This window comes from Poecilia reticulata, chromosome 5 (genome assembly GCF_904066995.2).
Source record: "Poecilia reticulata chromosome 5, P_reticulata-male-v2, whole genome shotgun sequence".
NCBI classification, from domain to species: Eukaryota; Metazoa; Chordata; class Actinopteri; order Cyprinodontiformes; family Poeciliidae; genus Poecilia; species Poecilia reticulata.
Window position 1 is genome coordinate 15,380,958 of NC_088834.1, and position 69,649 is coordinate 15,450,606.

General features: G+C 40.8%; 6 protein-coding genes, 1 long non-coding RNA gene and 1 pseudogene across 10 annotated transcripts; 1 reads left to right on the top strand and 7 right to left on the bottom strand.

Moving 5' to 3' along the window:
• Positions 1-7,962: 7,962 nt before the first annotated feature.
• Positions 7,963-9,316, bottom strand: LOC103464627 (hyaluronidase-2-like). Its single transcript, XM_008408848.3, has 2 exons — positions 9,228-9,316; positions 7,963-8,966 (listed from the first exon to the last, which is right to left on the bottom strand). The coding sequence occupies exons 1-2, from the start codon at positions 9,228-9,230 to the stop codon at positions 8,079-8,081; spliced, it is 891 nt and encodes a 296-aa protein (XP_008407070.2). The 5' UTR covers positions 9,231-9,316; the 3' UTR covers positions 7,963-8,078.
• A 478-nt stretch (positions 9,317-9,794) lies between these two features.
• LOC145551681 (hyaluronidase-2 pseudogene) lies at positions 9,795-10,970 on the bottom strand (annotated as a pseudogene). Its single transcript, XR_014087583.1, has 2 exons — positions 10,866-10,970; positions 9,795-10,604 (listed from the first exon to the last, which is right to left on the bottom strand). The product of XR_014087583.1 is annotated as a hyaluronidase-2 pseudogene (transcript).
• A 1,252-nt stretch (positions 10,971-12,222) lies between these two features.
• LOC145551682 (uncharacterized) lies at positions 12,223-19,789 on the top strand. Of its 2 annotated transcripts, XR_014087584.1 has the most exons (3): positions 12,223-13,078; positions 13,451-13,503; positions 19,499-19,789. It is a non-coding gene; the product is annotated as an uncharacterized LOC145551682 (long non-coding RNA). The 2 variants fall into 2 exon arrangements; XR_014087585.1 differs by lacking the exon at positions 13,451-13,503.
• A 539-nt stretch (positions 19,790-20,328) lies between these two features.
• LOC145551687 (hyaluronidase-1-like) lies at positions 20,329-24,532 on the bottom strand. Its single transcript, XM_081607127.1, has 4 exons — positions 24,411-24,532; positions 23,160-24,149; positions 20,934-21,020; positions 20,329-20,846 (listed from the first exon to the last, which is right to left on the bottom strand). The coding sequence occupies exons 2-4, from the start codon at positions 24,117-24,119 to the stop codon at positions 20,433-20,435; spliced, it is 1,461 nt and encodes a 486-aa protein (XP_081463253.1). The 5' UTR covers positions 24,120-24,149; positions 24,411-24,532; the 3' UTR covers positions 20,329-20,432.
• A 1,558-nt stretch (positions 24,533-26,090) lies between these two features.
• Positions 26,091-32,903, bottom strand: LOC145551683 (hyaluronidase-2-like). The gene is made up of 4 exons (XM_081607121.1): positions 32,772-32,903; positions 31,521-32,510; positions 26,731-26,817; positions 26,091-26,638 (listed from the first exon to the last, which is right to left on the bottom strand). The coding sequence occupies exons 1-4, from the start codon at positions 32,772-32,774 to the stop codon at positions 26,195-26,197; spliced, it is 1,524 nt and encodes a 507-aa protein (XP_081463247.1). The 5' UTR covers positions 32,775-32,903; the 3' UTR covers positions 26,091-26,194.
• A 2,165-nt stretch (positions 32,904-35,068) lies between these two features.
• Positions 35,069-38,233, bottom strand: LOC103460859 (hyaluronidase-2-like). Its single transcript, XM_081607125.1, has 4 exons — positions 38,123-38,233; positions 36,892-37,861; positions 35,695-35,781; positions 35,069-35,607 (listed from the first exon to the last, which is right to left on the bottom strand). The coding sequence occupies exons 2-4, from the start codon at positions 37,834-37,836 to the stop codon at positions 35,173-35,175; spliced, it is 1,467 nt and encodes a 488-aa protein (XP_081463251.1). The 5' UTR covers positions 37,837-37,861; positions 38,123-38,233; the 3' UTR covers positions 35,069-35,172.
• Positions 38,234-47,846: 9,613 nt separating this feature from the next.
• Positions 47,847-51,547, bottom strand: LOC145551685 (hyaluronidase-2-like). Its single transcript, XM_081607124.1, has 4 exons — positions 51,440-51,547; positions 50,195-51,178; positions 48,517-48,603; positions 47,847-48,429 (listed from the first exon to the last, which is right to left on the bottom strand). The coding sequence occupies exons 2-4, from the start codon at positions 51,146-51,148 to the stop codon at positions 47,959-47,961; spliced, it is 1,512 nt and encodes a 503-aa protein (XP_081463250.1). The 5' UTR covers positions 51,149-51,178; positions 51,440-51,547; the 3' UTR covers positions 47,847-47,958.
• Positions 51,548-58,055: 6,508 nt separating this feature from the next.
• Positions 58,056-61,760, bottom strand: LOC145551684 (hyaluronidase-2-like). 2 transcript variants are annotated; one of them, XM_081607123.1, is made up of 4 exons: positions 61,648-61,760; positions 60,400-61,387; positions 58,727-58,809; positions 58,056-58,639 (listed from the first exon to the last, which is right to left on the bottom strand). In XM_081607123.1, exons 2-4 carry the CDS (start codon positions 61,355-61,357, stop codon positions 58,160-58,162), a joined length of 1,521 nt encoding a protein of 506 aa, XP_081463249.1. In that variant the 5' UTR covers positions 61,358-61,387; positions 61,648-61,760; the 3' UTR covers positions 58,056-58,159. The 2 variants fall into 2 exon arrangements, with proteins under 2 accessions (XP_081463249.1, XP_081463248.1); XM_081607122.1 differs by having other exon boundaries at positions 58,727-58,813; positions 60,404-61,387; positions 61,648-61,759.
• Positions 61,761-69,649: the final 7,889 nt, after the last annotated feature.

Genomic DNA, 69,649 nt, shown 5'->3' on the forward strand with positions numbered 1-69,649 from the left:
CCAGGATCTCCAGTTGCGGTTTCAGTACCTTTGATCAGTAGTGGTTCTGATGAAAATGAAAAATCACACCCTGACATTTTTCAAGCATGTGCTGTGACACGGGCAATGAAAGCATCCAGTGATGTACATCAGGATGAAGACTTCGGAAAAGATAAATGCATTTCTTCTTGTTTACCTAATATTCCTCTGTCTATTTCACAGAATGATCTGGGACAGGAGCAAAGATCTGACCCCACCATACAGCATTTATTTCAGTCTGCGTTACCTGCTGAGGAGATGCAGAGCCGTGCTCAGGGATACTTTGTTGAAAACAAGATATTGTTAAGGAAGTGAATGCCTTGTGGTGAGAATGCTATTGGGGAGCCAGTTTATCAGGTTGTGGTGCCTTTGAAATGGCGTGACTTAGTCTTGCAGGTGTCCCATGATGAATCAGGACTCATGGGAGTTGGAAAAACCTATGACCGCATTTTGAGGGATTTTTTTTTTGTGGCCACGACTGAAAAAAGATGTTTCTTCTTGTATTAAAACTTGTCACACCTGTCAGCTTACTGGTAAACCCAATCAAGTCCTAAATTCCAGCTATTGGTAAACTGTTTGAGCAACCTAATGAAACCTTATCATGTTCGTGCTGATAATGTCTTGGTAGATGAAGTTCACCCTGTGTGCATTGCTGAAACAGTGACATCTGCTGGCGATGAAGGGAATGGTGATGGGTTGCCTGTTCTGGATTCAGCTATGTTAACTGGTCAACTCAAGAATTCTGAAGTATTGGAAAGCATAGATACTGTGCTAAGTTATTTGCCAGAATCTCAACGCTTTGAGTTGATTCAGTTGATAAAATCCCATTCTGATGTATTGCAGATGTCCCATCCTGCACGCACGTGATTGAACATGATATTGAGGTGGGTAATGCACAACCCATAAAACAGCAGTTTTACAGGGTTAACCCAGAAAAACGTAAACATCTGGATGCTGAGGTTGACTACATGCTAAAAAATGGCATCGCTCAAGCATCGTGTTCAAGCTGGTCTTCACCTTGCTTCCTTGCTTGCTTGTTCCAAAATCAGACAAAACTTATAGATTTTGTTCCAATTTCAGAAAAGTCAATAGCATAACTAAGCCTGATTCATATCCTTTACCTTGTATGGATGACTGCATTGACCAGATTGGTAATGCTAAATTCATCAGTAAAATAGACCTACTAAAAGGTTATTGGCAGGTCCCTTTAACTAAAAGGGCACAAGAAATATCTGCCTTTATTACACCAAGTGGCTTATATTCATACAATGTTATGCCTTTTGGCTTGACAAATGCGCCAGCAGCTTGATGAATAAAGTTGTTGGGTGTTTAGAAGGCTGTTCTGTGTATTTGGATGACGTTGTCTATTCTGATTGGTCATCTCATATGGAACGACTCGCTGCTTTGTTTGACCGTTTGCAGGATGTGGATTTGACAGTAAATCTGGCCAAATGTGACTTTGCTCGAGCGACTGTTACTTATCTTGGTCATCAAGTGGGTCAAGGTAAAGTATGTCCAGTTAGTGCAAAGGTTGAAGCGATTGCAAAATATCCACTACCAACGACTAAAAAGGAACTCATGAAATTCTTGGATTTAGTGGGATATTACAGAGCTTTCTGCAGAAATTTTTCCACTGTGGTTGCACCTCTGACGGACCTTCTGAAAAGCAATGTGAAATACATTTGGTCCTCTGTCTGTCAGCAGGCTTTTGAAGATGATGCTGTGCAATTCTCCAGTCTTGTTGGCTCCTGATATGAATAAGCCTTTTCAGTTCCAGGTTGATGCCAGTCATGTTGGTGCAGGGGGAGTCCTTTTGCAACTGGATGACTTGTCAATTGAAAAGACCTGTGAGGTTTTTTTCTAAGAAGTTTAACAAACAGCAGCTGAATTATTCAGTCATTGAAAAAGAGACACTTGCTCTTTGGTCTTTACAGCATTTTGTAATGCTGTAACCTTATTACAGAGGTCTTCACAGATCATAATCCTTTGACCTTCTTGAATTCTTTTCGCTTCCCAAATCAAAGACTTGTGAGATGGTCATTGTTTCTGCAATCTTTTCCCTTAAATATTTATCATATCAAGGTGAAGGATAATGTCATCGTGGATGCTTTGTCAAGAGCACCAAGTCAGTAGCCTCTTTTTTTTCTTTCTTTCCTTCTCTCCTTGCCTGTCTAATGACTATTACTTCAAGGTATCGGTCGTTGAGTTTTGGATGGGATCGGAGAGGATCTAAGTTTTGTTTCATTTCAGCTGGTCTGAGATATTGGTGCACTTAATTTTGTTTCTCTATTTTTCCAGATGTTAATGCAGAGGTTGCCCAGGGTTCCAGTGGGGACCCTGTCTTGAAGAGGGGGGGTGTTACGGCCCAAGGCCTTTTCCTCTGGGTCTCTAACATCCATGTCTTTGCACACTCTAATTGGTGCTGATTGGAAGTGGAGGCAGCTGGCCAGTGTCTCCAGATGACGATCTACCTTAAGACGCATCACTTCCTCTGACTGACTGAGCAGCTCATTCTTTCTCTCCCTGCCACACTCTCCCCTTTCTCCCTTTCTTTCCCAACCAGTTATGATTTTTGTTAAATTCCCTTTTAAGTTATCCCTTGTGTTGCTTCCCTTTCATTTGTTATGGTTTAAGAGCCAGACCATAACATACTTAATTGTCATAATATATTATCTTAGTATTCCTTTAATTGTTTTAAACTATTATAATTGATGGGTATTTTCTCAAACCTACATAAAAGAACCACAGACAACGTATGAGTTTTCAACTCATACGTTGTCTGTATTTGTAGAAGACACAGCGAGCAGCTTCTCCAAACCGCTCTCCATGTGTTCTGAAAACCTTCAGTTTGTTTGTCTCAAGAAAGGTGTGAAAAGGAATGGAGGGGGTGAAACCCACATCCTAACTTCACAGTAGGATGTGAATTCAGAAGCAAAGAAGGGGGACACAGAAACTAAATTAACACATAGACAGGTTTACAGCTCAGAAGTATCCCAGGAACATCTAAGTCACCATCTGTAAAAACATGCTTGAGATCAAGGAAAGATTTAATTGTGTCTCCACATTTTTAACAAATTTGAACACTAAACCTCTAAATAGAAAACTAGTACCCCTCCAGGATCCAACCAGGATCCTTCCAAAACTGTGTGTACAAGAACGGTACGTCATCATCGGGAATGGTCCCATGGAACATGTGTAACAAAGTTTATGCATTTTGTGAAATGACACCGAAATTCATCAACTGCAGCAACTGCAAGGGTCAGAGGTCTACCCAAGGCTGCAATGCCTGGAAGAATAACCCAGACTGTCACGACCTGCTTCAGAATAGGATTTTTTTAACATCACCCAGCAGACCAGAGGAAAATGGACAAGGACTCATTGCAGTGCCTTAGTGCCAGGAGATGAAGGAACGCGCACAATGGCTTACTGGTACTTTCTGTGTGGACATGAGGCTTATGTAGACTTGCCAAGAAGTTGGGGAGGATTATGTGCTTTGGTCCCCCTTACCAGCCCGGTTGTATTCATCAGAAAAGCACACCAATTTTGATCCTCCCGCTCCAAGCGCTCAGCCATGCCGGAAGTAGAAAGGTGGGGAGGCATTACTACAAAGACTGGAGTTCCTTGGAAGTTCAAAATGTGGGCCAGAAATGAAAAGGTTATGCAAGGCCTATTCCCAGGGGTGGGAATAGCATGTTCTAAACCACGTTGAAATCAACAGGTACGCCCTACTGAGACTTATCAACAGCACACGTGAACTAGCCAACGGCACCACGAGAGAGCTGACTGAACTGAGAAACATGGTTTTGCAAAACCGTGTTGTATTGAATCTACTCACAGCCTCTCAGGGAGGTGTGTGCAAAATCATTGATCCAACATACTGTACTTTTATTCCAGATGAGACAGGAACCGGTGGAACTATTCATGATACTCAGCATGATTTGGAAGAGTTCAGAACCTATGTGAACAGTGCAACTCATGGGTCACAGCCTTTTGACTTCTTTCCTGGTTCACATTTGGCCAGCTGCTGTTAAAGATTGTAACCCCCATTTTAACTGTACTGATCTTAGGCTGTCTTTTTGCAACCTGCATCATTCCATACCTTCCTAGCATGATGCTAAAGACATTTAACACAGCCATGATCAACTATCAGATGGTCAGGGTAATCTCCGACACCGATGAAGATTACATGTCTCTTCAGAAAGATGAACTGAAAACAGGAATGTCTGACGATGTCCAGTAACTAATAAACAGATTAAATCAATTGTTTTATGACTCCTACACTGAAAAAGTGAAAACAATTGGTGTCTGTGATGAAAGTGCGTTTGGTTTTCTGTTTCTTTTATAATTTATTTTTTTGATATTTTAAATATTTTTTAAGATTTTGAGTAACTTTTATGAGAATGTTAAACAGGAAAGAAATGTTAGAATTATTATGTTTATCATTCTTACATTTGTAATTTTATGTTAGCATGTTCTTATAGATAGTGACTTCCTGGGATACTCCTGAGCTGTAAACCTGTCTGTGTTAATTTAGTTTCTGTCTCCCTTCTTTGTTTCTGAATCCACATCCTACTATGAAGATGGGATGTGGATTTCACCCCCCTCCATTCCTTTTAACACCCTTCTTACTAATAAGAGACAAAAACAGGTTTTCAGAACACATGGTGAGCGGCTTGGAAAAGCAGTTCCCTGCGTCTTCTCCTTCTGCAGAAGTTTGGTTGAAAACTCATATACGTTGTCTGTGGTTCTTCTTTTATGTAGGTTTGAGAAACTACCTATCATTGTTGTGCTCACATGACCAAGGTTACTTTAGTCGGATATTTGAGAAAAATATATTTTGTGTATAGTTAATTCAAATTGTGTGCTTTATCCATAGGACCTGTTTTGTCCCTATTTCCTAGTCAAATATGTTTTTTTTGTTTTTGTCATAATAATTGATATTCTTGTTAATTAAATACCAATAACAATGTTTTGACCTGTGAAAACAATTTAATAATTTCTGTTTAGAAATAACAGACCTTTTATGATTGCCAATTGTAGTGGACATCAGGACCATTTCAGTGTATTTAACGTCTCCACATTGTTATAGGAGAAATAAGTGAAACAGGATTCTATACAAGTTAGTAGAGGGAGATTCAGATCTGGAGTTGTCATATGAAGATGAGGATAAGTATCAGCCTCTGGCAGGGGTCTTCATCAGATCCAGGACAATCTGATGAAGAGACAGACTCATGGTGTGTTCACACCAAACACGTTTTGAGCGTCAGGTCCATCTGGTTTATATTCACAGTCTATGTGGAAAGATTAGATTAGAAGATAATATAAGATGTAATATATGTTTTCAAAATTTTGCTAGAGCTTATGGTTTTTTGTCAGGGTTCTTGAGACCGACGCTGTGTGTCTCAAGTATAGAAACTCTGATTCCAGCATACTATCTGACAGAGAGAGCCAGTCCATGTCCAGATAATTAATTACCATAGCAACGGGTCCCAGAGAGAGGCAGTGAGTAGTCTCACAAACGGGCGCAGAGGCAGGTCTCACAATGCATTATGGGAAGAATAAATATTTCCTGTGACAATTCATATTTTGCTTGCATAAAATTATTCCATCCATCCATCCATCCATCCATCCATCCATCCATCCATCCATCCATCCATCCATCCATCCATCCATCCATCCATCCATCCATCCATCCATCCATCCATCCATCCATCCATCCATCCATCCATCCTCTTACACCCTTGTCCCCTAATTGGGTTGGGAGGGGAGCTGGTGCCTATCTCCAGCTAGCGTACCGGGCGAGAGGTGGGGTCACCCTGGACAGGTCGCCAGTCTGTCGCAGGGCAACAGAACCTTCTTGCTGCAAGGCAACAGCTCTACCAACTGCGCCACTGTGCAGCCCATAAAATTATTTCTCTGAATTTGAATTGGGGCTGCACGGTGGGGCAGTTGGTAGAGCTGTTGCCTTGCAGCAAGAAGATTCTGGGTTCGATTCCCGGCCCCGGTCTTTCTGCATGGAGTTTGCATGTTCTCCCTGTGCATGCGTGGGTTTTTCTCCGGGTACTCCAGTTTCCTCCCACAGTCCAAAAACATGACTGTCGGGTTAATTGGTCTCTCCAAATTGCCCCTAGGTGTGAGTGTGTGTGTGCATGGTTGTTTGTCCTGTCTGGCTCTGTGTTGCCCTGCGACAGACTGGCGACCTGTCCAGGGTGACCCCGCCTCTCGCCTGGAACGTTAGCTGGAGATAGGCACCAGCAACCCTCCCGACCCCACTAAGGGACAAGGGTGAAATAAAATGGATGGATGGATGGATGAATTTGAATTAAAATCCTTTGTATGAAGCTTGAAAAAATTCAAGAAACAATTACCGACTGTCTTTATTGTTTTTATTTCGGACCGTGAGTGAGAACAACATATAAGCGAAGCTTATAGTCGTCAGTCTGGGACTGAATATCATTGAGAACTGGGTTCAGCTGTTGTACTGTTGCAGTGAATCAGATCAGCCATAGAAATGTGGTGATGGATCTGGCTAGAGCTTCAGTCATTGGATATTGGTAATGAACAGAGTAATACCCATCAGTATGTGTAATACTGAATTGGAATAGGCCAGTCCAACTATATGAGTCAGTGCACCACCATTGGCAGGGTGATAGTATTAGCATTTTATCTCAAGTTATAGAACAGACTTGTGGAAGCCAGAGCATTAGCATTTTTGGACTACAATTTAGCTGAGCTTAGCATTGATGCTAATGTTGAGCATCAGAATGCTTTTCTTACTTATTACAAATGTTTCATATACTGAATGGAGTAATGATAGACAAAATGCTAGTGATGCTCCACATGCTACTGATAACATTCATGATATTATTATTAGCATTTTGGCCCATTTTTAGCTTATGCAACATAATAAATGGTACGAGCGATGCCATCGCAGCAGGTTATTGACTACATTGCAGCTTTCTTTAGCATTATTGCTAATTTTTAGCATCAGAACATTTTATTAAAAATCCGACGGGCACAATTTGGCAGGCCCCGTAAAATTTCTGCAAGAATTTTCTAGTTAATCACTAATCTGTACATTTTTCCATTTTTGTGAATTCAGTCATAATTTAGATTTGAATCATCATGATGTCCACTACAATGGACATGCTGTGAAATTTAAAAAAGTATTTAAAAAAATTATAAAACGGTAAGATGTTCATGTTGACCTAAATAAATACAGAAATTGGAAGGCACTTTTTTTTCTTCGGTTCTCAGGAGGATATGCATGTTTCCAGTTTTTAAGGTTTTAATTGACCCAGAAAAACAGCCCTAAAGCATGATGTTTCCACCCCCATGCTTTACAGTAGGCATGGTGTTCTTTGGATGCAACTCAGCATTCATTCTCCTCCAAACACGACGAGTAGAGTTTTAACCAAAAAGTTCTACTTTGGTTTCATCTGACCATATGATATTCTCCCAGTCATCTTCTGGATCATCCAAATGCTCTCTAGCAAACTTGAGACGGGCCTTGACATGTACTGGCTTAAGCAGGGGGAAACGTCTGGCACTGCAGGTTTGAGTCCCTGGCGGCGTAGTGTGTTACTGATGGTAGCCTTTGTTACTTTGGTCCCAGCTCTCTGCATGTCATTCACTAGGTTCCCCCATGTGGTTTTGGATTTTTGCTCACCGTTCTTGTGATCATTTTGACCCCACGGGGTGTGATCTTGCGTGGAGGGAGATTATCAGTGGTCTTGTAAGTGTTTCATTTTCTAATAATTGATCCCACAGTTGATTTCTTTACACCAAGCTGTTTACCTATTGCAGATTCAGTATTCCCAGCAAGGTGCAGGTTTATAATTTTGTTTCGGGTGTCCTTTGACAACTCTCTAGTTTTGGCCAGGGTGGAGTTTAGAGTGTGACTGTTTGAGGTTGTGGACAGGTGTGTTTTATACTGATAACGAGTTCAAATAGGTGCCATTAATACAGGTAGCAAGTGGAGGACAAAGGAGCCTCTTACAGAAGAAGTTACACGGCTGTGAGAGCCTGAAATCTTGCTTATTTAAAATTACAGGCCTCTCTCATCTTTTTAAGTGGGAGAACTTGCACAATTGGTGGCTGACTAAATACTTTTTTGCCCCACTGTATATTTCAGGAAAAAGGGTGGTGCTTTCGTTCCACATCCAGTTCAGTTGATTATTTTCCTCAATCTTAATAGTTTTACAGTGTCCTGTGTAGGTTTCCAATTTCCCACCATAGTACTCATTGTTGAAACATTCAGGAAATGGGTAGTATCCCCACAGCTGATTCGGTCTCAAATTTTTACCCTGCCTCAGGGTCCCCAGCATCAATTCACGAACTGCAAGTTCAAATTCTTCTTGCGCAACATTTTTCACTTGCCCTTGAGTCAACGTAGCGTTCTTTCTGGCCACCAGTTCAATTGATTTCCTTCTATGGACATGTCTACCACCCCAGTTATGGATCCACAAGGGCTGCCATCGATCCCAGTCAATGACAGCCAGACCTGTAGCCTTGGGGTCTGGTATGTATGTGTCTAGGTCCTGAGATATTTTTGCAAGGTGCTGAGCGAGATTGACACTTTGTGGAAGGCCCCCATTGACTGCTATGTTTTCAAGGGTATAGTAGGGATAAATCCCGAGGTTATCCTTATAGAACGTTGTGAGATTCTGCCGGGCAAAGCCCTTACTGGGGGTAGACACTATGTCAAACAGGTCTAATGACAACGTAACATTGTGTAGTGATCCACACTCCTGAGTGGGAGCGTTCCAGACGAAGAGAACTGGCTTCTTGGAGTGTAATGGCCAGCTTGTCTGATTTGTATCTGCTGAACCCAAGACTATCCATGATGTTAACAGAGCAAGGAGAAACCAGGACAGTCGGTCAACTGCTGAGAGGAGAGAGGGGAATACAGTCTCCATGGTGGTTCCTGCTACCTTCACTCTTATCCTCTGTTTCCAAAAGACACAAAAAGATGTGAAATTGAAATACAACATTTGACAGAAAAATGTGTGTTCTCTATATTGTTCAACTGTCTAATGTTTTATAAAACAAACAAAAGAAAATCTGAATTGGGTCACTTCAGGCTGCAGTGTGAACGTAACCTTTGTCAACGACAGTTTGCTTATTTCACAAAGAGCGTTCACTCAGTCATGTTTCTGCAAACACAATATGACAAAATGATCATGAAGATGATGGCCTTGGTTTCTTACCATTTAAGATGTAAAGCAAAGTTGAACCAGACACTGCAGGGAATCGACCCGAGGGACAGCAGAGCAAAACAAAAACAAAACAAACTGACTCAAACTTTAACAAATTAATGCTCAAATCAAAACATCTCAGTTCCATTTCCTGTTTCAAAAATAAACAAACTTTCTGCTAATTTAAATCATGAATTGTTATTTAATTGTAATTATAGTTAGAACACTAAATTACAAAGTCTGTCTAGTAAACTGCATTAGCCAATAAATTAATTTACCTATAAAATATTTTACTATTCCAAATAGGAATGTGAAATACCTATTTATCTATCTATATATAAATCTCTCTCTCTCTCTCTATATATATATATATATATATATATATATATATATATATATATATATATGAACGTCTTAAAATGGTTCAAAATGTGTCATGCTAGACGTTTGGAACGCTCCTCCATAGCCCTTATTGCACCTCCACATAGACTTTAAATGTAAAAGAAATGTGCCTGATGTTCAAAACACTTTTTGTGTGAACGCACCATCAGAGCCAGACATAGCAGGAAAGTCACCAAGCTAGGTGGGACAGGATTAATTTGTATGTTTTTCTAGAACCTCAATCTTATGAGGACGACAGCGTCCTGTGTAGATGTCCAAATTCTCTTCATCGTAGTTAGTGTTGAAACATTCAGGAAACATGTGGAAGCCCCACAGCTGATTCGGTCTCAATTTTTTACCCTGTCTCAGGGTCCCCAGCATCAATTCACGAGCTGAAAGTTCAAATTCTTTTAGCGCAGAATTTTTCATTTGCTCTTCAGTCAACGAAGGGTCCTTTCTGGCCACCAGTTCAAGTGATTTCGTTCTATGGATATTTCTGCCAACATAGTTTCGGCTCCACAAGGGGTGCCATCGATCCCAGTTAATGACAGTCAGACCTTTAGCCTTGGGGTCTGGTATGTATGTGTCTAGATCCTGAGACATTTTTTTAAGGTGCTGAGTGAGATTGACACTTTGTGGAAGGCCCCCATTCACTGCTGTGTTTCCAAGCTTATTGTTCAAGTAGGGATAAAGCCCGAGTCTTTCATTATAGAATGTTGTGAGATTCTGCCGGGCAAAGCCCTTACTGGGGGATGACACTATGTCAAACAGGTCTAATGATAAGGTAACACTGTGTTGTGTCTCACAGTCCTCAGTGGGAGCGTTCCAAACGAAGAGAACTGGCTTCTTGGAGTGTAATGGCCAGCTTGTCTGCTTTGTGTCTGCTGAACCCAAGACTATCCATGATGTAAACAGAGCAAGGAGAAACCAGGACAGTCGGTCAACTGCTGAGAGGAAAGAGGGGAATACAGTCTCCATGGTGGTCCCTGCTACCTTCACTCTTATCCTCTGTTTCCAAAAGACACAAAAAGATGTGAAATTGAAATACAACATTTGACAGAAAAATCTGTGTTCTCTATATTGTTCGACTGTCTAATGTTTTATAAAACAAACAAAAGAAAATCTGAATTGGGTCACTTCAGGCTGCAGTGTGAACGTAACCTTTGTCAACGACAGTTTGCTTCTTTCACAAAGAGCGTTCACTCAGTCATGTTTCTGCAAACACAATATGACAAAATGATCATGGAGATGATGGCCTTGGTTTCGTACCTTTTAAGATGTAAAGCAAAGTTGAACCAGACACTGCAGGGAATCGACCCGAGGGACAGTAGAGCAAAACAAAAACAAAACGAAACAAAAAACAAAACAAAACAAACTGACACACACTTTTTTAACAAATTAATGTTCAAATCAAAACATCTCAGTTCCATTTCCTGTTTCAAAAATAAACAAACTTTCTGCTAATTTAAATCATGAATTGTTATTTAATTGTAATTATAGTTAGAACACTAAATTACAAAGTCTGTCTAGTAAACAGCATTAGCCAATAAATTAATTTACCTATAAAATATTTTACTATTCCAAATAGGAATGTGCAATACCTATTTATTTATCTATATATAAATACCTATAAATACCTATATATATATATATATATATATATATATATATATATATATATATATATATATATATATATATATATATATATATATATATATATATATATATATATATATATATGGAACGTCTTAAAAATGGTTCAAAATGTGTCATGCTAGACGTTCGGAACGCTCCTCCATAGCCCTTATTGCACCTCCACATAGACTTTAAATGTATAAGAAATGTGCCTGATGTTCAAAACACTTTTGGTGTGAACGCACCATCAGAGCCAGAGATAGCAGGAAAGTCACCATGCTAGGTGGGCCAGGATTAATTTGTATGTTTTTCTAGAACCAGACATTTGAGATGGGAATGTCCATTTCTTGGTTCTTGGTCATAAAGATCTATGTCACCCTCCATCACTTCTGGTTGTCGTACCTGGACACAAGTTTTTTTCTTTTTTGGCTATTGATTGCATATATCATTTAGATCTTTCCTGTAAATGGTGGAGGCCATCACCACAGGTTTATCATCAAACCACTTTGTGACAATCAGCTAAGATGCTCCCTTCTGTTCACAGTGGTCCATCTTCTGGTGGCTTTGGTATTATTTGGTTCATCATAATGGTTCCAGTTGCGGGAAGACCCGTTTGAGAAGTTTGTAGAACTTTTTCATCATTTTCCTGTAACTTCACTTCTGATTTTTTTAGTCCAGAAGTCTCTGGGAAAACCAAGAGAGGCCATGTGTGCTGATATTCTGAAGAAAGTCCTTATTTATGTGTGGCATTATCTACTTCTATCATTTTCAAAATAAATAAAATAATAAACAAATAAGTAAAAATAAATAAAGACTTCATTTCTTGGGCTATAGTGTTTGGGGATACCCCTGCAGTTTACAGTTTGGTTTTCATTTCAAATACAAGCAATAGATTGAAACCAGAAATGGATAATTTCTGGTTATTAAATGTATTTTTCAAATTTGACCTCTTTTCTTGGGTTAATGTGATTTATTAATCACTTATCTGTATGTAGTGGTATAGAAATGCACCTAATTCCACACAGGTGGTTGTCAGGTGAGAAGTTCCGGTTGTTAAGGTGGGCGTGGTATATAAGGAGCTGCGGCGTTCATTCAGGATGTGTCGTCTTTGCTCTTCCACTGTGTGGCTTGCATCCTGTGGACTCTGGCAGCGGAAAGTAACAAAATATCTGGCTGGTGCGTGCTACACTAAGATCCTGGTGGTAAAGCGCCACTGCGCTGCGCTCCTTCTCTTCCTCCTTCTGCGAGTGTGTGTGTGCGTGTTTGGATCGGCAGGTCCCCCCACAGTTGGACCATTGCTGCTCTGTTCTGCTCGGATCTACTCTGCTTTGCTCTGTCTGCGTTCGTTTCCCGGATCTGTCAGTCGGCGTTCGTTTTCCCGGACTTCCATCTCAGTCGTTTTTAAAGTTGGACTGCGGCGGTATTATCCGCCTCCATCGAAGCGGTGTTTGGGGTGTGGCATCGGCGCACCCCTTTCACCTCCCGCTGTGGCATGACAAGCGGGCCACGCATGGTCCTGATGTTTTAACTTGCATTGGCTATTGTTAATTTCTATTACTTTACTTATTTTGCTTACGGCCCTTTTTGTCTTTTATTTAGTTGGGCTGATATTGTTTTTTTTTCTAATTAGGTTTAAGATTGTTATCTTGGTTAACTGTTTTTCTTTTGTTGTTTTGCAGTTGCTGAGGTCCGGTGGTGGTGTTGGTGTGGTGACGGTGTCTTCCTCTTCTGCGTGCTGTGATTCTTGAGTTTGGGTTGTCTCACTGCGTCTGGTGTGTCAAAGGGTTTTTTTGTTTGTTTGCTGTGTTTGGTGGATTCCGTCCCTATAGCGCCCCCTCTGGCCGGTAACTTCAGCTACTGCACTTACTTTGATTTTCTTTGTTTTCCTTTGTGTCCCATTCTTAAAAGAGAAACTGGTTTTAAAAAGTGTTTTAAAAAGAGCTTAATAAATTTAAATTTGAAACTGTCTCAGATGTGCTAAATTCATGCATAACTGAACCTGTGTGCCTATAAAAGAAATATTCTCTGGGTGAAATTCCCAGGGTGGCGTTGTTGTGCAACCTATTAAAACTAAAAGTTCACCAAATCTGAGTTTCCGTCTAGTATCGCCACATTTTTGGCGTTGTCGGCAGGATTATGCTTTTTATGAACATCTGAGACAAGTATTTGTTTTTCAATATTTGTTTTGTGTATTTTTCCCCCTCCTATTTGTGCAGATTGGCCGATCCAGAGACAGAGCAGCAGTGGTTCCATGTAGAGCTTCAAAGTGGTGGTGAGGTTTAAGTTTAACCGTAGATTTTTTTTATTTTTGCACTGCAGTAATCAGAAGCGCATAAGCTTGTGACAATGGAAGAAGAATTCAGACTTAAAAGCTGGTAGCAGCTTAAGAGCTGACAATGAGCAGTTGCGACAAGGGCAGGCAGCTTAATGCTCAGCCGTCCACTTCTTCAGCATTGCCTAATGCCCTCCTACGCCTAGTCTCCCTGTAGCAAGAGACTGATTTTTGTGCTAGAGATAGGAAATGCCCCATCTTTAGAGGAAGCACAGGCATAGGATTGAGTGAGTGGATGGAGGAAGCGAAGGTGTGTATGAGAGCGCGACATCTATCTGTGGCTGACCAAGCGTTTTTCCTGTTTGATCACTTGGATGGAGAGGCTAGGAATGAAATAAAGTATCGCTCTAGTGCAGAGAGAGGACCCTGCTAGGATATTTGAAATCTTACAGGAATTGTATGGTTGCTCAGAGTCATATGTTGCTCTGCAAGAGGCCTTCTTTTCCAGAAGACAACAAGAGGGAGAGAGTCTTCAGGAGTTCTCCCTCGCATTAATGGGTCTTATGGAGAAGGTAAAGCAACGCGCACCTGCTGGTATGTTGAATTCTGAGACGCTGCTAAGAGATCAGTTTGTTGAGCAGGTGTTGGACGGTTCTCTGCGTCGTGAGCTGAAGCAGCTCGTACGCGTGAGGCCAGACAGCACTTTGCTTGATGTCAGGACTGCAGCGATCCAGTGGGAACGCGAAGGGGTACCTCATCCTGTGAGAAGCCGCAGTCAGTCGGTTCCTTCAGTTTATGGTGTCCAGTATGGGGTTCATGGCGGTTCTCAGATGGCTTCTTTGACATCAGCAACGGAAATGAGTCAGATAAGAGAAATGCTAAAGCATCAGCAAGAGCAGCTCCAGCAGCTTAGTGAGAGCATTTCTCAGTTGCAGAATTTCCGTCGTCCTAACCGTCCACCTTTGCTGGTCCAGTTATCTGTAGGCGGTGTAATCAGCCTGGTCATTTTGCACGAGAGTGTGACGGGGTGCGTGCCCCTCGTCGAACCCAAGTTCAGTCAGATTCAGCTACTCGGTCCCATTCTGCTTCAGCGGCGGAAAACTAGTTCCCACCGAACTGCAGAGCCACAGTTTGGGTGGGGATGCTATTGGCTCACAAGCCGTTACTGGAAGCGTGGGTGCTTCTAAATTGATTTCAGCTTGTCCTCATGCAGATGTAGTCATGGGTGGTGTAACAGTCACATGTTTGGTGGATACTGGTTCAATGGTGTCCACTGTCTCTGAGAGTTTTTTTCGTCAGCATATGGAGTCCTGGGGTTGGGAGCGCCTCCATTCGTGTCATTGGTTGGAGCTTAGAGCTGCCAATGGTCTTAGGATTCCTTATGTTGGCTATTTAGAACTTGATGTACAACTCTGTGGCAAATTGATTCCCAACTGTGGTGTTTTAGTTGTGCAGGACCCTTGTGGTGAGTTCCCAGCTAAAGTCCCGGGTGTTTTGGGGATGAATGTGATCAGGAAGTGTTATCAGGAACTGTTTGGGCTGCATGGTGTAGCTTGGTCTTCTGTGTCTGGTGTCTCTGAGGCACCCCAGGCAGTTATGCAGGCACTGCAGCAGTGTCAATCTGCCTACTTGCAAGAGCCTCGTAGTCCTGGAAGGGCTAAGGTCAGGGGTAGAAAGGGCTGTCGGATCCCTGGTGGAGTCATGAAAATTGTGGCTGCCACATGTTCTGATGGGTACTCGAGCTCTACCGCTCTGTTTGAACCTTTAGAGTCCGGATTGCCTTCTGGTTTGCTTGCTTCCCCTGCTTTGGTTCCTGTAATCAGGGGTACAGCTTATGTGCCCATTATTAATGTTGGTTTGACTGAAGTGGTGTTATACCCCCGCACTGTTGTTGGCACACTGAATGTTGTTAATGTGGTGAGTCTCCCTGCAGGAATTACTGAAGTTCCAGCAAAAGTAGCCACGCTGGGGTGCCAGACAGCTTCAGTTAGTGTGCAACAGCAGGTGAAGGACTTGGATTTGTCTTCACTGCCTGTGGAAGAACAAGGTCAGGTGAGATCATTGCTCCATCAGTACATGACAGTTTTCTCATCTCATGATGGTGACCTGGGCTGTACTAGTGTGATAGCTCACGAAATTCCTTTGGTTGACGATGTCCCAGTTAAACAACGCTATAGGCGTATTCCCCCTTCTGATTATGAGGTGGTGAAGGACCATATCAACCAATTACTAGCTTCACAGATCATTAGAGAGAGTAGCAGCCCATATGCTTCTCCCATAGTGTTGGTGAGAAAGAAAGATGGAAGTATTCGGATGTGTGTTGACTATAGGCAGTTGAATAGCAAGACCCGAAAAGATTCTTTTCCTCTTCCACGAATAGAAGAGTCGTTGGATGCCTTGTCTGGTGCATGTTGGTTTTCCACCCTTGATCTGGCTAGCGGGTATAATCAGGTTCCAGTTGTGGAGGCAGATCGTTCAAAAACTGCCTTTTGTACCCCCTTTGGGCTGTTTGAATGGAACCGGATGCCTTTTGGGCTCTGTAATGCGCCTAGCACATTCCAGCGGTTAATGCAGCGGATTTTTGGGGATCAACAGTGCCAATCTGTCCTGTTATATCTTGATGACATTGTTGTTTTCTCTTCAAGTGTGGATCAACATCTGGAACGCTTGAAGGTGGTGCTGGATCGACTTTTACAACAGGGGCTTAAAGCAAAGCTCAGTAAATGTTCCTTCTTTCAAAAAGAGGTACGTTATTTAGGACATGTGATCTCTGGTGAAGGGGTTGCTACAGATCCTAGTAAAGTTGAAGTTGTAGCCAACTGGCCAACTCCCTCTAAAGTTTCAGAACTTCGGTCGTTCCTTGGCTTTGCCAGTTATTACCGTCGTTTTGTGGAAGGTTTTGCAAAACTGGCAGCTCCTTTGCATAGAGCTGTGGCTCAGTGTACTGGTGCCAAAGCTGGTAAGAAATCAGATTGTGGACTTGCTGCATGTTGGACTGATGAGTGTCAAAAGAGCTTTGAAATCCTGAAGGCTAAGTTGATAACAACACCAGTGTTGGCCTATGCAGATTTCACTCAGCCATTTATCTTGGAGGTTGATGCCAGCCATGGTGGCTTGGGAGCAGTTCTCTCTCAGATGCAAGGAGGCAAGGTGAGACCGATTGCTTATGCCAGTCGAGGTTTGAGACCCACAGAGCGAAACATGGTAAATTACAGCTCCATGAAGCTTGAGTTTCTGGCCCTTAAGTGGGCCATGACTGACAAGTTTAGGGAGTATCTGTTGGGGAACAGATGTATTGTCTACACCGATAACAACCCTCTCAGCCATCTGTCCACCGCTAAATTGGCTGCCACTGAACAGAGGTGGGCTGCTCAGCTAGCATCTTTTGATTTTGAGATAAAGTACCGGTCAGGTCGGAGTAACACCAATGCTGATGCACTTTCTCGCCAGCACCCACCTGATCCACCAGATGTGAAAGTCATGCTTCCAGGTACAGCTATGCCTAGAGCATTGCAGGAAGCTTTGGGGATTGAAAAGGTTGAGGCAACCCAAGCAGTTGTTGCAGTTTTGCCACAGCATACTACAGCTGAACTTTGTGCTTTGCAGCAGGCAGATCCTGTTTTACAAGACATGTTGGTGTTCTGGAAGAGGGGACAGCATCCCAGTCGAGAGGAGCGGGCCCAGTTGTCTTCATCCACGTTGGTTTTGCTTCGACAGTGGGACCGGTTTGTCGAGAGAAATGGAGTTCTCTATCGAAGGGTATTTAGATCTGACGGGGGTGATGTTGGTGCTACCAAGTGTGCTAATTAAAGATGTTCTGACCCAGGTCCATGAAGAACATGGTCACCAGGGAGTGGAGCGAACTTTGGCGCTCTTGCGGTCCCGGTGTTACTGGCCTCATATGGCCTCTGAAGTGGCCCAATGGTGCCAGGCTTGTGAGAGGTGCCAGGTGGCAAAGGATGTCCACCCTAAAGCTCATGGCTACATGGGACATTTACTAGCGTCACGTCCTAATGAAATTTTGGCTATTGATTATACCACCTTAGAGCCCACTCAGAATGGCTTAGAAAATGTCTTGGTCTTGACGGATGTTTTCAGTAAATATACTGTTGCTGTCCCACACGGGATCAGCGAGCAGCCACTGTGGCTAAGGTTTTGGTGTCTGAATGGTTTTATAAGTTCGGTGTTCCAGCTCGGTTGCACTCCGACCAGGGTCGTAACTTTGAGAGCTCACTTATCCAGCAGCTGTGTAGCTTGTATGGTATTATAAAATCACGCACCACTCCATACCACCCAGAAGGAAATGGCCAATGTGAGCGTTTTAATCGGACACTGCACAATCTGTTAAGGACGCTGCCTGTATCTCGGAAAAGAGATTGGCATGCCTGTTTGCCCCAGGTTCTTTATTGCTACAACACAACTCCTCACCAATCTACTGGAGAGTCTCCTTTCCTTTTGATGTTTGGTCAGGAACCTAGACTGCCCCTAGATTTCCTGTTGGGTAGAGTTGAGAGTCCAGTTGGTGGTTCTGTCCATGAGTGGGTTCAAGAGCATCAGGCTCGTTTGCAGGTAGCCTTTGATGGGGCTAGAGAGCACCTGAAACATGCTGCAGATCGCCGAAGGCATGCCCATGACACTCATGTGAAACATCTGCCACTAAAGGAAGGTCAATTTGTGTTTTTGCGTGACTTTACTGCTGGGGGGCCTCATAAGACCAGGGACCGATGGAGCTCGGTTAAGTATAAAGTGTTGAGGGCACCAAAGGAGGATGGCTCTGTTTACACCATTGCACCTATGAATGACCAGAGTAAAGTAAGACAGGTGCACCGGACCATGCTAAAGCCTGTGGTTGGTGTTGTTCCTCCTGATCACATTCCTCCTCACAACTTGCCTCCTGTAGAAAAGGGACTGTCTGAGGACAATGGCCCATTTGATTATGATCTGTTTGTTTGTGAACAACCCCTGGTGGTTGCTTCTGACTTACCTTCTGGTAGATCACAGCCTCCAGCTGCATCCCGGGAACTGGGGTCACCATGTGAACCAGTTGTATCTGCTGAACCCTCTACATCTGGGACTGTTCCAACTGTCAGCTGTTTTGATCCAGTGGCCCTACGTCGCTCCAAACGTACAACTGCTGGACAACATTCTAATGTGTACCATCTTCCACGGCCAGCAGGAGACGATCTTCCTGGAGGTTCTTCTGCATCCCTGTCAACTGTATCAGCGATGTTTAGACCTTGGAACTAATGGTATTGGTTTGAATTGGTCATCGTCGGGTCGACGATGCAAGAAGGGGGGGTAGAATGTAGTGGTATAGAAATGCACCTAATTCCACACAGGTGGTTGTCAGGTGAGAAGTTCCGGTTGTTAAGGTGGGCGTGGTATATAAGGAGCTGCGGCGTTCATTCAGGATGTGTCGTCTTTGCTCTTCCACTGTGTGGCTTGCATCCTGTGGACTCTGGCAGCGGAAAGTAACAAAATCTCTGGCTGGTGCGTGCTACACTAAGATCCTGGTGGTAAAGCGCCACTGCGCTGCGCTCCTTCTCTTCCTCCTTCTGCGAGTGTGTGTGTGCGTGTTTGGATCGGCAGGTCCCCCCACAGTTGGACCATTGCTGCTCTGTTCTGCTCGGATCTACTCTGCTTTGCTCTGTCTGCGTTCGTTTCCCGGATCTGTCAGTCGGCGTTCGTTTTCCCGGACTTCCATCTCAGTCGTTTTTAAAGTTGGACTGCGGCGGTATTATCCGCCTCCATCGAAGCGGTGTTTGGGGTGTGGCATCGGCGCACCCCTTTCACCTCCCGCTGTGGCATGACAAGCGGGCCACGCATGGTCCTGATGTTTTAACTTGCATTGGCTATTGTTAATTTCTATTACTTTACTTATTTTGCTTACGGCCCTTTTTGTCTTTTATTTAGTTGGGCTGATATTGTTTTTTTTCTAATTAGGTTTAAGATTGTTATCTTGGTTAACTGTTTTTCTTTTGTTGTTTTGCAGTTGCTGAGGTCCGGTGGTGGTGTTGGTGTGGTGACGGTGTCTTCCTCTTCTGCGTGCTGTGATTCTTGAGTTTGGGTTGTCTCACTGCGTCTGGTGTGTCAAAGGGTTTTTTTTTGTTTGCTGTGTTTGGTGGATTCCGTCCCTATAGCGCCCCCTCTGGCCGGTAACTTCAGCTACTGCACTTACTTTGATTTTCTTTGTTTTCCTTTGTGTCCCATTCTTAAAAGAGAAACTGGTTTTAAAAAGTGTTTTAAAAAGAGCTTAATAAATGGTTGTTTTATAAATTTGAAACTGTCTCAGATGTGCTAAATTCATGCATAACTGAACCTGTGTGCCTTAAACTAAAAGAAATATTCTCTGGGTGAAATTCCCAGGGTGGCGTTGTTGTGCAACCTATTAAAACTAAAAGTTCACCAAATCTGAGTTTCCGTCTAGTATCGCCACATGTACATTCGTAAATTTTTTTGAATTCAGTCATATTTTAGACTAAAATCTTCCTGATGTCCACTACAATGGACACGGTTTGAAATTTAAATTTAATAATAATAATAGAACAAAATGGTAAGGTGTTCATTTTTGCCTAAATAAAAAGGAAATCACATAAATACAGAAATTGGAAGGCGCATTTCTTTCTTCGGTTATCAGGAGGATATGCATGTTTACAGTTTTTAAGGTTTTAATTGACCCATTATGTTTACTATAAAATGTGTACTAAGATAATTCTTTCCAGAAAACAAATGCTGTAGTTTTAGTTTAGTATGTGCTGAAATGGAAACCTGTTACCATATAAATGTCTGAATCCAAGCACTGAGCACCCACTGCTCCTGAAGTGATGCTTTCACAATGCAGTTTATTTTTGTTTTCAGGCCAGAAAACCAAAACTTTTCCTTTCGGTGCTGGCAGAGCCAGAGAATAGTTTGGTTTCTTGGTTTCGTCAATAAAACAAAAGTCCGAGTTGGAGAACAAAGCAGAGAGGCCACATCCCTAAAACAGAGGTGGCACTACTCTGCCCTCTTTCTCCTCTTTCTCCTGCTTCTTCTCCTTGTCCTCCCATCTTACAGTTTTCTCCCTTGGTCCCGTTGTAGCACTGGCACTTGAAGTGCTGACGGAAGGCCTTCTCCTCTGCTTCACCTGGGTATCCCGTGACCTTCAGCTTTCCGTTCTGACTTATGATACTGTGAGTGGAGGGGTTGAGGTGCAGAAACACGGCGCTGTCCGGTTCTCGGCGAAGACAGCGACCGTTAAAATTGCACAATTTCTGGCTGCACTCCTTTGCTGCTGTGGTCACATTGAGGAGGTACCGTCCCATGTCTCCCCGAAAATAGTTATTCAAGTCAGAACAGCCGCTCTGCAGCACAGAGGAAAGATATTAACTTAAAAATACATAACAGCAGCCTATGCAACATGAGAGGACTAGGGAAAGTAATGCTCTTACCTTAGATGCATAATATTCGTCACCCCAGAAGATCACTCCTGCAGCTCCCAATGCAACGCTCTCGCCAATAGTGTTGACCAAATCTGTCTGCAAAGGATGTATATGAATACTTTAGCTGTATGAGATGTATTATAGAGAATCTGAGCTCTAGTTACATATAGAGCTGTGGGATCTATATGTAACTACAGCCCACAGTTAAATATATGATGTTTAATGCCATATGAAAATAATAGCTATTTTATGGCCAAAAACACGAAAAACAACATGAGTAATTATCATGTTTTAGATGAATGCGTTGGAGAAAACTTATCTGGTGAAGAGTTACTGTACCTTCAATGAATGACCTATTTTAAAGCTTTTTACCTATATAAGGCACATCGCATTATAAGGCGCATAGAATAGACCCTTCAGTTGGCCAATTTGTTCCACATTCTATTATTACACATCCACATTTGTAAAGAAATGGTCCCCGAGTACTTTATATAGTAGGCTGCCCCAGTCTTTGTTTCACTCATGGTGCTGCGATATTGTGCCCAACTGCTTTTTGGGTAACACAGACCAACCGACACGCTGCCGCCGCAGTCTCTTTCTCTCTTCCCCCGCCCCTCCACCCCCCTGGCTTTAAATGTATTATCAAACTTTATTAACTAACCAGCGTTCTGACAACTATCCCAGCATGCACCGCGCACTTCTTCTTCTACGGGCGAAAATGAAGCCGGCGGCTGTTTACCGTAGATGCTAGACTTGTTGTGGCTCAATATTGGTCCATATATAAGGCGCACAAGATTATAAGGCGCACTGTCGGCTTTTGAGGAAATTGAAGGTTTTTAGGTGCGCCTTATAGTGCGGACAATACGGTACTACCAAATTGAGATAATCACATGTAAAAGTTCTGGACAATAGGAGCGGAATGGAACAGAAGCTATGTTCTTCAACGTGCAAACACCTTGGCCAGGTGTGTTCATTCAGCAGGTGGAAACTAAATGTAATTTAAGAATTATTTAACTTTCTAATGGGATCTTTTTAAAATGACAGACAGCTGGACTTCACCAGGTGAGAGTTACTTCTTTACCATTTCTTATTTTTTCACATTCTCCCTCATAACATCAATTTATATCCCCATGGGGTGTTTTGTTGAATTAGCAAGGATGTAAACTGACTCAGAGCTGAGCTCTGTAGATACCAAGGAAGTTTTATATTTTTTAACTTTCAGCCTCAGTTTGTCATGTAGCATGCTGGATTTACAAATAAAGGCAAACTTTTGGAAATCTCAGATTAGGTAAGGAACCACGTTCTCTAGAAATGCACACCAAATATAGCTTTTTTAGAGTAAAATCCAGCCTTAATGAGCTAACTGCAAATATAACATGTTAAAGGCAACGTTAAACATCAACTCCAAACTTTTTGTCTTTTTTGTTAAATAAAAAATATTTCAGTGACTGCCCTGGTTCAAATTATAAATAATTACTCATGATAGAAAAGTAAAAATAAAGTATTTTGAACTTTGGTAATTATAGGAATCAACAAAAATCTGTATCTGGTAGGTCATAGTTTTACAAAAAGTGTAACTGTCCTTCTAGAGCTGCTGCCTGGTGGCTGATGCAGAGTGCGACGGGTGTATTTATATGGGTGGAGCAGAGACATGTATGTAGAGGGAACATATCGGGCTGCTTTAGCTGATGCATAGATTCAATTTACGGACAGCTGGAAAAAAAAATTCCTACCATTCAGGTCACAACAGATGGGTGGCGTGACTTTCTCTGTGTGTGTCAAAGGTGCCACACAGAGAAATTGACATAAAAGCAATAAATGGCTGGGAAAAGTGAGAGTTAATCTATAAAACTGACTGAATATCAAAATATAGACTAAAAGCTGGAGTACAGACACTTTTTTTGTTTCTTTATTATTCTGCTATTTATCATTACATTGAAAATAACAAATATTTGTATAATTGTTATCCAGGTTAACTTAAAAAGTGAGGTGCTAATGTTACAGTCTAATTTTCAATTTTCAAGGCTACAGAAAAGTCATTGTTAAAGCTGCACAAACATGAAAATTTGCGACGATGTGAATGTCCGATATTATTACTGCTAATCTGACAGTATTAAAAAATAATTTTTTCAAATTTTTTACCGGATTATTTGATTAATCGTAAGAATAATTGAAAGATTACTTGATTACTAAGATAACAGTTTAAAACAGCACTATTTCCTCCAATCAACCTACCTTAGGTAAAAGTTTCATGTTATTCCTGTAAGCGGGTCGGGAATAAACAAAAACAGGACGTGCCAATCCATCTCCAAAAGAAGCAATGCGCATTGTGTACTGCACCCTTTTCTGGACAAACAGGCGTGCCACATCTTTGGAGGCCAGTACATGTTCCAGGTATATTTCAGGAAAAAGGGCGGTGCTTTCATTCAACAGCCAGTTCAGTTGATTATTTTCCTCAATCTTATGAGGACGACAGCGTCCTGTGTAGATGTCCAAATTCTTTTCATCGTAGTCAGTGTTGAAACATTCAGGAAACATGTGGAAGCCCCACAGCTGATTCGGTCTCAATTTTTTACCCTGTCTCAGGGTCCCCAGCATCAATTCACGAGCTGAAAGTTCAAATTCTTTTAGCGCAACATTTTTCATTTCCTCTTCAGCCAATGAAGGGTTCTTTCTGGCCACCAGTTCAAGTGATGTCGTTCTATGGATATTTCTGCCAACATAGTTTCGGCTCCACAAGGGGTGCCATCGATCCCAGTTAATGACAGTCAGACCTTTAGCCTTGGGGTCTGGTATGTATGTGTTTAGATCCTGAGACATTTTTTTAAGGTGCTGAGTGAGATTGACACTTTGTGGAAGGCCCCCATTCACTGCTGTGTTTCCAAGCTTATTGTTCAAGTAGGGATAAAGCCCGAGTCTTTCATTATAGAATGTTGTGAGATTCTGCCGGGCAAAGCCCTTACTGGGGGATGACACTATGTCAAACAGGTCTAATGATAAGGTAACACTGTGTTGTGTCTCACAGTCCTCAGTGGGAGCGTTCCAAACGAAGAGAACTGGCTTCTTGGAGTGTAATGGCCAGCTTGTCTGCTTTGTGTCTGCTGAACCCAAGACTATCCATGATGTAAACAGAGCAAGGAGAAACCAGGACAGTCGGTCAACTGCTGAGAGGAAAGAGGGGAATACAGTCTCCATGGTGGTCCCTGCTACCTTCACTCTTATCCTCTGTTTCCAAAAGACACAAAAAGATGTGAAATTGAAATACAACATTTGACAGAAAAATCTGTGTTCTCTATATTGTTCGACTGTCTAATGTTTTATAAAACAAACAAAAGAAAATCTGAATTGGGTCACTTCAGGCTGCAGTGTGAACGTAACCTTTGTCAACGACAGTTTGCTTCTTTCACAAAGAGCGTTCACTCAGTCATGTTTCTGCAAACACAATATGACAAAATGATCATGGAGATGATGGCCTTGGTTTCGTACCTTTTAAGATGTAAAGCAAAGTTGAACCAGACACTGCAGGGAATCGACCCGAGGGACAGTAGAGCAAAACAAAAACAAAACAAAAAACAAAACAAAGAAACTGACACACACTTTTTTAACAAATTAATGTTCAAATCAAAACATCTCAGTTCCATTTCCTGTTTCAAAAATAAACAAACTTTCTGCTAATTTAAATCATGAATTGTTATTTAATTGTAATTATAGTTAGAACACTAAATTACAAAGTCTGTCTAGTAAACAGCATTAGCCAATAAATTAATTTACCTATAAAATATTTTACTATTCCAAATAGGAATGTGCAATACCTATTTATTTATCTATATATAAATACCTATAAATACCTATATATATATATATATATATATATATATATATATATATATATATATATATATATATATGGAACGTCTTAAAAATGGTTCAAAATGTGTCATGCTAGACGTTCGGAACGCTCCTCCATAGCCCTTATTGCACCTCCACATAGACTTTAAATGTATAAGAAATGTGCCTGATGTTCAAAACACTTTTGGTGTGAACGCACCATCAGAGCCAGAGATAGCAGGAAAGTCACCATGCTAGGTGGGCCCAGATTAATTTGTATGTTTTTCTAGAACCAGACAATTGTGATGGGAATGTCCATTTCTTGGTTCTTGGTCATAAAGATCTATGTCACCCTCCATCACTTCTGGTTGTCGTACCTGGACACAAGTTTTTTTCTTTTTTTGGCTATTGATTGCAAATATCGTTTAGATCTTTCCCGTAAATGGTGGAGGCCATCACCACAGGTTTATCATCAAACCACTTTGTGACAATCAGCTAAGATGCTCCCTTCTGTTCACAGTGGTCCATCTTCTGGTGGCTTTGGTATTATTTGGTTCATCATAATGGTTCCAGTTGCGGGAAGACCCGTTTGAGAAGTTTGTAGAACTTTTTCATCATTTTCCTGTAACTTCACTTCTGATTTTTTTAGTCCAGAAGTCTCTGGGAAAACCAAGAGAGGCCATGTGTGCTGATATTCTGAAGAAAGTCCTTATTTATGTGTGGCATTATCTACTTCTATCATTTTCAAAATAAATAAAATAATAAACAAATAAGTAAAAATAAATAAAGACTTCATTTCTTGGGCTATAGGGTTTGGGGATACCCCTGCAGTTTACAGTTTGGTTTTCATTTCAAATACAAGCAATAGATTCAAACCAGAAATGGATAATTTCTGGTTATTAAATGTATTTTTCAAATTTGACCTCATTTCTTGGGTTAATGTGATTCATTAATCACTTATCTGTACATTGGCAATTTTTTTTTAATTCAGTCATATTTTAGACTAAAGTCTTCCTGATGTCCACTACAATGGACACGGTGTGAAATTTAAATTTAATAATAATAATAGAACAAAATGATAAGGTGTTCATTTTGGACAAAATAGAAAGGAAATCACATAAATACTGGGCGCATTTTTTTCTTCGGTTATCAGGAGGATATGCATGTTTCCAGTTTTTAAGGTTTTAATTGACCCATTATGTTTACTATAAAATGTGTACCAAGAGAATTCTTTCCAGAAAACAAATGCTGTAGTTTTAGTTTAGTATGTGCTGAAATGGAAACCTGTTACCATATAAACCTCTGAATCCAAGCACTGAGCACCCACTGCTCCTGAAGTGATGCTTTCACAATGCAGTTTATTTTTGTTTTCAGGCCAGAAAACCAAAACTTTCCCTTTTGGTGCTGGCAGAGCCAGAGAATAGTTTGGTTTCTTGGTTTCCTCAAAGAAACAGAGAAAGAAGTCCGAGTTGGAGAACAAAGCAGAGAGGCCACATCCCTAAAACAGAGGTGGCACTACTCTGCCCTCTTTCTCCTCTTTCTCCTGCTTCTTCTCTTTCTTCTCTTTGTTCTCTTAATCCTTGTCCTCCCATCTTACAGTTTTCTCCCTTGGTCCCGTTGTAGCACTGGCACTTGAAGTGCTGACGGAAGGCCTTCTGCTCTGCTTCACCTGGGTATCCCGTGACCTTCAGCTTCCCGTTCTGACTTATGATACTGTGAGTGGAGGGGTTGAGGTGCAGAAACACGGTGCTGTCCGGTTCTCGGCGAAGACAGCGACCGTTAAAATTGCACAATTTCTGGCTGCACTCCTTTGCTGCTGTGGTCACATTGAGGAGGTACCGTCCCATGTCTCCCCTAAAATAGTTATTCAAGTCAGAACAGCCGCTCTGCAGCACAGAGGATAGATATTAACTTCAAAATACATAACAGCAGCCTATGCAACATGAGAGGACGAGGCAAAGTATATTATGCATCTTACCTTAGATGCATAATATTCGTCCCCCCAGAAGATCACTCCTGCAGCTCCCAATGCAACGCTCTCGCCAATGGTGTTGACCAAATCTGTCTGCAAAGGATGTATATGAATACTTTAGCTGTATGAGATGTATTATAGAGAATCTGAGCTCTAGTTACATATAGAGCTGTGGGATCTATATGTAACTACAGCCCACAGTTAAATATATGATGTTTAATGCCATATGAAAATAATAGCTATTTTATGGCCAAAAACACGAAAAACAACATGAGTAATTATGTTTTAGATGAATGTGTTGGAGAAAACTTATCTGGTGAAGAGTTACTGTACCTTCAATGAATGACCTATTTTAAAGCTTTTTACCTATATAAGGCACATTGCATTATAAGGCGCATAGAATAGACCCTTCAGTTGGGCAATTTGTTCCACATTCTATTATTACACATCCACATTTGTAAAGAAATGGTCCCCGAGTACTTTACATAGTAGGCTGCCCCAGTCTTTGTTTCACTCATGGTGCTGCGACATTGTGCCCAACTGCTTTTTGGGTAACACAGACCAACCGACATGCTGCCGCCGCAGTCTCTGTCTCTCTTCCCCCGCCCCTCCACCCCCCTGGCTTTAAATGTATTATCAAACTTTATTAACCAACCAGCGTTCTGACAACTATCCCAGCATGCACCGCGCACTTCTTCTTCTACGGGCGAAAATGAAGCCGGCGGCTGTTTACCGTAGATACTAGACTTGTTGTGGCTCAATATTGGTCCATATCAATCAATCAATCAAATTTTATTTGTATAGCACATTTCAGCAGCAAGGCATTTCAAAGTGCTTTGCATAATTAAAATAAAAACAGAAATAATCAGTGAGAAAGAGAGAGATTAAAAACAATAAAAATAAAAAAACCAAAAAACATTACATCATTAAAACGTCGAAAAGAAAGAAGAAGAAATTAAAAACATTAAAGACATAAAAACATGGAAGACAACAAAACCCGCACTCTAACCCTAATTTAGCCATAAGCAACTCTAAACAGGTGAGTTTTAAGTTGAGATTTAAAAGCACCCAGTGTTTCAGCTATTTTACAGTTTTCTGGAAGTTTGTTCCAAATCTGTGGTGCATAGAAACTGATTGCTGCTTCTCCTCGTCTGGTTCTGGGGATGCAGAGCAGACCAGAACCAGAAGATCTGAGGGGTCTAGACGGTTGGTACAGTAATAACAGATCTTTAAGGTATTGTGGTGCTAAACCGTTCAGTGATTTATAAACTAACATCAGTATTTTAAAGTCTATTTTCTGAGCTACAGGGAGCCAGTGTAGGGACTTTAAAACTGGTGTTATGTGCTCTATCTTTCTTGTTTTATTGAGAACCCGAGCAGCAGCATTCTGGAGCAGCTGCAGCTGTTTGATTGATTTATTAGTCAGACCTGTGAAGACGCTGTTGCAGTAATCAATGCGGCTAAAGATAAACGCATGGATGAGTTTCTCTAGATCGTGCTGAGACATTAGTCCTCTAATCCTGGAGATGTTCTTCAGGTGATAGAAGGCCGACTTTGTGACTGTGTGGCTCTGAAGGTTCAGGTCAGAGTCCATCACTACTCCCAGGTTTCGGGCCTGATCGCTTGTTTTTAGTTGAAATAACTGAAGCTGTGCATTGAATGTGGTTCGCTCCTCTTTAGGTCCAAAGATAATAACTTCAGTTTTGTTTCTGTTTAGCTGGAGAAAGTTTTGGCACATCCACACATTGATCTGTTCTAAGCATCTATTCAGTGACTGGATGGGTTCAGAGTCACCTGGTGACATCGTGATGTAGAGCTGTGTATCATCCGCATAATTGTGGTAGCTAATCCTATGTCCTGTTATAACCTTAGCCAGTGGGAGAATATAAATATTGAAAAGAAGGGGTCCTAGGATTGAACCTTGGGGTACCCCACATGTGACCTTTGACCTCTCTGATGAGAAGTTTCCGATTGAAACAAAGAAATCCCTGTTCTTTATGTAAGATTCAAACCAGTTGAGCACTGGACCGGAGAGTCCAACCCAACTCTCCAGTCGATTCAGTAGAATGTCGTGGTCAACAGTGTCGAAAGCTGCACTGAGGTCCAACAGAACCAGCACTGTGGTTCTCCCACAGTCTGTATTTATATGGATGTCATTGAACACTTTTACAAGGGTCGTCTCCGTGCTGTGGTGAGCACGAAAACCAGACTGGAAAGAGTCAAAGCAGTTTGTTATTGTTAGGAAGTTATTTAATTGTTTAAAAACAGCTTTTTCAATAATTTTGCTGATGAATGGGAGGTTGGAGATCGGCCTGTAATTCTGCAGTAGGGATTTGTCCAGATTGTTCTTTTTTATCAGCGGTTTGACAACTGCTGTTTTCAAAGCCTGGGGGAAAACACCTGAAGAGAGCGATGAGTTTACTATTTGGATCAGATCCTTAGCAACAACAGGCAGGACTTTCTTAAAGAAATGTGTGCGTAGGACATCCAGACAGAAGGAACTGGAGCTTAATTGACTTATAATTTCTTCTAGGGTTTTATAATTTAGTAGTTGAAATTGGGTCATTTTTCCTGCATTTGTTTTGTTTGGGCACAGCATTAGTACTGTCTTTGGAGTGGATGTGCAGATTAATCCTCTGATCTTTTGAATTTTCTCTAAAAAGAAACTTGAAAACTTGTTGCAGGCGGCAATAGATTGAAGTTCAGGTGGCAACGTCATCGGAGGATTTGTGAGCCTGTCAACAGTGGCAAATAAAGCTCGAGCATTGTTAATGTTTTTGTTTATGACATCTGCAAAGAAAGCCTCTCTGGCATGTTTTAGTGTTGTGTGATAGTTACGTAGTCTTTCCTTGTAGATGTCACAATAAACGTGCAGTTGACCTTTACGCCATTTCCGTTTGGCCCTACGGCAGAGTTGTCTTGCAGATTGAACTACTTGTGCATTTCTCCATGGAGATTTCTTCCTACCAGTCACAACCTTCACTTTAGTGGGGGCAATGTAATCAATGATATCTGAAAGTTTGCACTGAAAATCATCCACCAACTTATCTACGTCACTATGACTTAAGAGTGAGGAAGAAGAGTAGATTTGATTAAATGTTTCTGCTGTGTTTTCTGTGAAAGTACGTTTTGTGTTAGTAGCTTTTTGTCCAAGTGGGTTAACGGATAAAGAACTGTCAAAAAAAACAGCAAAATGATCCCACAGGGCAATATCAGTTACAGAGACATTGGAAATATTCACACCCTTACTGATAACCAGGTCCAGTTTGTGTCCCTGAGTGTGTGTTGCTTGTTTGACATGTTGTGTTAAACCAAAACTCTCTAATATATTACAGAGCTTTTTAGCCCCTCGGACCATATATAAGGCGCACCGGATTATAAGGCGCTCTGTCGGCTTTTGAGGAAATTGAAGGTTTTTAGGTGCGCCTTATAGTGCGGACAATACGGTACTACCAAATTGAGATAATCACATGTAAAATGTCTGGACAATAGGAGCGGAATGGAACAGAAGCTATGTTCTTCGACATGCAAACACCTTGGCCAGGTGTGTTCATTCAGCAGGTGGAAACTAAATGTAATTTAAGAACTATTTAACTTTCCAATGGGATCTTTTTTAAATGACAGACAGCTGGACTTCACCAGGTGAGAGTTACTTCTTTACCATTTCTTATTTTTTCACATTCTCCCTCATAACATCAATTTATTTCCCCATGGGGTGTTTTGTTGAATTAGCAAGGAAGTAAATTGACTCAGAGCTGAGCTCTGTAGATACCAAGTTTTATATTTTTGAACTTTCAGCCTCTGTTTGTCATGTAGCATGCTGGATTTACACAAAAAGGCAAACTTTTGGAAATCTCAGATTAGGTAAGGAACCACGTTCTCTAGAAATGCACACCAAATGTAGATTTTTTAGAGTAAAATCCAGCCTTAATGAGCTAACTGCAAATATAAAATGTTACGGGCATCTTTAAACATCAACTCCAAACTTTTTGTCTTTTTTAAATAAAAATATTTCAGTCATTGCCCTGGTTCAAATTATAAATAATTACTCATGATTGAAAAGTAAAAATAAAGTATTTTTGAACTTTGGTAATTATAGGAATCAACAAAAATCTGTATCTGGTAGGTCATAGTTTTACAAAAAGTGTAACTGTCCTTCTAGAGCTGCTGCCTGGTGGCTGCTGCAGAGTGCGGCGGGTGTATTTATATGGGTGGAGCAGAAACATGTAGAGGGAACATATCGGGCTGCTTTAGCTGATGCTTAGATTAGGTTTACGGACAACTGGAAAATAAATTTCCTACCATCCAGGTCACAACAGATGGGTGGCATGACTTTCTCTGTTTGTGTCGAAGGTGCCACACAGAGAAATTGACATAAAAGCTATAAATGGCTGGGAAAATGAGAGTTGATCTATAAAACTGACTGAATATCAAAATATAGACTAAAAGCTGGAGTACAGACACTTTTTTTGTTTCTTTATTATTCTGCTATTTATCATTACATTGAAAATAACAAATATTTGTATAATTGTTATCCAGGTTAACTTAAAAAGTGAGGTGCTAATGTTACAGGCTAATTTTCAAGGCTACAGAAAAGTAATTGTTAAAGCTGCACAAACATGAAAATTTGCGACGATGTGAATGTCCGATATTATTACTGCTAATCTGACAGTATTAAAAAATAATTTTTTCAAATTTTTTACCGGATTACTTGATTAATCGTAAGAATAATTGAAAGATTACTTGATTACTAAGATAACACTTTAAAACAGCACTATTTCCTCCAATCAACCTACCTTAGGTAAAAGTTTCATGTTATTCCTGTAAGTGGGTTGGGAATAAACAAAAACAGGACGTGCCAATCCATCTCCAAAAGAAGCAATGCGCATTGTGTACTGCACCCTTTTCTGGACAAACAGGCGTGCCACATCTTTGGAGGCCAGTACATGTTCCAGGTATATTTCAGGAAAAAGGGCGGTGCTTTCATTCAACAGCCAGTTCAGTTGATTATTTTCCTCAATCTTATGAGGACGACAGCGTCCTGTGTAGATGTCCAAATTCTTTTCATCGTAGTCAGTGTTGAAACATTCAGGAAACGGGTGGAAGCCCCACAGCTGATTCGGTCTCAAATTTTTACCCTGTCTCAGGGTCCCCAGCATCAATTCACGAGCTGAAAGTTCAAATTCTTTTAGCGCAGCATTATACAATTGCTCATGAGTCAACGAAGGGTTCTTACTGTCCACCAGTTCAATTGATGTCGTTCTATGGACATTACTGTCAGCATAGTTTCGGCTCCACAAGGGGTGCCATCGATCCCAGTTAATGACAGTCAGACCTTTAGCCTTGGGGTCTGGTATGTATGTGTCTAGATCCTGAGACATTTTTTTAAGGTGCTGAGCGAGATTGACACTTTGTGGAAGGCCCCCATTCACTGCTATGTTTCCAAGCTTATAGTTCAAGTAGGGATAAAGCCCGAGTCTTTCATTATAGAATGTTGTGAGATTCTGCCGGGCAAAGCCCTTACTGGGGGATGACACTATGTCAAACAGGTCTAATGATAAGGTAACACTGTGTTGTGTCTCACAGTCCTCAGTGGGAGCGTTCCAGACGAAGAGAACTGGCTTCTTGGAGTATAATGGCCACCTTGTCTGCTTTGTGTCTGCTGAACCCAAGACTATCCATGATGTAAACAGAGCAAGGAGAAACCAGGACAGTCGGTCAACTGCTGAGAGGAAAGAGGGGAATACAGTCTCCATGGTGGTCCCTGCTACCTTCACTCCTATCCTCTGTTTCCAAAAGACACAAAAAGATGTGAAATTGAAATACAACATTTGACAGAAAAATCTGTGTTCTCTATATTGTTCGACTGCCTAATGTTTTATAAAACAAACAAAAGAAAATCTGAATTGGGTCACTTCAGGCTGCAGTGTGAACGTAACCTTTGTCAACTACAGTTTGCTTCTTTCACAAAGAGCGTTCACTCAGTCATGTTTCTGCAAACACAATATGACAAAATGATCATGGAGATAATGTCCTTGGTTTCTTACCATTTAAGATGTAAAGCAAAGTTGAACCAGACACTGCAGGGAATCGACCCGAGGGACAGCAGAGCAAAACAAAAACAAAACAAAAAACAAAACAAACTGACACTAACTTTTTTAACAAATTAATGCTCAAATCAAAACATCTCAGTTCCATTTCCTGTTTCAAAAATAAACAAACTTTCTGCTAATTTAAATCATGAATTGTTATTTAATTGTAATTATAGTTAGAACACTAAATTACAAAGTCTGTCTAGTAAACTGCATTAGCTGCAATAATTAATTTACCTGTAAAAGATTTTACTATTCCTAATAGGAATGCGCGATACCTTTATCTATATATATATATATATATATATATATATATATATATATATATATATATATATATATATATATATAAAAATATATATATATATATATATATATATGTAGAACGTCATGAAAATGGTTCAAAATGTGTCATGCTAGACGTTCAGAACGCTCCTCCATAGCCCTTATTGCACCTCCACATAGACTTTAAATGTAAAAGAAATGTCCCTGATGTTCAAAACACTTTTAGTGTGAACGCACCATCAGAGCCAGAGATAGCAGGAAAGTCACCATGCTAGGTGGGACAGGATTAATTTGTATGTTTTTCCAGGACCAGACATTTGAGATGGGAATGTCCATTTCTTGCTTCTTGGTCATAAAGATCTACGCCACCCTCCATCACTTCTGGTTGTCGTACCTGGACACAAGTTTTTTTCTTTTTTTGGCCATCCATTGCAAATATCGTTTAGATCTTTCCCGTAAATGGTGGAGGCCATCACCACAGGTTTATCATCAAACCACTTTGTGACAATCAGCTAAGATGCTCCCTTCTGCTCACAGTGGTCCATCTTCTGGTGGCTTTGGGATTATTTGGTTCATCATAATGGTTCCTGTTGCGGGAAGACCTGCTTGAGACGTTTGTAGAACTTTTAACTCATTTTCCTGTAACTGCATTTTTCATTTTTTTAAGTCCAGAAGACTCTGGGAAAGCCAAGAGAGGCCATGTGTGCTGATATTCTGAAGAAAGTCCTTATTCATGTGTGTCATTATCTACTTCAGTGGTCCCCAAATTTTTTCCTGTGAGGGCCACATAACTTTTCCCTTCTGTGGTGGTGGCCAGACTCAGTTTGATGGGGGGGGGACGGACAGACGTGACGGACAGACGTGACGGACGGACGTGACGTTCTCGATTTATTTTTTACTTGATTTTTTACCCAGAAAGCACATGGGAAAAAATTGTTAGTGAAACTGTCACTGGGACTGACTAGTATATATTTCATTGAGGGACGCCTTGAATGCACTTGTGTTCATCTGCTCTACAGCTAGCAAACAACCGTACTGAACATAAAAGTCAAGCAGTTCCCTAAAAGTCCAACAGATGGCAGCAATGCGCCATGCAAAACAAAACACCCACAGTTTAGAGGACACACCTCCTGCTAAAGAGCCCCCTGGTGGTTGAAGAAAAATCCACATATAAACCGGAAAATACAATATATGAAAAAAAATCTGAATGCTCTCTGGTATTGTTCGGGGGGCCGGACCAAATGTGGAGGCAGGCTGTATCCGGCCCGCGGGCCATAGCTTGTGGACCACTGATCCACCTCTATCATTTTCAAAATAAATAAAATAATTAACAAATACGTAAAAATAAATAAAGTCTTCATTTCTTGGGCTATAGTGTTTGGGGATACTCCTGCAATTTGCAGTTTGGTTTTCATTTCAAATACAAGCAATAGATTGAAACCAGAAATGGATAACTTCTGGTTATTAAATGTATTTTTTAAATTTGACCTCCTTTCTTGGGTTAATGTGATTCATTAATCACTTATCTGTACATTTGTAAAATTTTTTTGAATTCAGTCATATTTTAGAATAAAATCATCCTGATGTCCACTACAATGTACATGTTGTGAAATTTAAATTTAAATTTAATAATAATAATAATAATAATAATAATAATAATAATAATAATAATAATAATAATAATAATAGAACAAAATGGTAAGGTGTTCTTCTTGGCCTAAATAGGAAGGAAATCACATAAATACAGAAATTGGAAGGCACATTTTTTCATTCGGTTCTCAAGAGGATATGCATGTTTACATTTTTTAAGATTTAAATTGACAGATTATGTTTACTATAAAACAAATGCAAAAATAATTCTTTCCAGAAAACACACACTGTAGTTTTAGTTCAATGTGTGCTGAAAAGGAAACCTGTTACCATATAAACCTCTGAATCCAAGCACTGAGCACCCACTGCTCCTGAAGTGATGCTTTCACAATGCAGTTTATTTTTGTTTTCAGGCCAGAAAACCAAAACTTTTCCTTTTGGTGCTGGCAGAGCCAGAGAATAGTTTGGTTTCTTGGTTTCCTCAAAGAAACAGAGAGAGAAGTCCGAGTTGGAGAACAAAGCAGAGAGGCCACATCCCTAAAACAGAGGTGGCACTACTCTGCCCTCTTTCTCCTCTTTCTCCTGCTTCTGCTATTTCTTCTCTCCCTTCTTGTCTTTCCAGCTTACAGTCTACTCCCTTGGTCCCGTTGTAGCACTGGCACTTGAAGTGCTGACGGAAGGCCTTCAGCTCTGCTTCACCTGGGGTTCCCGTGACCTTCAGCTTTCCATTCTGAGTTATGATCCTGTGAGTCGAGTTGCTGAGGTGCAGAAACACGGCCCTGTACGGTGCTTGTCGAAGACAGCGACCGTTAAAATTGCACAATTTCTGGCTGCACTCCTTTGCTGCTGTGGTCACATTGAGGAGGTACCGTCCCATGTCTCCCCGAAAATAGTTATTCAAGTCAGAACAGCCGCTCTGCAGCACAGAGGATAGATATTAACTTAAAAATACATAACAGCAGCCTATGCAACATGAGAGGACTGGGGAAAGTAATGCTCTTACCTTAGATGCATAATATTCGTCACCCCAGAAGATCACTCCTGCAGCTCCCAATGCAACGCTCTCGCCAATGGTGTTGACCAAATCTGTCTGCAAAGGATGTATATGAATACTTTAGCTGTATGAGATGTATTATAGAGAATCTGAGCTCTAGTTACATATAGAGCTGTGGGATCTATATGTAACTACAGCCCACAGTTAAATATATGATGTTTAATGCCATATGAAAATAACAGCCAAATGGCCAAAAACACAAAAAACAACATGAGTAATTATCATGTTTTAGATGAATGCATTGGAGAAAACTTATCTGATGAAGAGTTACCATGAGTTACCGTATTTTCCGCACCTTCAATGAATGACCTATTTTAAAGCTTTTTACCTATATAAGGCACATTGCATTATAAGGCGCATAGAATAGATTGGTTCAAATTATAAATAATTACTCATGATTGAAAAGTAAAAACAAAGTATTTTTGAACTTTGGTAATTATAGGAATCAACAAAAATCTGTATCTGGTAGGTCATAGTTTTACAAAAAGTGTAACTGTCCTTCTAGAGCTGCTGCCTGGTGGCTGCTGCAGAGTGCGGCGGGTGTATTTATATGGGTGGAGCAGAGACATGTAGAGGGAACATATCGGGCTGCTTTAGCTGATGCATAGATTCAATTTACGGACAACTGGAAAAAAAAATTCCTACCATCCAGGTCACAACAGATGGGTGGCATGACTTTCTCTGTGTGTGCCGAAGGTGCCACACAGAGAAATTGATATAAAAGCAATAAATGGCTGGGAAAAGTGAGAGTTAATCTATAAAACTGACTGAATATCAAAATACAGACTAAAAGCTGGAGCACAGACAATTTTTATGTTTCTTTATGATTCTGCTATTTATCATTACATTGTAAATAACAAATGTTTGTATCATTGTTGTCCAGGTTAACTTAAAAAGTGAGGTGCTAATGTTACAGGCTAATTTTCAATTTTCAACGCTACAGAAAAGTCATTGTTAAAGCTGCAAAACATGAAAATTTACGACGATGTGAATGTCCGATATTATTACTGCTACTCCAACTGTATTAAAAAAAAATTTTTTCAAATTTTTTATCAGATTACTTGATTAATCGTAAGAATGATTGAAAGATTACTCAATATCTAAAATAACAGTTTACAACAGCATTATTTCCTCCAATCAACCAACCTCAGTTAAAAGGGTCATCCCAAATTTGTGAGTGGGTTGGGAATAAACAAAAACAGGACGTGCCAATCCATTCCCAACAGATGCAACGCGCATTGCCTCCTTGACCCTTTTCTGGACAAACAGGCGTGCCTGATCAGTGGAGCGCAGTTCACTTTCCATATATATTTCAGGAAAAATGGCGGTGCTTTCATTCCACAGCCAATTCAGGTGATCATTGATCTCTACAGCAATACAATGTCCTGTGTAGATTTCCATTCTCCCTGAGTAGTCATGGTTGTAACAATCAGGAAACAAGTAGTAGCCCCACAGCTGATTCGGTCTCAAATTTTTACCCTGCCTCAGGGTCCCCTGCAGGTATTCACGAACTGCAAGTTCAAATTCTTCTTTCGCAAATTTCGACACTAGACCTTTAGTCAACGAAGCGTTCTTTCTGGCCACCAGTTCACGTGATTTCGTTTTATAGTGATCTTTGTCACCCCAGTTTCGGACAAACAAGGGGTGCCATTCCTCCCAGTCAATGACAGTCAGACCTTTAGCCTTGGGGTCTGGTATGTATTTGTCTAAATCCTCAGACATTTTTTCAAGGTGCTGAGAGAGATTGACACTTTGTGGAAGGCCCCCATTGACTGCTGCTTCTTTACTGTCATAATAGGGATAAAGCCCGAGGTGGTCCTTATAGAACGTTGTGAGAGTCTGCCGGGTAAAGCCCTTTGTGGGGGTTGACATTATGTCAAACTGATCTAATGATAACTTGACACTGTGTTGTGTCTCACAGTCCTGAGTGGGAGCGTTCCAGACGAAGAGAACTGGCTTCTTGGAGTGTAATGGCCAGCTTGTCTGCTTTGTGTCTGCTGAACCCAAGACTATCCATGATGTAAACAGAGCAAGGAGAAACCAGGACAGTCGGTCAACTGCTGAGAGGAAAGAGGGGAATACAGTCTCCATGGTGGTTCCTGCTACCTTCACTCCTCTGTTTCCAAAAGACACAAAAAGATGTGACATTGAAATAAAACATTTGACAGAAATATCTGTGTTCTCTGTATTGTTCGACTGTCTAATGTTTTATAAAACAAACAAAAGAAAATCTGAATTGGGTCACTTCAGGCTGCAGTGTGAACGTAACCTTTGTCAACGACAGTTTGCTTCTTTCACAAAGAGCGTTCACTCAGTCATGTTTCTGCAAACACAATATGACAAAATGATCATGGAGATGATGTCCTTGGTTTCTTACCATTTAAGATGTAAAGCAAAGTTGAACCAGACACTGCAGGGAATCGACCCGAGGGACAGCAGAGCAAAACAAAAACAAAAAACCAAACCAACTGACTTTAACAAATTAATGCTCAAATCAAAACATCTCAGTTCCATTTAGTGTTTGAAAAATAAACAAACTTTCTTCTAGTTTAATATATATATATATATATATATATATATATATATATATATATATATATATATATATATATATATATATATATATATATATATATATATATATATATATATATATATATATATATATATATTTGCTTTACATCTTATATATATAAGATATATATAAGCATATATATATATGCTTTAACATTATAGTAGTTTCTGTAGTTGTTTCTGTGGCTGCACTATATTTTTATGTTTATTGAGATATCAATTCATATCTCAATATCTATTGTGAAGTGTGGCGGTAACGTTATGCATAATAATATTTTTTGGTATAAAATTTACAATAGAAATGAAAAACATCACATACTAATTGTTTATTTGCAAACATTAAAACCTTTCTCAGGTTTCATTTTTAGATCCAGCAGGACCTAAAAATGGTAAAGATAAAATTTGGTATAGAATGATAAGTCAACTAAGTGATAAGTCAAAAGCTATAATATTACAATTATTCAATAAAATATGGGAGGAGGGAAAATTACCAGAGTTATGGAAGGAATCTTTTATTGTACCGAGAGGGCTGATAAAACGGCAAAGAAAGCAATACATAATCCTAGTTTTACAGTTAGGACAAGTAAATCTGAAGGAAAAAGTAAAGCCAATGAGGAGCTGATGAAAATATGGCAGAGAAGGTGGGGTGAAGGTTCAACAGGAAGATGGTTTTATAAAATTCAAAAGTTTGTAGGAAGGAAAAGAAAGGGAAGAAGAAATAGGAAGGAGGAAAGAATAATAAGGTTAAGGTTTGGACATACAGGGCTTAGGTATTCACTTTTTAAAATATAAAAGCATAAAACTGAAAAGTTTGATTATTGTGAGAAGTTTGAAACAATAGAGCATGTTATTTTAGAGTGTTATAAATATGAAGATGAGAGAAGAAGCATGTTGAGAGAGTGTGAAGGTATTAAAGAAAGGTTTAATTTATCAGATTTTTTGAGGAGGGATTTGGGGAGTAGACATATTCAAATAATTATTCGGTTTCTTAAAAAAACAAAGATATTTCATAGAATCTGAATAGATTAAGATGGTTGTGAATGTGCAAAGAATAATGAAGAGAGATATTCAAGTTATATAAAAGTAAAGTTATATTAGTAGGTGTGTGTGAGAGTGTATGTTTGGTCAGAAATATTATAGGGATTAGGTATGAAGTATATAGATCATTACGAACCACACTCCATACCAGTAAGTGGCGGTAATGCTACTGAAAGTTTGTTGCCAACTGCCAATAAAAACCAAGAAGAAGAAGAAGAAGAAGAGGTGTTACGTCAATCCGCGTTTACCCATCAGATACGGTTCTCCTTGCGTCTTCTTGCCGCTCCGCCCCGCCCACGCGGCAAAATACGCGCATGCTCGTGATGAGCACCGAGAAAGCACGTGCATAGGGAACTACGGACACCGTGAAAGCTCAAACAATGTTTCGGCAAAGTTGTCACTTTCTTCACGTTTTTGCGGGAAACCAATAGTAATAATACTAATAACAATAATAATAAAAAATAATAATGATAAATACATATATGTCACATATAATTATTATAAATGTATATATGTTTAATTGTGTATATGTATATATATATATATATATATATAAACAGGCAATCTGATGGGTGACTTTAACATGTGGGAAACGGTATCTGATGGGTGAAATATGGCCATCAGATATCGTTCTCTCACTGTAAAACAAAGGGAACGGTATCTGATGGGTGAAATATGGCCATTAGATACCATTCCCCCACTTTAAAACAAGGGGAACGGTATCTGATGGGTGATTTTAACATAGGGGGAACGGTATCTGATGGGTGAAATATGGCCATCAGATACCGTTCCCCCACTGTAAAACAAGGGGAACGGTATCTGATGGGTAATATTGAGCATTAAAATACATTGCCCTGTTTTTATTTCATAAATATATATAACTAAACATATATATGCATTTATAATAATTATGTGATATATTTGTATTTATCCATCCATCCATCCATTTTCTTCCGCTTATCCGAGGTCAGGTCGCGGGGGCAGCAGCTTCAGAAGGGAGGCCCAGACTTCCCTCTCCCCAGCCACTTCTTACAGCTCCTCCGGGGGAATCCCAAGGCGTTCCCAGGCCAGCCGAGAGACATAGTCCCTCCAGCGTGTCCTGGGTCTTCCCCGAGGCCTCCTCCCGGTGGGACGTGCCCGGAACACCTCACCAGGGAGGCGTCCAGGAGGCATCCTTACCAGATGCCCGAGCCACCTCAACTGGCTCCTTTCGACGTGGAGGAGCAGCGGCTCTACTCTGAGTCCCTCCCGGATGACCGAGCTTCTCACCCTATCTCTAAGGGAGAGCCCAGCCACGCTGCGGAGGAAACCCATTTCGGCCGGTTGTACCCGTGATCTCGTTCTTTCGGTCATGACCCAAAGCTCATGACCATAGATGAGGGTGGGAACGTAGATCGACCGGTAAATCGAGAGCTTCGCTTTTTGGCTAAGCTCTCTCTTCACCACGACGGACCGGTACAGCGCCCGCTTCACAGTAGACGCTGCCCCAATCCGCCTGTCGATCTCCCGCTCCCTTCTTCCCTCATTCGTGAACAAGATCCCCAGATACTTAAACTCCTCCACTTGAGGCAGGACGACCCCCCTGACCCGGACAAGGCACTCTACCCTTTTCCAACTCAAGACCATGGCCTCGTATTTGGAGGCACTGAGCCTCATCCCGGCCGTTTCACACTCGGCTGCGAACCGCTCCAGTGAGAGCTGCATATCACGTTCCGATGAAGCCAACAGGACCACATCATCCGCAAAAAGCAGAGATGCGATCCTAAGGCCACCGAAAACGGATCCCCTCAACACCTCTGCTGCGCCTAGAAATTCTGTCCATAAAAGTAATGAACAGAATCGGTGACAAAGGGCAGCCTTGGCGGAGTCCAACTCTCACCGGAAACGAGCCCGACTTACTGCCGGCAATGTGGACCAGACTCTGACACCGGTCATACATGGACCTGACAGCCCGTATCAAAGGGCCTGGTACCCCATACTCCTGGAGTACCCCCCACAGGGCCCCCCGAGGGACACGGTCGAACGCCTTCTCCAAGTTCACAAAACACATGTAGACTGGTTGGGCGAACTCCCATGCACCCTCCAGGACCCTGCTGAGGGTGTAGAGCTGGTCCAGTGTTCCACGACCAGGACGAAAACCACACTGCTCTTCCTGAATCCGAGGTTCGACTATCCGACGGACCCTCCTCTCCAGGACCCCTGAATAGACCTTACCAGGGAGGCTTAAGATTGTGATCCCCCTGTAATTGGAGCACACCCTCCGGTCCCCCTTTTTAAACAGGGGGACCACCACCCCAGTCATCCAGTCCAGGGTAACTGCCCCCGATGTCCATGCGATATTGCAGAGTCGCATTAGCCAACACAACCCCGCAACATCCAGAGCCTTAAGGAACTCCGGGCGGATCTCATCCACCCCCGGGGCCCTGCCACCGAGGAGCTTTTTGACCACCTCGGCGACCTCGTCCCCAGAGATCGGAGAGCCCAACCCAGAGTCCCCATGCTCAGCTTCCTCAACAGAAGGCATGTTGGTGGGATTGAGGAGGTCTTCGAAGTATTCCGCCCACCGGCCCACAATGTCCCGAGTTGAGGTCAGCAGCACACCATCCCCACTATAAACAGTGTTGGTGCTGCACTGCTTCCCCCTCCTGAGACGCCGGATGGTGGACCAGAATCGCCTCGAAGCTGTCTCCATGGCCTCTCCAAACTCCTCCCACGCCTGGGTTTTTGCCTCAGCGACAACCCGAGCCACATTCCGTTTCGCCCGCCGGTACCCATCAGCTGCTTCTGGAGTCCCACAGGCCAAAAAGGCCCGATAGGACTCCTTCTTCAGCTTGACAGCATCCCTCACCGAAGGTGTCCACCAACCGGTTCGAGGGTTGCCGCCGCGACAGGCACCAACAACCTTGCGGCCGCAGCTCCAATAGGCCGCCTCGGCAATGGAGGTACGGAACATGGTCCACTCAGACTCAATGTTCCCCACCTACCCTGGAACGTGTTCGAAGTTCTGCCGGAGATGAGAGTTGAAGCTCCATCTCACAGGGGACTCCGTCAGACGTTCCCAGCAGACCCTCACTACACGTTTGGGCCTGCCAGGTCTGAGCGGCTTCCTCCCCCACCACCGGAGCCAACTCACCACCAGGTAGTGGTCAGTGGACAGCTCCGCACCTCTCTTCACCCAAGTGTCCAAGACATACGGCCGCAAATCCGATGAGACGATGACAAAGTCAATCATCGAACTGTGGCCTAGGGCGTCCTGGTGCCAAGTGCACATATGGACGCCCTTATGCCTGAACATGGTGTTCGTGATGGACAATCCGTGACGAGCACAGAAATCCAACAACAGAACACCGCTTGGGTTCAGATCGGGGGGGCCGTTCCTCCCAACCACGCCTCTCCAGGTCTCACTGTCATTGCCCACGTGAGCGTTGAAGTCTCCCAGTAGAACAAGGGAGTCCCCAGGAGGGGCACTCTCCAGTACCCCCTCTAAGGACTCCAAGAAGGGTGGGTAATCTGAACTGCCGCTTGGCCCGTAAGCACAAACAACAGTCAGAACCCGTCCCCCCACCCGTAGGCGGAGGGAGGCTACCCTCTCGTTCACCGGGGTGAACCCCAACGTACAGGCGCCCAAATGGGGGGCAACAAGTATGCCCAGTCCTGCCCGGCGCCTCTCACCGTGGGCAACTCCAGAGTGGAAGTACGTCCAGCCCCTCTCAAGGAGACTGGTTCCAGAAGCAGAGCCATGTGTTGAGGTGAGGCCGACTATTTCTAGCCAGAACCTCTCAGCCTCACACACTAGCTCCTGCTCCTTCCCCACCAGAGAGGTGACGTTCCACGTCCCAAGAGCCAGCTTCTGCAGCCGAGGATCAGACCGCCTGATCCTCGGCTGCCGCCCATAGCATTGTGCTATGGGCGGCACAATGCTATGGGTGCATTGTGCCGCCCATAGCACAATGCACCCGACCCCTTTGGCCCCTCGGACAGGTGGTGAGCCCATCGGAAGGGGGACCCACGTCTCCTCTTCGGGCTGAGCCCGGCCGGGCTCCGTGGGTAAAAGCCCGGCCACCAGGCGCTCGCCATCGTGCCCCACCTCCAGGCCTGGCTCCAGAGTGGGGCCCCGGTGACCCGCGTCCGGGCGAGGGAAAACGAAGTCTTCCCTCGACAGGATCTTCGGGCTGCGCTTTGTCTGGTTCCTCACCTAGGACCTGTCTACCTTGGGTGACCCTACCAGGGGCATAAAGCCCCAGACAGCATAGCTCCTAGGATCATTGGGACACTCAAACCCCTCCACTACGATAAGGTGGTAGCCCAAGGAGAGGTATTTGTATTTATCATCACTTATTTATTACTATTACTATTATTATTATTATTACTATTATTATTATTGTTGTTGTTGTTATTATTATTATTAGTTTCCCGCTAAAACGTGAAGAAAGTGACAACTTTGCCAAAACATGTTGTTTGAGCTTTCACGGTGTCCGTAGTTCCCTATGCACGTGCTTTCTCAGCGCTCAGCACAAGCACGCGCGTATTTTGCCGCGTGGGCGGGGCGGAGCAGCAAGAAGACGCAGGGGGAACCGTATCTGATGGGGAAACGCGGATTGACGTAACACCGGCTTCTGAATTAAATTCTCCTCTGACCAGTTTTATGGTAAGTTTTTCAATTTTACTTTGATCTTAAACCTCTTTATTGAAAAATAAGGGCATTGTTTTGTGCCCATAGTAATCCTGGTTATTTTGGGGCAAAACAGATATTTTTAATAATTGAGGTCATGTCTCATTTTGTGTTATTGTAAGTATGAAATCCTGCGAGATTTTGTGAGATTTGAGTTTTTAAAATAGGGCGGGGCCTATTGTTTGGTCTGGGAGAACATGTGGTGGACAAGGAAGTGTAAAGCTGGCTGCTCCAGGTGGGCTTTAAATTGTTGAGATAGTAATCACTTGTTTTTCATTTTTTATTATGATGTGCTTAGGGACCTGCTTAGATGTGTCTCTGTTCCAGAACAACTGAGTTAGTTAATTGCATGACAGTCTGCAGCCATCAAGAAGTGCAGAAGGTTGTTAATCATCCACAGATTGAATCCAGGTGAGGCAGGAAGGAAATACTTAAAACATGTAAGGCAGGTAAAACACTGAACTAAACCTGCTAATGACTGATTCAGTCTGTTGTTTCTTGGATTGGTAACTGGTTAAACTGACTGGTCTATTATTACTGCTGTGGGATCTTTATCAGCACATGGACATTTTGTAATGAATTTAATAAACATATTTGGAAATATTTGTAGTTGATTGAAGATTAAACCAGCTATTTGATGGAAGTTTATTCCGTATAAATTATAAATAATTTTTCCAACTACAGTATAAATCACCTTTTGCTTTATTTATCTGTCTCTGGTGTGTTAAATAAACACTGATCATCCCCGAGTTTTATCTTTAGATTTTTTGATAAACAGCCTTTATTTTAAATATTGATTCCCTCATTTTAACATGAGTGCAGCATCATAAATCCAACACTAGAGTGCAGTTTCATAGGTAAATGTAGTTGTATACGTAAACAATTATTAATGAAGAAATAAGATAAGAATTAACAGTGAGTGTACATGGGGAACTATATGGTTTGTATTTGTTCTCAGACCTGTAATCAGTACACAGTTTAATCTTTTAATGTCTTTCAGAACTTTTCAAATGTTTATCATATTTCTAACTGGCACCTTCCTCACTTTTATTTTTGTGTTTTTCAGCCGTTGCTCTGCAGTTTGACCAAAAGCTGACTCTGGAGGACAGCAGTAAAACTGTCAAGAAGTGGCTTCATTACACGCCAGAATTGAGAGGAAGACATCACAAGGAATCAAAGTAACTAGGGTTACCACAACTTGGACTGTTTCCCTGTTTCATACAGTACAAAGCTTAACCTCATGGACTCTGTTCTTCTGTGGACAATAGACTGTTATTCTGACAGTCAAAAAGGAGTCAAATATGTGTAAAGATTTGTCCCTCTTTTCTTAAATAAAATGTTATATCAAACCTATGTTGTCATTTTTTAACTTTTGTACACAGTTTACCCATGATCTGCCAATAATATAGTGTTTAACACCAGTGAAAAAACTTTGAGTTGTATGTTATGTAGACCTAACAGACCTAAAAATGTACATAAATCCTTCAATATGAAATCAGTCCAATTATATGTGCGGAACCACATTCAGATGAAGGTTTAATCAATGTAGATTCCTAACAGATTCAATGTAAAATCAACAGAAATATGCATGTAAATTGACATACAAATGATGGTTGAATCAACATTGATTCCTGACTAATTCAGTGTAGAATAAACACAAATATGCATGCAGATCCAAGTTCAGATGAAGGTTGAATCAACATTGACTCATAACTGATTCAATGTAAAATCAACAGAAATATGTGTCAAGATCCACATTCAGGTGATGGTTTAATCAACATTGATTCTTGACTGATTCAATGTAGAAACAACACAAATATGCATGCAGATCCACAGTCAAATGAGTGTTTAACCAACATTGATTCAATATAAAATAAATATGTGTGCAGAACCACATTCAGATGAAGGTTGAATCAATGTTGATTCTTAAATGATTCAATGTAAAATCAACAGAAATATGCATGTAAATTGACATACAAATGATGGTTGAATCAACATTGATATAATGTCAGTTATGGTTGAAACCCTAACGTTGATTCAACATACAAGTCACCGACCACTTTCAATGTTGTTTCAATGTCAGCGTTCAACGTTGATTCAATGTGTCTGGCTGACATTGATTCGAAGTTGTTTCAATCATTCTGTGCTATCTGGGATACTTGTTTTGGTTTTGCAATTTTATTTTGAAATGAGAACCAAAGAACGAACCATACACGGATTTAGAACAACACAGCACTTTTAAATTTCAATAATCAGAATGCAGAAATTGTTTCCGTTGTTTTAAAAGGTTTATGTCAGTCTGCCTTTTCCCCATCAATACGTTTCCCAACCGCCCTGCACCTTAGGGGCTTTAAAAAATAAAAAAGACGCGCACATTGCGCAAAACTCTGAAACAGGAGAAGCGGGACATAAAACGGTGCGACGAACTAGATGTGAATTATGGCATAAAAACAGAGAATCCGTCGCTGAAAAGTGAAAAATCAACACATGATGTGAAACACATGACGATTAGGCGGCGCAGCAGGTGATGAGTGAAGATTACTGGTGGTGAGCGTCAATAAATGATAAAATATATTTAACAACAGTAAAGAAACTAAAGTAGACATAGCAATAAACCAAGAGAGGATAATACTAATCAAAGGAAACTAAATGGAAACGAATGAAGAACAAAATGCAAGAATAAACTAAGAAACTAAAGTAAATACAGACGAATAAATTGGTATGGAAAGACCTTTCGATAAATAATTAAAACAGAGGACGGTATGGCAAGAATAAACAGACACTATTTCCAGATAAAAGGTAAAATAATATTGTTGAAGTGCCATGGGTTTGTTGAGACCACATCTAGTACTGAGAATAAATATATCTTACAGACCATAACAGTAAAGAACTGATTACTTATTTATGTATTTAATTAGATTTGATGTATTTATTTCTTCAATATTATTTTTCATGTCAGTGTTAATGTCATGAGGCTGATGACTCCATGACACTTTCAATTTGACTCATTAGGATTTGATTAAGAACCAGATTTGTTCTTTGTAATTTCTATCCAGTAAAACTATTAATCTATAAATCAGCAGACAGGTCTATATAAACATATAATCCATGTTTCTGTCTCATATTTGTATGGCATTAAAAGGACCTGGAACTTTTGTTTTTCCACTGAAAGCTCTGGTTTGTACAATAAATGCCATGAGGGTGAAATTTTATGGATGATACTCCGATGTCCCATTTTCCTGAAGGCAGCACAGAGCTGCACCACCAGAAACTGACAAGCACTGAAGAGAAGAAGAGCTATGATTAATGTAGTTACAGTTATATCCATGTTTTAATGTTGCAGAGCTCAGTCGTTTTGCAAATAGTTCAAAGTTTAAACTGGCATGTTGTACATCTTTTATCTGGTCATTTTGTGCAAGAATTAACAATTAGAAAATGGAAAAGAATAAGAATAATTTTTCCACTCTGATTGGCTGCTGTTTTAACTTGAATGTCCATTGTATTTTTCGTAGACACCTGTGAAAATAATTTCTATTCCCATGACTTTTTTGTTCTCTGGGAAATTATTTTTGATGATAAATACAGAAACAAGCAAGAAAAATCAAAACATCTACAATAATGATAGTAATATTAATAATAAAATAATTGTCAGTGCAAAGTAGCCTACAAATTCTTTGGTGGGGGGCAGTGAGGGACCTGGATAAAGGCTAGGGGGGCGCTGGGCCAAAAACAGTTGAGAAACACTGGTTTAGTATGTGCTGAAATGGAAACCTGTTACCATATAAATGTCTGAATCCAAGCACTGAGCACCCACTGCTCCTGAAGTGATGCTTTCACAATGCAGTTTATTTTTGTTTTCAGGCCAGAAAACCCAAACTTTTCCTTTCGGTGCTGGCAGAGCCAGAGAATAGTTTGGTTTCTTGGTTTCCTCAATGAAACAGAGAGAGAAGTCCGAGTTGGAGAACAAAGCAGAGAGGCCACATCCCTAAAACAGAGGTGGCACTACTCTGCCCTCTTTCTCCTTTTTCTACTTCTTGTTCTATTTCTTCTTTTTCTTCTGTTTCTTCTTTTTCTTCCATTTCTTCTCTTCCTCCTTGTCCTTCCAGCTCACAGTCTTCTCCTTTGGTCCCGTTGTAGCACTGGCACTTGAAGTGCTGACGGAAGGCCTTCAGCTCTGCTTCACCTGGGGTTCCCCTGACCTTCAGCTTTCCGTTCTGACTTATGATCCTGTGAGTGGAGTTGCTGAGGTGCAGAAACACGGTGCTGTCCGGGTCTCGGCGAAGACAGCGACCGTTAAAATTGCACAATTTCTGGCTGCACTCCTTTGCTGCTGTGGTCACATTGAGGAGGTATCGTCCCATGTCTCCCCGAAAATAGCCATCCAAGGTTGTACAGCCGCTCTGCAGCACAGAGGATAGATATTAACTTAAAAATACATAACAGCAGCTTATGCAACATGAGAGGACTAGGCAAAGTAATGCTCTTACCATAGATGCATAAAATTCGCCCCCCCAGAAGATCACTCCTGCAGCTCCCAATGCAACGCTCTCGCCAATGGTGTTGACCAAATCTGTCTGCAAAGGATGTATATGAATACTTTAGCTGTATGAGATGTATTATAGAGAATCTGAGCTCTAGTTACACATAGAGCTGTGGGATCTATATGTAACTACAGCCCACAGTTAAAAATATGATGTTTAATGCCATATGAAAATAATAGCTATTTTATGGCCAAAAACATGAAAAATAACATGAGTAATTATCATGTTTTAGATGAATGCATTGGAAAAAACTAATCTGGTGAAGGGTTACCTTGAGTTACTAACAAATTAACATAATCACATGTAAAATATCTGGACAATAGGAGCGGATTGGAACAGAAGCTACATTCTTTGACGTGCACACACCTGGCCATTAAACTTGATTCAGCAGGTGGAAACTAAATATAATTTAAGAATTATTTAACTCTTCAATAGGATCTGAGTGAAACTATAAGTTTTTTTTTTAATATGACAGACAGCTGGATTTCACCAGGTGAGAGTTACTTCTTTACCATTTCTTATTTTTTCACACTCTCCCTCATAACATCAATTTATATCCCCAAGGGGTGTTTTGTTGAATTAGCAAGGATGTAAATTGACTCAGAGCTGAGCTCTGTAGATACCAAGGAAGTTTTATATTTTTTAACTTTCAGCCTCAGTTTTTCATGTAGCATGCTCGATTTACACAAAAAGGCAAACTTTTGGAAATCTCAGATTAGGTAAGGAACCACATTCTCTAGAAATGCACACCAAATGTAGCTTTTTTTACAGTAAAATCCAGCTTTACTGAGCTAACTGCAAATATAAAATGTTACGGGCAACTTTAAATATCAACTCCAAACTATTAGTCGTTCTTAAATAAAAATATTTCAGTGATTGCCCTGGTTCAATTTATAAATAATTACTCATGATAGAAAAGTAAAAACAAAGTATTTTTGAACTTTGGTAATTATAGGAAAAAACAAAAATCTTTATCTGGTAGGTCATAGTTTTACAAAAAGTGTAACTGTCCTTCTAGAGCTGCTGCCTGGTGGCTGCTGCAGAGTGCGGCGGGTGTATTTATATGGGTGGAGCAGAAACATGTAGAGGGAACATATCGGGCTGGTTTAGCTGATGCTTAGATTAGGTTTACGGACAACTGGAAAATAAATTTCCTCCCATCCCGGTCACAACAGATGGGTGGCATGACTTTCTCTTTGTGTCCCGAAGGTGCCACACAGAGAAATTGACATAAAAGTGAGAGTTGATCTATAAAACTGACTGAATATCAAAATACAGACTAAAACAGGCAGTACAGACAATGTTTATGTTTCTTTATGATTCTGCTATCTAGCATTACATTGAAAATACATTTTTTGTATAATTGTTATCCAGGTTAACTTAAAAAGTGAGGTGCTAATGTTACAGGCTAATTTTCAAGGCTACAGAAAAGTAGTTGTTAAAGCTGCACAAACATGACAATTTGGGACGATGTGAATGTCCAATATTATTACTGCTAATCCGACAGAATTAAAAAATAATTTTTTCAAATTTTTTATCGGATCACTTGATTAATCATAAGAATTATTGAAAGATTACTAAAATAACAGTTTAAAAACAGCACTATTTCCTCCAATCAACCAACCTTAGATAAAAGTTTCATGTAATTCCTGTAAGCGGGTTGGGAATAAACAAAAACAGGACGTGCCAATCCATCCCCAATAGATGCAAGGCGCATTGCGTACTGCACCCTTTTCTGGACAAACAGGCGTGCCTGATCATAAGAGCGCAGTACACTTTCCATGTATATTTCAGGAAAAAGGGCGGTGCTTTCATTCCACATCCAGTTCAGTTGATTATTTTCCTCAATCTTAATAGTTTCACAGTGTCCTGTGTAGGTTTCCAATTTCCCACCATAGTACTCATTGTTGAAACATTCAGGAAACGGGTAGTAGCCCCACAGCTGATTCGGTCTCAATTTTTTACCCTGCCTCAGGGTCCCCAGCATCAATTCACGAACTGCAAGTTCAAATTCTTTTTGCGCATCATTTTTCATTTGCCCTTGAGTCAACGAAGGGTCCTTTCCGGCCACCAGTTCAATTGATTTCCTTCTATGGACATGTCTGCCACCCCAGTTTCGGATCCACAAGGGGTGCCATCGATCCCAGTCAATGACAGCCAGACCTGTAGCCTTGGGGTCTGGTATGTATGTGTCTAGATCCTTAGACATTTTTTCAAGGTGCTGAGCAAGATTGACACTTTGTGGAAGGCCCCCATTGACTGCTTTGTTTTCAAGGTTATAGTAGGGATAAAGCCCGAGGTTATCCTTATAGAACGTTGTGAGATTCTGCCGGGCAAAGCCCTTACTGGGGGTAGACACTATGTCAAACAGGTCTAATGACAACGTAACATTGTGTAGTGATCCACACTCCTGAGTGGGAGCGTTCCAGACGAAGAGAACTGGCTTCTTGGAGTATAATGGCCAGCTTGTCTGATTTGTGTCTGCCGAACCCAAGACTATCCATGATGTAAACAGAGCAAGGAGAAACCAGGACAGTCGGTCAACTGCTGAGAGGAAAGAGGGGAATACAGTCTCCATGGTGGTTCCTGCTACCTTCACTCTTATCCTCTGTTTCCAAAAGACACAAAAAGATGTGAAATTGAAATACAACATTTGACAGAAAAATCTGTGTTCTCTGTATTGTTCGACTGTCTAATGTTTTATAAAACAAACAAAAGAAAATCTGAATTGGGTCACTTCAGGCTGCAGTGTGAACGTAACCTTTGTCAACGACAGTTTGCTTCTTTCACAAAGAGCGTTCACTCAGTCATGTTTCTGCAAACACAATATGACAAAATGATCATGGAGATGATGTCCTTGGTTTCTTACCTTTTAAGATGTAAAGCAAAGTTGAATCAGACACTGTAGGGAATCGACCCGAGGGACAGCAGAGCAAAACCAAAACAAAACAATCTGACTCAAACTTTAACAAATTAATGCTCAAATCAAAACATCTCAGTTGCATTTCCTGTTTCAAAAATAAACTTTCTGCTAATTTAAATCATGAATTGTTATTAAATTCTGAATATAATTAAAAAACAAAATTACAAATAAACTGCATTAGCTAATAATTAATTATCTATAAAATATTTTACTATTCCTAATAGGTATGTGTGATATATATATATATATATATATATATATATATATATATATATATATATATATATATATATATATATATATATATATATCACACATACCTATTAGGAATAGTAAAATATATATATATATATATATAGTGTTGGGTAACAGGTTGTGGGGTTAGTTTGTTTTCCTTTCAGCATCTCCAACTATCAAGGAGAGGGCGCCAGCAGTTCGATTTCTGTCTTAAGGGTATAACAGCGTTAAAATGGTTCAGGTTAAATCCTGCTAAAAAGTTGTATTGCCTTCACCTAGAAAGAGCGGGGTATTATGGGTAATCCTCAGAGCCATGAGGATCACCAACGAGGTAACGTGTCTCTGCCATGTGATAAAGAAATATTATTTATGCATTTTGTGAAATGTGTTTTTGGTTTTCGTTTTTGCATATTGTTGAAATATGTTTGTTTTTTTTCACGCTAGTTCCGTTATTATGTAGTTTTTGTCGTGTTTGAGAATGTTGAGTTCGTGGGAAAGTGCAGTGGGAATTCCCCACACGGTAACACTATGGCTCCTCCTTGCAGGAGCTTGTTTTATGCCAGAGACCGACTTTGCCTCCATGCCCGTTCTGTGAAATGCAGGTATGTTTTACCAAATCTCCTGTAGCAGATGGTTAACATGAGACATGAGTTTTATATTAACAGTTTTATATAATGATATGGTTCATTTGTTTCTGCATTGTTCTAAAATGCAAGGTTATACAAACTAAAACATAAAAATGGCATCCAGAAAATAAAATGTCAGCATTTTATTCTATTTTTCAGAATATCTTAATTAGTTACTTTATTTTCTCTGTGTAAGACACTGACTGGTTGTTATTTTACTGTAAAACAAAATCTACTATGCGATCACTGTCATTTGTAATGATTTTATTGTGGTTACTGTATTATGGGTAATCCTCGGAGCCATGAGGATCACCAATGAGGAGCTTGTTTTATGCCAGAGACTGACTTTACCTCCATGCCCGTTCTGTGAAATGCAAATGGAGAATTAAAGAAACCGCTGATGCCAACTTGAGCAGCTCCTTGTTATTCATTGCCACACCGATAGAAGCCACCAGAACCACATAGGCCACAAGGGCATACTGACTGGCTCAACAGGACGCACCTGATTGAGATCATCATCATCACCCAGGAGTATATGAGCAGCGGGCGTCCAGCACTTCTCTGCTAGAGTGTTTGCCTTTTGTGGTACACCAGCCCCCTGAATTGCTATTCAGATCTGTTTCAGTGTTCCTACGTGTTGCTCTGTTTCTGACCCGTCTCTTGTCATCTATTTTTTCAGGACACCCACTAGTGTCTTTGGGGAAGTTTCCCCAAGGCTACAACTCTTGGATTACCCTTTGGAGACATATCTCTAGCTGGAAGCCCCACTCCGCTGTTTCCTCGGTGCCTCCACTCAGTCCTACCTGTCCGCCCTCCAGCGCCACAACCGTCGTAGGCTTTCCTACGCCTTCTCCTCATACCTCACTACTTGGAATCCACTCCCCTCCTCAGAACCTAAACTCTCATCACAAGTAAGCACTAGACTATATTCCTGGAGTTTTGTAATTTCCCACCGTCATTCAACTCACCATTTCCCTTTTTTGTGTGCAGCCGCTCCAGAGTTCCCTGGTCGCTGCCGTTCGTTCAGAAACTGTTTATCACTTATACATATTGTAAATAAGTCATTGCTTTAACTCTTCCTCTCCGTGAGTGTTCCTTGCATGTGGGCTTGTAACGTAAAACCCACCATGACGGAAAGTCCTTATTCATGTGTGTGATTTTCTACTTCTATCATGTTCAAAGTAAATGAAAAAATTAAAAATTAAATTAGGAAAAAATATAAAGTCTCTATTTCTTGGGCAATAAATAGGGTTTGGGAATCCGTGTATGGTTCGTTCTTTGGTATTTTCGTTTCAAAATAAAATTGCAAAAACAAAACAAGCATGTGTTTTTTCGTTTTTAAAACTAAATTAGAAAAACGGCAATTGCAAAAAAAAAAGAAAATGAGCTGTCATTTTCGGTTTTCACTATTTCATTTTTGGCCAGCGGTCTGTCCCGGAAGTTCTCTCTGTCCGGCTTGCACAGGGACCGTATCACATATTATGCAGGCTGCAGGGAGACAAGCTTGTTCATTTCAGGCTATTGTACTGTAGTATTTTCTGCCAGCCGCAAGTCAGTTTAACTAATGCTCCTGTGAGAAACAAATAACACCGGAGATCTGGTCACCGAGAAAAATAGTTAGCCTGAGTTTTTAGTTAAGTTTTTTTATTTTGAAAGGCCAGAGCACCGGGGAGTGGCTTCCCACCGCAGCCATACCCGTGTCATCTCTGGACCAGCAAGATGGCTTCCATTGCACAGTGCCTCCAGCAACAAACAGAGGTAAGTACACTATTAATTTGTCACAAAAAATTTTTTTAAAGATGTTTTTAGGATAGAAAGTAGCCATCATAGTTTAATTTACGCACTTAGGTGTGCAGTTTGTAATATACTCCGGAGTTTTCGGAGCAGCGTAGCTCCGCTAACGGGGCCAGGCGGCTCCAGGCTCAGCGACCGGGTGGAGTGTTTTTACCCCGCTAACCAAGATCTGGGCAAGTCACCTTGTCTATTCTGCTGCTTGATATCTGATCGTAGCGTCTCAAAGTGTGACATGTAGAGTTTATATATACTATTTGATACGTGTCAAAATATTATATTCCTCTCTGGAGGGTTCGATATTTCTGAAGATGTTAGTATCTTCTAAACATTGACATCATCCAATACCAGTTACTAATATTTCCTTCCTCTGATCTTTTTGTAGTTTGCAAATTTATATTATTTGTGTGTGTGAAATATATTCTTCCCTTCAATTGGCTTCTTATGTGCAGTGTGAACTTTTTTTAATATTTATTTTTTTATTGTTTCATACAGGCGGCTCTTTGGAGAGGCCTCATCTGTAGGTTTGGATGCAGCTTCCCAGAATCTCAAGGTGTTCCTCTTCCTCCTCTTGACATTGTCTTCTTCATTGTCTCCTCATCTTTTATATAGCAACTGTTGAGACGCTTTATCAAGGTCGAGAAAGTCACGCTGTTAGACAAAGGGCCCATAGTAAAGAGTTACATGTTTGATTCTGTCAGACACCAAGGTCCATTTCTCACGAAAAAGAAATGTTTTCTCAGGCCACAGAGACATGGTGTGATTTCAGGGAGTGTCTTCAGTCCATATAATCAGCTAACCTCCTCCTTCTCCTCAGACGCTCCACAGACTTTTTTAGAAACTCTTCTTGAATGTAATGGTTAAAGCGTCTCCTTTCAGCGCTGAAAGTGAATAAAATAAGTAAAGTCTGAATGCTTTTCTTGGTTGATTTTATGCTCCATATGTCAATAAAATTATGATTCATCGATCGGGATTTCCATTCCCAACACTACATAAATTATAGAAATATCTTTTCATAATTCCCCAAACATTGGCTGAATATCTGCGTATGTTATTGTAATAAATACATTTTTATAAAAATGTTTTGTCTGTTTATTTTGTAAGATTTGAGTTTAAAGCTCTGACTACATATAGGTTGATACAAATTAAATAATTATTTTAATTGTTTCTTGCTTATAAATCCAGAGCTAAGAAATAAAAGTGTCAACTCAAAAGTTGTTCATTTTGTTTAGTCAGTTGAGTTTAATAAGTTATAATAAATAGGACACGCTGGAGGGACGATGTCTCTCGGCTGGCCTGGGAACACCTTGGGGTTCCCCCGGAGGAGCTGGAAGAAGTGGCTGGGGAGAGGGAAGTCTGGGCCTCCTGTCTGAAGCTCCTGTCCACACAACCTGACCCTGGATAAGCAGAAGAAAATGGATGGATGGATATATAGTCTCATAAAAGGGACAAAGGTTTTCATTTCTAATTGGACAGTAATGTGTCACTTACAAAAATGTGAAAAGATATTATGAGGTGTTAAACCACAGAAGAGGATAAGGGGCCTGTAACATTTTTGTAACACCAACTGATGGACAAGATTGCTTTTTTTAAAAGTCTGAATTCTGAGATTAAAGTCAGAATGATTAGATTTTTTTCTTTCCCAAATCCTCTTCCGTAGGCTAACATTTATTTAGTTAAGCTTTTAATAGTCTGGCACATTATTTCAAACAGAGTGTGAAGTGGCCGGGATGAGGCTCTGCATCCAAATCCGAGGCCATGATCTTGAGCCGGAAAAGGGTAGAGTGCCTTCTCCGGGTCAGGGAGCGGGAGATCGACAGGCGGATTGGGGCAGCGTCTGCCGTGAAGCGGGCGCTGTACCGGTCCGTTGTGATGAAGAGAGAGCTGAGTTAAAAAGCGAAGCTCTCGATTTACCGGTCGATCTACGTTCCCTCTCTCATCTATGGTCATGAGCTTTGGGTCATGACCGAAAGAACGAGATCACGGATACAAGCGGCCGAAATGAGTTTCCTCCGCAGGGTGGCTGGGCTCTCCCTTAGAGATAGGGTGAGAAGCTCGGTCATCCGGGAGGAACTCAGAGTAGAGCCGCTGCTCCTCCACGTCGAGAGGAGCCAGTTGAGGCTCGGGCATCTGGTAAGGATGCCTCCTGGACGCCTCCCTGATGAGGTGTGCCGAGCACGTCCCACTGGGAGGAGGCCTCGGGGAAAACCCAGGACACGCTGGAGGGACTATGTCTCTCGGCTGGCCTGGGAACGCCTTGGGGTTCCCCCAGAGGAGCTGAAAGAAGTGGCTGGGGAGAGGGAAGTCTGGGCCTCCCTTCTGAAGCTGCTGCCCCCGCGACCCGACCCCGGATAAGCGGAAGAAAATGGATGGATGGATTATTTCAAACATTTCCTACCTGGTAGAAATCTATTTCCAGGTATTTGCCTGAAATAGATACTACCATTAGTGTGTGTATATATATATATATATATATATATATATATATATATATATATATATATATATATATATATATATATATATATATATATATTATTTTCTTTTGTATATACAACAATATTGTATATTTAATTTGGATAAATACACAATATTTATCCAGGATATTGCGGATTGTGGATAACCTTTTTTGCATGCTTGTTCATGACATACCGGATTATAATTGGTATGCTAATGCTATTCAGAAAGGAAAAACTTAAACAAAAGGGCTTGAATGACTGGCAAAATGTCGCGGTTTGAGCGTCTTTTTAAAACCAGAGCAGATTAAAGGTTGGTAAAAAAAGAATAAAAATAAAAAAATGGACGGACTAGCCCTTTAGATATTTACTTAATGGGAAGCTGCATTTAGCTGCCATTAGCTTCATATACAAAACAAAGTCGGAGTTAAAGGCTATCTGTGTGAAGGTATCATGATCAGATTAATTACATGCCGCTTTGGACGTGTGTAGAAAAACTAAGTGTGCGGGACAGAGAGAACTATGCAGGCTGCAGGGAGACACGGTTGTTCGTTTCAGACTATATACTGTAGTAGCCTATTTTCTGCCAGCCGCAAGTGACCAATGTCCGCTATTATTTGTTTCTCACAGGAGCATTATTTCAACTGACTTGCGGCTGGCAAAAAAAAAGACTACAGTATATAGCTTAAAACGAACAAGCTTGTCTCCCTGCAGCCTGCATAATGTGTACGATACGACCCCTGTGTAAACAGGACAGAGAGAACTTCCGGGTCAGATCGCTTGTCAATAATAAAATAATGACAAGGTTGTTTTCTTTTTTATTTTTGCAATTGCCGTTTTTCTAAATTCGTTTTAAAAACGAAAAAACAAAAAAATACATACTTGGCTTGTTTTTCCAATTCTATTTTGAAACGAAAAAAACAAAGAACGAACCATACACGGATTTTTGGGGACACCCCTGCAGTTTGCAGTTTAGTTTTCATTTCAAGTAACAAGCAATAGACGGAAACCAGAAATGGATAACTTCTGGTTATTAAATGTATTTGTCAATTTTGACCTCTTTTCTTGGGTTAATGTGATTCATTAATCACTAATCTGTACATTTTTTCGAATTCAGTCATAATTTAGATTTAAATCATCCTGATGTCCACTACAATGGACATGAAATTTTAAAAAGTATTTAAAAAAATTATAAAATGTCAAGGTGTTCATTTTGGCCTAAATAAATAAAGAAATTGGAAGGCACATTTTTTTCTTCGGTTATCAGGAGAATATACATGTTTCCAGTTTTTATGGTTTTAATTGACCCATTATGTTTACTATAAAATATGTACCAAGAAAATTCTTTCCAGAAAACACACGCTGTAGTTTTAGTTTAGTATGTGCTGAAATGGAAACCTGTTACCATATAAACCTCTGAATCCAAGCACTGAGCACCCACTGCTCCTCAAGTGATGCTTTCACAATGCAGTTTATTTTTGTTTTCAGGCCAGAAAACCAAAACTTTTCCTTTCGGTGCTGGCAGAGCCAGAGAATAGTTTGGTTTCTTGGTTTCCTCAATGAAACAGAGAGAGAAGTCCGAGTTGGAGAACAAAGCAGAGAGGCCACATCCCTAAAACAGAGGTGGCACTACTCTGCCCTCTTTCTCCTTTTTCTACTTCTTGTTCTATTTCTTCTTTTTCTTCTGTTTCTTCTGTTTCTTCTTTTTCTTCCATTTCTTCTCTCCCTTCTTGTCCTTCCAGCTCACAGTTTTCTCCCTTGGTCCCGTTGTAGCACTGGCACTTGAAGTGCTGACGGAAGGCCTTCAGCTCTGCTTCACCTGGGGTTCCCCTGACCTTCAGCTTTCCGTTCTGACTTATGATCCTGTGAGTGGAGTTGCTGAGGTGCAGAAACACGGTGCTGTCCGGTTCTCGGCGAAGACAGCGACCGTTAAAATTGCACAATTTCTGGCTGCACTCCTTTGCTGCTGTGGTCACATTGAGGAGGTACCGTCCCATGTCTCCCCGAAAATAGCCATCCAAGGTTGTACAGCCGCTCTGCAGCACAGAGGATAGATATTAACTTAAAAATACATAACAGCAGCCTATGCAACATGAGAGGACGAGGCAAAGTAATGCTCTTACCATAGATGCATAAAATTCGCCCCCCCAGAAGATCACTCCTGCAGCTCCCAATGCAACGCTCTCGCCAATGGTGTTGACCAAATCTGTCTGCAAAGGATGTATATGAATACTTTAGCTGTATGAGATGTATTATAGAGAATCTGAGCTCTAGTTACACATAGAGCTGTGGGATCTATATGTAACTACAGCCCATAGTTAAATATATGATTTTAATGCCATATGAAAATAATAGCTATTTTATGACCAAAAACATGAAAAACAACATGAGAAATTCTTATGTTTTAGATGAATGCATTGGAAAAAACTAATCTGGTGAAGGGTTACCTTGAGTTACTAACAAATTAACATAATCACATGTAAAATATCTGGACAATAGGAGCGGATTGGAACAGAAGCTACATTCTTTGACGTGCACACACCTGGCCAGTAAACTTGATTCAGCAGGTGGAAACTAAATGTAATTTAAGAACTATTTAACTCTTCAATAGGATCTGAGCGAAACTATAAGTTGTTTTTTTAATATGACAGACAGCTGGATTTCACCATGTGAGAGTTACTTCTTTACCATTTCTTATTTTTTCACACTCTCCCTCATAACATCAATTTATATCCCCAAGGGGTGTTTTGTTGAATTAGCAAGGATGTAAATTGATTCAGAGCTGAGCTCTGTAGATACCAAGGAAGTTTTATATTTTTGAACTTTCAGCCTCAGTTTGTCATGTAGCATGCTCGATTTACACAAAAAGGCAAACTTTTGGAAATCTCAGATTAGGTAAGGAACCACATTCTCTAGAAATGCACACCAAATGTAGCTTTTTTTACAGTAAAATCCAGCTTTACTGAGCTAACTGCAAATATAAAATGTTAAGGGCAACTTTAAATATCAACTCCAAACTATTAGTCGTTCTTAAATAAAAATATTTCAGTGATTGCCCTGGTTCAATTTATAAATAATTACTCATGATAGAAAAGTAAAAACAAAGTATTTTTGAACTTTGGTAATTATAGGAAAAAACAAAAATCTTTATCTGGTAGGTCATAGTTTTACAAAAAGTGTAACTGTCCTTCTAGAGCTGCTGCCTGGTGGCTGCTGCAGAGTGCGGCGGGTGTATTTATATGGGTGGAGCAGAAACATGTAGAGGGAACATATCGGGCTGGTTTAGCTGATGCTTAGATTAGGTTTACGGACAACTGGAAAATAAATTTCCTCCCATCCCGGTCACAACAGATGGGTGGCATGACTTTCTCTTTGTGTCCCGAAGGTGCCACACAGAGAAATTGACATAAAAGTGAGAGTTGATCTATAAAACTGACTGAATATCAAAATACAGACTAAAACAGGCAGTACAGACAATGTTTATGTTTCTTTATGATTCTGCTATCTAGCATTACATTGAAAATACATTTTTTGTATAATTGTTATCCAGGTTAACTTAAAAAGTGAGGTGCTAATGTTACAGGCTAATTTTCAAGGCTACAGAAAAGTAGTTGTTAAAGCTGCACAAACATGACAATTTGGGACGATGTGAATGTCTAATATTATTACTGCTAATCCGACAGAATTAAAAAATAATTTTTTCAAATTTTTTATCGGATCACTTGATTAATCATAAGAATTATTGAAAGATTACTAAAATAACAGTTTAAAAACAGCACTATTTCCTCCAATCAACCTACCTTAGATAAAAGTTTCATGTAATTCCTGTAAGCGGGTTGGGAATAAACAAAAACAGGACGTGCCAATCCATCCCCAATAGATGCAAGGCGCATTGCGTACTGCACCCTTTTCTGGACAAACAGGCGTGCCTGATCATAAGAGCGCAGTACACTTTCCATGTATATTTCAGGAAAAAGGGCGGTGCTTTCATTCCACATCCAGTTCAGTTGATTATCTTCCTCAATCTTAATAGTTTCACAGTGTCCTGTGTAGGTTTCCAATTTCCCACCATAGTACTCATTGTTGAAACATTCAGGAAACGGGTAGTAGCCCCACAGCTGATTCGGTCTCAAATTTTTACCCTGCCTCAGGGTCCCCAGCATCAATTCACGAACTGCAAGTTCAAATTCTTTTTGCGCATTATTTTTCATTTGCCCTTGAGTCAACGAAGGGTCCTTTCCGGCCACCAGTTCAATTGATTTCCTTCTATGGACATGTCTGCCACCCCAGTTTCGGATCCACAAGGGGTGCCATCGATCCCAGTCAATGACAGCCAGACCTGTAGCCTTGGGGTCTGGTATGTATGTGTCTAGATCCTTAGACATTTTTTCAAGGTGCTGAGCAAGATTGACACTTTGTGGAAGGCCCCCATTGACTGCTTTGTTTTCAAGGTTATAGTAGGGATAAAGCCCGAGGTTATCCTTATAGAACGTTGTGAGATTCTGCCGGGCAAAGCCCTTACTGGGGGTAGACACTATGTCAAACAGGTCTAATGACAACGTAACATTGTGTAGTGATCCACACTCCTGAGTGGGAGCGTTCCAGACGAAGAGAACTGGCTTCTTGGAGTATAATGGCCAGCTTGTCTGATTTGTGTCTGCCGAACCCAAGACTATCCATGATGTAAACAGAGCAAGGAGAAACCAGGACAGTCGGTCAACTGCTGAGAGGAGAGAGGGGAATACAGTCTCCATGGTGGTTCCTGCTACCTTCACTCTTATCCTCTGTTTCCAAAAGACACAAAAAGATGTGAAATTGAAATACAACATTTGACAGAAAAATCTGTGTTCTCTATATTGTTCGACTGTCTAATGTTTTATAAAACAAACAAAAGAAAATCTGAATTGGTTACTTCAGGCTGCAGTGTGAACGTAACCTTTGTTAACGACAGTTTGCTTCTTTCACAAAGAGCGTTCACTCAGTCATGTTTCTGCAAACACAATATGACAAAATGATCATGGAGATAATGTCCTTGGTTTCTTACCTTTTAAGATGTAAAGCAAAGTTGAATCAGACACTGTAGGGAATCGACCCGAGGGACAGCAGAGCAAAACCAAAACAAAACAAAAAACAAAACAAACTGACTCAAACTTTAACAAATTAATGCTCAAATCAAAACATCTCAGTTCCATTTCCTGTTTAAAAATAAACAAACTTTCTGCTAATTTAAATCATGAATTGTTATTAAATTCTGAATATAATTAAAAAACAAAATTACAAAGTCTGTCTAGTAAACTGCATTAGCTAATAATTAAATTATTACCTATAAAATATTTTACTATTCCAAATAGGAATGTGCGATACCTATTTATTTATTTTATATATATATATATATATATATATATATATATATATATATATATATATGGTTCAAAATGTGTCATGCTAGACGTTCAGAACGCTCCTCCATAGCCCTTATTGCACCTCCACATAGTCTTTAAATGTAAAAGAAATGTGCCTGATGCTCAAAACACTTTTGGTGTGAACGCACCATCAGAGCCAGAGATAGCAGGAAAGTCACCATGCTAGGTGGGCCCAGATTAATTTGTATGTTTTTCTAGAACCAGACAATTGTGATGGGAATGTCCATTTCTTTGTTCTTGGTCATAAAGATCTATGTCACCCTCCATCACTTCTGGTTGTCGTACCTGGACACAAGTTTTTTCGTTTTTTGGCCATCGATTGCAAATATCGTTTAGATCTTTCCTTTTAATGGTGGAGGCCATCACCACAGGTTTATCATCAAACCACTTTGTGACAATCAGCTAAGATGCTCCCTTCTGTTCACAGTGGTCCATCTTCTGGTGGCTTTGGTATTATTTGGTTCATCATAATGGTTCCAGTTGCAGGAAGACCTGCTTGAGACGTTTGTAGAACTTTTTCCTCATCATTTTTCTGTAACTGCAATTTTCATTTTTTTAAGTCCAGAAGACTCTGGGAAAGCCAAGAGAGGCCATGTGTGCTGATATTCTGAAGAAAGTAAAAAAAAAAAAGTCTTCATTTCTTGGGCAATAGGGTTTCGGGACATCCCTGCAGTTTGCAGTTTGGTTTCCGCTGTTTTACAGTTATCTGGAAGTTTGTTCCAGATTTGTGGTGCATAGAAGCTGAATGCTGCTTCTCCTCGTTTGGTTCTGGGGATGCAGAGCAGACCAGAACCAGAAGATCTGAGGGGTCTAGACGGTTGGTACAGTAATAACAGATCTTTAAGGTATTGTGGTGCTAAACCGTTCAGTGATTTATAAACCAACAGCATTTTAAAGTCTATTCTTTGAGCTACAGGGAGCCAGTGTAGGGACTTTAAAACTGGTGCTATGTGCTCTATCTTCCTGGTTTTAGTGAGAACGCGAGCAGCAGCATTCTGGATCAGCTGCAGCTGTTTGATTTATTAGTCAGACCTGTGAAGACGCTGTTGCAGTAATCAATGCGGCTAAAGATAAACGCATGGATGAGTTTCTCTAGATCAGGGGTGCTCAATACGTCGATCGCGATCGATCGGTCGACCGCGGAAAGGTTTTGAGTCGATCTCGGCAGCAAGTGACAAACTGAACGCCGCCAGGACGCTGAGGCCAGCACTTCCTCCTCTGCAGGCTTATCAAAATATTCACTAAGATCCTAAACGTTTGTAGCTTCATTAAAAAAGAATAATTATAAAAAGTCAACGAAACATGTTAAAATTAATAATCTCAGTCATTATTGTTTCAACAAGGTGTTGCGCAATTCAGTGCGTTTCGGTTCCATAAAAAAAAAGATTAAAAAAAGCGGCTCAAAGTCCGACTGACGAGCAAAGCAGGAGTTTAAATTAGCTACTCAACCACCGCAGTGTTCATGAGGCTTATTAATAATCGAGAAATAAATATCAAGCCTGGAAACCTGATATGCAAGGGACTGAATGTTGTGTTTTTAATATAATCTTTGCTCAGCTTAAGTGCAGGTGGTTGCTATGGCAACGGGTGTGCTTAAACGACAAAAAGAGAGAGAGAGAGAGGGGGATAAAGAGGGTAGGAGTGGTTTTGAGTTGATCGTCTTTTCGGATTGTTTTACCTTTTTTTACCTTTGCTGTGGCTCATTACACCTGCTGTAGTTTCTGACCGTTCAATAAACGACAAACTTGGACTAAACGAGAGACATTCCCGGTGAGATCTGGACTTTACGTTTCTTTTTGGGGATTTTTGGTGGTACCATTCTTTTTTTTTCTCATTTTTTTGGGGAGGAGTTTTTTGACGCTTTGGATTTTTTGCTTTGGATTGGGATTTTGGATTAAAAGGGGGAAAGTCTCCCAGGATATGGAACTTTTTTGTGGACAATATTCGTATTATAAGGATCGAGAATATTTGAACATTTAACCATTTGAGTTTCTTTACTGACATGGACTTTTGAATTTTTGGTTACTGATTTATTTATCCAGATAACTACTAATATTTTCTTAGGTTGTGGTTTTTGTAATAAATCATTGTTGCTAAAAGTCAAACAAAATTTCATTCTGAGTAGTTGACTATTCATTTTTGTTGTCCATTTTACTTGTGTAACATATTTTACCTGATGCCTGTGAAGTATCCCCCTTGTGTGTATAGAAGTTGAATTTTACAATGTGATTCATTAATCCCTCTCCTTGGGCTGCCACCTTATTGTGGTGGAGGGGTGATAGGGATTTTTTGGTATTATCATTTTGTTGTTACTTTAGTTCATATTCAATCTAATGTTAGTAAGTTTAAAGTATTCTCTTCTTTAGTGTGTGTATGAACTAACCTGGGGGTCACAGCTGCCTGTTCATCTTCATGTGAAACAGTTTGACCGAGATTTGAACCGGGCTCAGATCGTAGGTCAGATGTTAAATTGTTTTACGACCTTTGCTGTGTTTAGGTAAAGTGTTTTACGACCTTTGCTGTTTTTCCTCTGCTGTCTATCTTGCCTATCCTCCCTCTTTGAAGTTTGATAATAAAGGACAAGCTGTTCCCAAAGATTTTCAGAACACATGGTGAGTGGCTTGGAGGAGCAGTTCACTGTGCCTTCTCCTTCTGCAGAAGAAGAACTCATATACGTTATCTGTGGTTCTCTTTTTTCATGTAGGTTTAAGAAAATACCTAACAGTTGGTGCCGTGACCCGGGATCGCAACATACCCGTTCGCTGACAGACAAAGGACGACGCACTGAAACCGTGCACGGCCAGAGTCAACAGAACCTGGAAACAAAGTCCTGGGAAGTGAATTCTTTGCCAGGCCAGCATCCTAGGTCCAACTTTGTTTGCCAACGACGGATTGACGAGATCCGAACAGACAAAACGAACCAACAGAAACGTGAGTGAAAAGAGCTATTCGGGTTTGAATCCCAAAATCGGGTTTGAGTCCCAAGGAAGGAGAGTGTCTGTTACTACCCAATAGTAAGTCCCGCCCACTCCTCACAACTCTTTGGACTCACTACTGCCCAGTTCTCTGTCTAACAGGTCCGGAAAACCCCCAGAAACTCGGGTCTTACCCTAGCGATAGTTTGTGGAGAATTATCTGTTTAAACTGGGGTCGGAAGGGACTCGTCTAGCTCTGACTACCTTCGATCCAGAAGTTATGACCCTTTACAGTTGAGGAGCAATCCGCTGAGTAGCCCTCACAGCGACATAACCCCTACAACCACTCCTGTTAACGGTAGCTCCTTTCCTAAAATAACGGCACTTGTTAACGGCTAGATTAAATTTAGTGACTTAGATTTAAGTCCCAGGGTCATTATTTTAACACTCACCAGAGGAAAACACAAAGCCATCCATTCTCTAGAATCATGTATGTTAACTTTACCACACTTAGGAGAACCAACAATAATTAAGACTGACACAATTAAACTCACCGTTCACAATTCTCATTAGAATTTTAGAATTATAATTTTATTAAGCAAGCTTTGGCAGGGGCATATAACAACAAATTAATTTCCAAGAGTTATAAAAGAAGCAAAATATAATGAAATCAACTAGGATTAATCACCTCCTTTCCTTGTTCTCATTCCTAACCTGTTTCACTAAATTCACTAAGCGAGGCTTTAGGGGAAGCCGGTCAACTCATACCCGATGGTCTTTTGGTCTCGGCAGCTGTAATCTTTTGAGGTCCCTGGTCAGAGTCTTTGTCCAGCCGGAGCAAAGTCCTCTTTACTGAAGAGAAGCGGAGAGAAGACTCACGCTTTCCATTAAACATGCAGACTCTTTGTCTTTGAAAGACCTCCGTCTCTTCTCCAAGTCAGCTGCACCGGGGTTGAGAGCGTTGGGTAGAGGCAGAGGATTCGGTCGGATCGGGAACCAGGGTTGGTGGCGGGTGGAGCTCGTCCCTTCTAGGCAGCGTGAAGTCGTGGAATAAGTTTCCCTTGGTCCCTCGGTGTAATCCTCTGCTGGTCTTTAGTCAGCTCCCTCTGATGACTCCGCTTCTGCGCTGCAGACGAAGAACGCTTGTTCTGTCCCGTACATCAGTATTTATGCACTGTTTCCATGGAACCTGCCCATCGCATTACGTCATTACCTGATGTCATGCAAGGCAGGGCTGCCTGTGGAAAGTACCGGGCTCTTTCTCAAGTTTTCCAATGACTCATTTCTACCTCCTCGCTTCATCGGGGCAGTTCCCTTTTTTCCGTTGACCATCTGTTTCCAACTCTGCCGCACCCTTGTTTTCCTTCCTCATTTGATGACTCACCCTTCTGTCCCTAGCCTTTTGCTCAGTGAGAAGTACTTTTTTTCCTTCACCTCAGTATCTATGATTTTTAATAATACATGCTGACTTTTTATAAAATCATATTGTTTGTTAGTTAACTCAAAAGTACAACCTTCAGCCCTTCATAATGTAAACCATTATCATTCACTTGATTATAAGTACAGAACATCAACTGATTAGGAGTACAGAGTATACATTACTATAACATTCACTTGATTAAAGGTACAGAATACATGTTTTGATCATTCATTACAGACATTTCTTCATTGAACGTATATTATCACTTTATAATTACTTATCACTTATAATCATCATTTAATCATTATTCAGGGTATACTGTTATCCTTCAGGTCTTTATTCCATTTTTCTGCGTATACCTGGACAGATCTCACATGCGCATACCAGATTTCTCGACAAGAGGTATATTTAGAGCCCCTCTCCGGATGAGGAAATCTCTTTGATCCTATAAAGCCTGGCCCATCAATAATAGTCTTAAAAAAATAAATAAATAAAATTTGCCAGGTCATTTGTTTTACATAACAAATAGGGTTAAAGGGATCCTCGCATAGGCAGGGAAAGGAAAGAGAGGTATTTTAGAGCCCCTCTCTGGATGAGGAAATCTCTTTGACCCTATAAAACCTGACCATCACAAATAGTCATAAAATTCTAATCTTTTTAGAACTAGGATGATCTTCATGAAGTACAAAACCTAGGGTTAAAGGGATCCTCGAGTAGGCAGGGAAAAGGAAGGAGGGGTAATTTAGAGTCCCCCTCTGGATGAGGTGCCCCATAAAGGGATCCTCGAGTAGGCAGGGAAAAGGAAGGAGGGGTAATTTAGAGTCCCCCTCTGGATGAGGTGCCCCATAAGGGAAGATCCTCGAGTAGGCAGGGAATATTCTTTTTTTTTGTGTGTGTGCAAGTGTGAATGGTGCTCAACATTGAGAGTAAAACTTTCTGTCCTCGGGATTAGAATCCTAGGTGAAGAACCGGACCAGAACTAGTCTGGCCTAGAAGACTGTTCTTGTTGAAGCTGAAATACCATCTAAGGAGTTGTTTTTGCGAAAGGATTCTTTGCAGTTCTCTAGTTCAAATTGACCCAACTCCCTTCCTTCCATTTGTGTACAAAGTGCACAGATGGACACAGAAGGAATGCGGTCTCAACGGATAGCATTAACAAATTGGTCTGTTTGGTAGTTCTGAGAAGGAGCAGATGATTAGGTCTGTTGAAATCATGAGGTCTTATGTCCTTATTTGGACTCGTATTAAAGGTCGCCCAACAAACACTGGAGAAAAGCAAGCTGAGAGTCTGTTGGCGAAAACAACACCCTTTCTCCATTGGTTGAAACCTTCCAATGAACACTCATGGAGACTTGAGAGTATAAAGACTGTTGAATTTGAGACTGAGGAGAGATTTTTGTTATGGAAGATTTTATGTGTTGAACTGACAAAACTGATTCCGTGGGTGTAATAAATCTCCGGCTCATCTATGGCCTAGCAGCAAGAACTACGTCTCTGTGTATTATTTTCCTTACTTATATTTTTGAGAATAGCCACCCTTCAATTCCTCAATATAAATGGTGACACCCGACGTTCGATTGAACAATTGAACAACCAAGGGAAGAAAGGTGGCTCGCTTCAGCCTGACCGCAGACGGAGTCGTTTGGGCCCAAATCAAAGCAGGAGGTAAGCTTTTATCTCTTTTATTGTTAAAACAGAACGGTTTCCTGTCTGCTGGCAGTCTGAAGTGCTAAAGTGTGATTAAGTTTTTTCTGTTTCCATGTACGAGTTTTTTCTTTGCGCAAAGAACAAGCTGCAAAAATCTGAGACTCATAGGTATCTCATACATTCTGGAAATAAACAGCTCGAAAAATAAACACTTTTTCAGTCTGGTCTCACCCATTTTGGTGACGGTAACAAAGGAACTTTCCACTTATAAGTTACCATATATCAGCCAATCTGGTGTAGTTCTCTTGAACAGGCACTTTCATTGAGCTGACTAATAAATAATATATCACAATTTGTTAAATTTGGCAGGAGGCCAAAAACTTTAACCTTTAAAACCAGCTGAAACCACGAAGAGAGATTGGGATCTCTGTGAAAAGCGCTATAGAAATAATAAGAGGCCAGGAGGGACGTTTGTTCTGCTGCGTAAAAGCCATCGTGTCTCTCGGGAGAGGGAGACGGTGGGTTCCCGTAGCGGAGAAGCGTGTGTGTTTTTCCCCTCCATGGAGTGACCAAAGCCTATTTTCCATTCTTGACAGCCGTCTGGTGGAGAAGAAGCTGTAAAATCCTCCATGTAAAAATGAGTAGGCCTGAAGTTGAAAAATGAGAAATGAGAAGTTCATGTGAATAAAATAGAGTTTTACAGATTATTTTGTGAGTTAAACTGCAGTAAATGTTCTTTAATTTTTGTCTGAGATTTTGGTGAGGAGTTTTAAGTGTTTGTGTCAGCCTTGGCTAATATAACTGAAGTCCTAATATAATATAATTGTGTGCACACATTAAAATTGGACAGTGGCTAATTAAATCTATAGCCAACTAAATTTTATATCTTTATAATAAATAAATGGTATAAATCCCCGGGGGGAAAAGACAGAGTACAGGAAAGTATAAGAGGAGTAAAATGCGAATGGATGATTGTTGCTGAATGAATGCTGAATAATTGGGAATGTATGTTGTCTGTTAAGCAAGTATTTGATGGCATGCCTGTAAATCTTCCTGTATATATTGTAAAATTCTGAAATGTGCATGTTCTTGGCTTATTGAGTAACCGACTGCTTTTGGAGTGGCGTTGAGTTAAGATTTTGTCTTCATTTTGAGTGCAATTGTTTTTACGCTGTTTGTAACTTGTAATTTTAAGCTGTGCTATATAGATAGGAAATATTCATACCTCACTATTAATTTTAGGAAGGTATTACAGTTGTTTGCGAGGCAACTCTTTGTTGGAGCTTCTCCCTCTTTGGGAGAAGAGAAAAGAGTTTCTTGGCTGATTTCCCAGAAACACACATACACACACACGAACCTTCCCTCCCAACCTTTCTCTCCCTACCCTATCCCTCTCCATCTCTCCCTCTCTCCCTCTATCCCCACCCCTCTCTCTCTCACTCCCTCTTGCCCTGCCTTTCCTTACTTCCTTCCCTCTTCCCTTCTTCTCTCTCTTCCTTTCTTCTCTCTCTCTCTTCTTTCTCCACATTTGGTCCAGGATCCCGCGAGATTTGTGACCATTCCTTGTTAACACCCTTTGTAGTCCATAAGATTTAGGACAGCCCACTTCCTATTACGTGTGGTTGGCCCCCACCTTTGCTC

What these genes read in the sequence shown, in the direction of transcription:
- LOC145551687 (XM_081607127.1), bottom strand. Translation starts at nt 24,119, where the DNA reads ATGGAGACTGTATTCCCCTCTTTCCTCTCAGCAGTTGACCGACTGTCC. An exon ending in ACATGAAACTTTTACCTAAG is followed by an intron (nt 21,021 to 23,159) that starts GTAGGTTGATTG and finishes CATCCTTTGCAG; the next exon opens with ACAGATTTGGTCAACACTAT. An exon ending in ACGAATATTATGCATCTAAG is followed by an intron (nt 20,847 to 20,933) that starts GTAAGAGCATTA and finishes TCTGTGCTGCAG; the next exon opens with AGCGGCTGTTCTGACTTGAA.
- LOC145551683 (XM_081607121.1), bottom strand. An exon ending in ACATGAAACTTTTACCTAAG is followed by an intron (nt 26,818 to 31,520) that starts GTAGGTTGATTG and finishes CATCCTTTGCAG; the next exon opens with ACAGATTTGGTCAACACCAT. An exon ending in ACGAATATTATGCATCTAAG is followed by an intron (nt 26,639 to 26,730) that starts GTAAGATGCATA and finishes TCTGTGCTGCAG; the next exon opens with AGCGGCTGTTCTGACTTGAA.
- LOC103460859 (XM_081607125.1), bottom strand. Translation starts at nt 37,836, where the DNA reads ATGGAGACTGTATTCCCCTCTTTCCTCTCAGCAGTTGACCGACTGTCC. An exon ending in GGATGACCCTTTTAACTGAG is followed by an intron (nt 35,782 to 36,891) that starts GTTGGTTGATTG and finishes CATCCTTTGCAG; the next exon opens with ACAGATTTGGTCAACACCAT. An exon ending in ACGAATATTATGCATCTAAG is followed by an intron (nt 35,608 to 35,694) that starts GTAAGAGCATTA and finishes TCTGTGCTGCAG; the next exon opens with AGCGGCTGTTCTGACTTGAA.
- LOC145551685 (XM_081607124.1), bottom strand. Translation starts at nt 51,148, where the DNA reads ATGGAGACTGTATTCCCCTCTTTCCTCTCAGCAGTTGACCGACTGTCC. An exon ending in ACATGAAACTTTTATCTAAG is followed by an intron (nt 48,604 to 50,194) that starts GTTGGTTGATTG and finishes CATCCTTTGCAG; the next exon opens with ACAGATTTGGTCAACACCAT. An exon ending in GCGAATTTTATGCATCTATG is followed by an intron (nt 48,430 to 48,516) that starts GTAAGAGCATTA and finishes TCTGTGCTGCAG; the next exon opens with AGCGGCTGTACAACCTTGGA.
- LOC145551684 (XM_081607123.1), bottom strand. Translation starts at nt 61,357, where the DNA reads ATGGAGACTGTATTCCCCTCTCTCCTCTCAGCAGTTGACCGACTGTCC. An exon ending in GAAACTTTTATCTAAGGTAG is followed by an intron (nt 58,810 to 60,399) that starts GTTGATTGGAGG and finishes CTTTGCAGACAG; the next exon opens with ATTTGGTCAACACCATTGGC. An exon ending in GCGAATTTTATGCATCTATG is followed by an intron (nt 58,640 to 58,726) that starts GTAAGAGCATTA and finishes TCTGTGCTGCAG; the next exon opens with AGCGGCTGTACAACCTTGGA.